Below are 72,089 nucleotides of genomic sequence, written 5' to 3'. Positions count from 1 at the left end.
TTCTTCTTTCTGACCTTAATGCCTCCATCAGCACCTCCTTTAGCCAGTGCCACTATCATTAACCCCTTTGTCCTTTTGTTCCTGACGTCTTTGTCAATCTCTCCTTTGCCTCCACCTATCACTGGCCTTCTATCCAGCTTCACCTGCTCCACCACCCCACCTTAAACAGTATAAATTTCATCACATTTTTACTTCTCTTTAGCTCTGAAGAAGAGTCATACGGTCTTGAAACGTTAACTCTGTCTTTCTCTCCACAGATGCTGTTAGACCTGCTGAGTTTTTCTAGCATTTTCTGTTTTTGTATACTAACTACCCTTCCTGCAGAGCCACATCGATCCAGAGCATTCTCAAGCTCCACCACATGTAGGGCAAAGATGCAGGCCCCGAATCTACCCCAGCCAGAACAGGGATCAAACCCCATGCTGTTGGTGCCAATCTGAACCACACCAGCCATCCAGCCAACTGAGCCAACCTGTCCCCCAAGGGGTTGGAGTTGCTGTGGCAACATACACCTTTACATGCATGGATAGTGACCTATGGATAGTGATGATAGAGGCTCCAATTTCTTTCAATCACATAGCTGAGCAGGAATCTCTTCCATTCTTACTGCCTGCCATTGTGTATGTTGGAAGCATTTACAAGATGATACCTGTTTGGCTGCGTTATGAACACATCTTTCTTGGTTATCAAGTCCTGGATTGGGACATGAACCTGGAGCTTCTGGCATAGAGGCAGGGACACTGCCCACTGTGCCACAAGGCCTCCAATGGCAGTAACTCTCCTGAATAAAATAAAAGCTTAGAACACCTGGAGTTTCAGGAGGATTAGCTTACATGGTTCTCTTCCCATGTAAATTTCTGCTGACATTTTCATTAAAGGTCTCAGAGAAGTATTGATATCCTGGCATTTTCATTGGGAAATCGCCTTTTTATCAACATGCCCTTTTTAAAATTTACATATAGTTTTACAACACAGAAATAGGCCATTTGGCCCAACAGGTCTATTTTGTGCTTATACTCCACACGAGCTTCCTTCCACCTTACTGCACCTTGCCTCACCAACCTATGGGGTATGGGCATTTATTGCAAAGTAGGTCTGGAAAGTGTTTTTTGTCAAGATCCATCCTGAGCAGCTCCATAACACAGGACTCTGTGCTCCAAGGGTTGTTTCCAAGGACGCACACCAAGACAAGCATCAGCTGCTGCTGGAAGACTATCAACTTGGTGCAAGATGCTCTTTGACTGCCCAAAATTTGTTGGTCTTCCAACTGTCCACTACCTAGTATGGAGCTGTCTACAACAAAGTGTGGCAAACTGGCATATTCCAAGATCCCAAGACATGTGCTGAGAGATGTACCAAAGCTTGGAGCAACTGCCACAAAGACTCAGTAGGGAAAGGCTCCAAGGCCTGCCCGCCATATAACATGTAGTACTAGGGTGTTCAGAGTTGAAAGGGTTAATGTGAGGGACTGGAGAAACAGTACAGCCCACATAATGATGTAAGAGACACATGACCAAGAGTCGAGAGGGAGAATGCTCATGACTTAGACTGAGTAATATCTAGGCCAGAATTCTCCAGCCCCTCATGCAGGTGGGATCTTCCAGTCCGGCCAATGTGAATGGAGATTTTAATGGCTTGCCGGCCCCACCGCGGGGGAACCCGCTACAGGGGGGGCTGGAAAATTCCAGCTCTACGCCGGAATTCTCCAGCCCTCACGCCTGCAGGATCTTTCGGCCCTGCTGATACAAATGGAGATTTCAATGGCTCGCTGGCCCCGCTGCGGGGGTGCTGTAAAATTCAAGCCCTAGTTTTGTATATCTGTATATTGCTATGTTTATGCAATAAACCAGTTATAGTTCAGACATACCTTTGTCTCACCAATTATTCTTTAGCCAGCCACAATCAACCTATAACAGTACACCAAAGAGCTGGACCTGTGTAAAACCCCTCGGCCCTGGATGCACCAGAGAATGTTTTACATGAAACGTATATTGTAAATTTAACCTGTAATTCTAAGTGTGGTGAGGCACCTCAGAGTGCCTCACAATGTACTGAAAGAAATTGAACTGCAATGCACTTTATGTAAGGTCAAAATTGTTGTTATCCAAAGTACTTTAAAAATTTTATGAACAAAGTATATCTTTTTGGGAAAAAAATCCTATCCTAGTTGCCATAATGTTTAATTTTACAGTGGAATGATTTTCTAGACTTTTTCAGGAAACTGACGAGTCCCTTGTAGGTTTACATCATTTAGGGCCTTTCCATGAAGGACAGTATTGAACCAGTTGGACTTTTATGCAGTTTATGTAGTCATTTTTCTGGTGACAGTATAAAAACTACCAGATTTATTGAATTCAGGTTCAAAAATTATTGTTTTAGATTGGACTGTTATGTACAGAGAAGTTCTGCAAGAAAATCAAAAGACATCTCTTTTCTCATTACACTGTACCTTTTTAAAAAGATAGAAAAATTAACTCTAAAAGAATAACATTATTATTTATTTAAATGGCAAAATTTTTATAAAAGTAAAATATGGAGGAGATTTGACCCCCTAACATTTGGGTTACAATTGAGTGCCATTACTACTGTACTATCATATCCATAAATATGACCATCCAGAATTGCTACAGTCTCATCCATTAACATATATGTTTATAAAATACTCTGTCTCATGACCTCAAGAACTTGTATCGTTTTAAGTTTTACTTATATCTTGTTTTTTTTTCTTATTATCATGTAGGTATTCAGGCACTCATGGAAAATGGAACAATACCACTGTTGCTAAAGTCATTAACACTAGTAGAATGGTTCTCATCAGGGAAAACTCCCAGCATTTTTTTTTGAAGAAGAGGAAGATCAATGGAGAGATGCAAGGAAGGTCGGGCTGTATCAGGTATACTACCTGACAATGCGCTAGCACCAAAGTGCAATAACCTCCATTTATTAGAGGGGCAAAGCTGGGATGCTACTGAATTCTGCATGTGCTTTTAAGGGATCGTCAGACAAACTCATTGACACCAATTGTCAAAGTTACAACAGCCCTTAACTTTTCTCACAATCATTGCAAGGTGTTACTCGGGATACCTTCAATATGATTAAATCCACAGTCAACTTATTGTGGCACTGTTAACTCTGAGTCAGAAGTTTGTGGGTTCCAAATCCCTGGGGGACGCCACGTGTCACATCTAGCCAATTGGACCCAAATACCCACTATCCGTCGTCTCTATTTCTTACCTCATAACATACACCCTACCCATGTCAATAGGTCGCCTCCAATTTCATGCGCTCATTTTGTTAACAGTCTCTTATTCAGAACCTAACCAGTAACTTCTGGGAGTCCACATAAATAACATCCATAGGCAGTGACTTATCCACATTAATTATTTCTTCAAAAAATTCAATCAAGTTGATTAAACATGACTTAAGTCAATGCTGCTATCTCTGTTCATTTCCAAGTGCTCAGTCATGCTGTCTCCAATAACAAATTCTAGTGGAAAAGTAAAATGCTGCGGATGCTGAAGTTCTGAAATAAAAACAGAAAGTGCTGGAAAAATTCAGCAGGTCTGGCAGCGTCTCTAGAGAGAGAAACAAAATTAAGGTTTCAAGCCCAAAATGACTCTTCTTTAGAACAGATTCAAGTAACTTCCCCATATTGGACTAATAGACCTATCATTTCCTATATAATCTCTCCCTCACTTCTTAAACAATGGTGTAAAGCATCTACAATTTCCTTACCTATGTCTTTTAATTCACTAAGTTTGAAATCATCCAGGTCCAGGAGATTTATCTATCCACAGTTGCATTATTTTCTCCGTTACCAGTGTTTTACGTATATTATGTCTAGTAAGTTTTTTTTATATTCATTCATGGGATGTGGGCTTTGCTGGCTAGGGCAGCATTTATTGCCCATCCTTAATTACCCTTGAGAAGGTGGCGGTGAGCTGCCTTCTTGAACCACTGCAGTCCACGTGGTGTTGGTACCAAACACATCTTCCCTTCACCCCCCCCGGCGGCATTCCACAGGGATCGTTCCCTCCGGGACACCCTGGTCCACTCCTCCATCACCCCCTACACCTCAACCCCCTCCCACGGCACCTTCCCACGTAACCGCAGAAGGTGCAACACCTGCCCCTTTACTTTCCCTCTCCTCACCGTCCAAGGGCCCAAACACTCCTTTCAAGTGAAGCAGCATTTCACTTGCACTTCCCTCAATTTAGTCTACTGCATTCGTTGCTCCCAATGCGGTTTCCTCTACATTGGAGAGACCAAACGCAGACTGGGTGACTGCTTTGCAGAACACCTTCGGTCTGTCCGCAAGCATTACCCAGACCTCCCTGTCGCTTGCCATTTCAACACTCCACCCTGCTCTCATGCCCACATGTCCGTCCTTGGCCTGCTGCATTGTTCCAGTGAAGCTCAACGCAAACTGGAGGAACAGCACCTCATCTTCTGACTAGGCACTTTACAGTCTTCCGGACTGAATATTGAGTTCAACAATTTTAGATCATGAACTCTCTCCTCCATCCCCACCCCCTTTCCGACCCCCCCACTTTTTTTTCCAATAATTTATATAGATTTTTCTTTTCCCACCTATTTCCATTATTTTTAAATGTATTTCCATCCATTGTTTTATCTCTACCTTTTAGCCTTTTTTGATTCCTTCACCCCACCCCACCCCCACTAGGGCTATCTGTACCTTGCTTGTCCTGCTTTCTACCCTTAATTAGCACATTCCTTAGATAATATCACCACCTTCAACACCTCTTTGACCTTTTGTCTGTGACATCTTTTGGTTATCTCCACCTATCACTGGCCCTCTATCCAGCTCTACCTATCCCACCCACCCCTTAAACCAGCTTATATTTCACCTGTCTTCTATTTTTACTTAGTTCTGTTGAAGGGTCATACGGACTCGAAACATTCCTCTCCGCAGATGCTGCCAGACCTGCTGAGTTTTTCCAGGTATTTTTGTTTTTGTTTTGGATTTCCAGCATCCGCAGTTTTTTGCTTTTATCTTAGTTGTTGACTAGGGTTGCTTTTTGCAGATATGTAAATGCCAAAGACTGGGTGTGATTTTTTTCATTGGTTATTTCAATTCTTATTGCTTTGAAAATGGCACCTATGTTTGAATTGTTCTGACTATATTGTTTGAGTTCATTTGAATAGATTATATAATGAGAGGCAATCAATTTGAGAGAGGCCGGTACAGTGAGAAGGCAGCTGAATGAGGGAGGGACTTTGGTCTCAACTAGAATGTGGGTTTGACATTTAGGTGGTTTGAAATTACTTTATTTGAGTTTCTGAGTTCTTTACTTTGATTTATTTGCAGGACAGTGGAAACCAGTGTTGTGCAGAACTTGCATAATGTTTGCATGACAACCATAGGTTTGAGAAGTGCTTCCAAGTGGACTGATTTAGCTTAAGTTACTGAGTTTTAGAAAGAGTTGGATCCACTATAAGAGGCATAAGTATTCCTTTTTTTGTCTGTTCTCAAAATATGGGCAACACTGGCAAAGCTACATTACTGAGATGGTGGTGAGCTTTTGCCTTAAAAAGCTGTTTGCGTTGTGATGCCGGCACTCCCACAATGGTGTTAAGTAGGAAATTCCAGAATGTTGATATAGTGATAATAGAAGAAAGGCAATGTGTATTTAAGTTATGCTGTTGGATGATTTGGAGGAGCAGATGGGGTGGTGATATCCTCATAATATTTCAGCTTTTGTCCTTCTCAGTGGCAAAGGTTGCAATGGAGGGAGCTGCCAGTTGAGTTGGTGCAGTGCATCCGTAGACCATTGGTGACAGTGTGGAGGTAGGTATCAGGTTTTTGGTGTCTCAAGCAATCAAGGGATTTCGGGTGTAGGTGGGAAAATGGAGTTGAAGCTCAAGATAAACAATAATCATGTTGAATGGCAGAGCAGGTATGGTCTTCTCCTGCTTCTTATGTTATTTAAATCTTGTTTAAATAAATAGGAGCAATGATCAAAACTATTCATTTTTAGAAGGTTTTGAGCTCTTTGTGTGTTGCTGCACCCATCCTCACAAATGGAGTTTCTCAATACACTCCTAAATTGAGCCATGGGAATGTTTTGAGAGGTAAGGAGGTGAGCCATTTGTCAGAGAGTAATCAGCCTCTGCTCTGCACTTAGCCACAATATTGGTATGGCTGGTTAAACTTCTAGTTAATTATGGCTCACACCACATTAATGGTGGATAACCCTGCATTTGTGGTGCAGTTGAAAGTCAAGAGAAAATGGCTAAGTTTTTACTTGTTGGAAAAGGTCATTAGGTGACTCTTATGGAGTGCAAATAGTACCTGCCACCTGTCAGCCAACGTTGATTGTGCTCCATTCAGTGAAGTTGTGAATGTCGGATGTCTGGAATCATCAGCAAACAGCCCCACTCTGACCTTATGATTGGAGGAAAGTCATTGATGGAACAGCTGAAAATTGTTAGGTCAAGACACTTCCTTGAGGAACTCCCAGTGATGTATCAGGGCTGTGATAACTGGCCTCTTACAACTACTAACATTGTTCTTTGAGTCAAGTATGACAATCTCTGGAGCGTTTCCCTCTCACTCACATTTTCAGGTTCACTAGGGCTCTTTAATGTCATAGACAGTGGAATAGTGCTTTGGGGAGAGCAGCTTGTTAAGTGTGTGGTTTCTTTGTGGTTATGATACTGGACTAACGGCCCAGAAAGCTTGAATTCACAAGCCACTGTGGCAAATTGTGAACTTGAGTTAAATAAAACTAGTAATTTGCGAGTTACCTTCTGAAAAATAATGATGAAAGCTTTCAGACAGCTGTAAACCAAATGATTCACTGATATCTTTCAGAAAAGGAAGCTTGTCATCCCAGCCAGTCTAGCTTCAATGTGATTCCAGCCCCACTCTCCATCCTGCCAGAGCAATATAGCTAGACAATCACTATGAAGTGATTAGGGAACACACTTCCTCCAGTTCACTGGTTTTTGCGAGGTAGAGAAGGAGGTAATCTTCTATTAGGTGGGAAGGAGATCCCAGGTATAGGCAGTGCAGAAAATGCCTGTGGATCTGAAGACAATACAAGGTTGTAAGAATAAGCAATCTTAAAATGGTATTTTAATAATGGTCTTAAATAAAATTGATTGTAAATGTTAAATTGAGGAAAAGTGGTGCTATGTATTAACTAGTAAATTCCAACAGTGCTCTTGGAACAATAGCCATTGACAAATTAAAAAATAAAAAATACCTGGAAAAACTCAGCAGGTCTGGCAGCATCGGCGGAGAAGAGTACAGTTGACGTTTTGAGTCCTCATGATCCTTCAACAGAACTAAGTAAAAATAGGAGAGGGGTGAAATATAAGCTGGTTTAAGTGGGGGGGGGGGAGAGAGAGAAGGCAGGGGGGGTTGTTGGGACAAGCAAGCAGTGATAGGAGGAGATAACCAAAAGATGTCACAGACAAAAGAACAAAGAGGTGTTGAAGGTGGTGATATTATCTAAAAGAATGTGCTAATTAAGAATGGCTAGCAGGACAAGCAAGGTACAGATAGCTCTAGCGGGGGTGGGGTGAAATAAGACTAAAAGGGCATAAAAGGTATAGATAAATGATCGGTGGAATACATTAAAAATATGGAAATAGGTGGGGAAAAAAATCTATATAAATTATCGGAAAAAACAAAAAGGAGAGGGAAGAAACGGAAAGGGGGTGGGGATGAAGGAGGGAGTTTAAGATCTAAAATTGTTGAACTCAATATTCAATCCAGAAAGCTGTAAAGTGCCTAGTCGGAAGATGAGGTGCTGTTCCTCCAGTTTGCGTTGAGCTTCACTGGAACAATGCAGCAAGCCAAGGACAGACATGTGGGCAAGAGAGCAGGGTGGAATGTTAAAATGGCAAGCGACAGGGAGGTCTGGGTGATGCTTGCAGACAGACCGAAGGTGTTCTGCAAAGCGGTCACCCATTCTGCGTTTGGTCTCTCCAATGTAGAGAAAACCGCATTGGGAGCAACAAATGCAGTAGACTAAGCTGAAGGAAATGCAAGTGATATGCTGCTTCACTTGAAAGGAGTGTTTGGGCCCTTGGACGGTGAGGAGCGAGGAAGTGAAGGGGCAAGTGTTGCATATCTTGCGTTCGTATGAGGAGGTGCCGTAGGAGGGGGTTGAGGAGTGATCAGATAGCCCCAATTACTGACTGTCATGACCAGGAACAAACAGTTCCACTGCCTGGAACAGATCTACAAGATCAGAAAGTACTCAAAGTCTTTTATCTGGAGTGGTCTGGAATTGTTATTTAAAGCCAAGAAAACGAAGGAGTTGTTATGTAATAAGAAGGCCTTCTTCTTATCTTGCAACTAAGATTTGCTTATCACCAAAATCCTAGAACTTCCTATCGAACAGCATTATGTGTGTACCTACATGTTTTTAGAAAGCCCTGGACAACATTCAGGCTTGGGCTGATAAGTGGCAATTAACATTCATGCCACACAAGTGCAAAGAAATGACCATCTTCAATAAGAGAGAATCTAACCATTTACCCTTGACATTCAATGGCATCACCCATTGCTAAATCTCCCCTATCTACCTCCGAGGGGTTACCATTGACTAGAAATTGAACTGGGCCAGCCATATAAATACCGTGACTACAAGAGCAGGTTAGAGGCTGGGAATTCTGCAGACAGTAACTCACTTCCTCACTCCCCAAAGCCTGTCCACCATCTACAAGGCACAAGTCAGAAGTGTGATGGAATATTCTCCACTTGCCTGGATGAGTGCGGCTTCAAAAACACTCAAGAAGCTTGACACCATCAGGACAAAGCAGCCCGCTTGATTGGCACCCCATCCATCACCTTTAACATCTACTACATCCACCACCGATGCACATTGGCAGTGTGTACCATCTATAAGATGCAGCAACTGACCAAGGTTCCTACAACAGCAACTTTCTTTATTAATTCACTCACAGGATGTGGGCTTCACTGGCTGGGCCAGCATTTATTGTCCATCCCTAGTTGCACTTGAGAATGTGGTGGTAAACTGCCTTCTTGAACTGCTGCAGTCCATGTGGCGTAGGTACACCCACAGTACTGTTAGGAAGGGAGTTCCATGATTTTGACCCAGCAACAGTGAAGGAACGGCAATATATTTCCAAGTCAGGATGATGAGTGACTTGGAGGAGAACTTCCAGGTGGTGGTATTCCCATCTATCTGCTGCCCTTGTCTTCTAGATGGTAGTGGTCGTGGGTTTGGAAGGTGCTGTCTAAGGAGCCTTGGTGAATTCCTGCAGTGCATCTTTGTAGATTCTTAACACTGCTGCTACTGTGCGTCGGTGGTGGAGGGAGTGAATGTTCGTGGATGTGGTGCCAATCAAGCAGGCTGTCCTGGATGGTTCAAAACAAAAACAGAATTACCTGGAAAAACTCAGCAGGTCTGGCAGCATCGGTGGAGAAGAAATCAGTTAACGTTTCGAGTCTTCACGACCCTTCGGCAGAACTGAAGCATAGTTAGGAGAAAGGTGAAATATAAGCTGGTTTAAGGTGGGGGGGGCGGGGGGAGAGAGAAGTTGAGGGTGTGGTGATTGTGGAGATAAGCAAGCAGTGATAGGAGCAGATAATCAAAAGATGTCACAGACAAAAGGATCAAAGAGGTGTTGAAGGTGGTGATATTTTTCTAAGAAAAGTGCTAATTAAGAATGGAAGACAGGACACTCAAGGTACAGCTCTAGTGGCGTTGGGGTGGAAAGACTAACAAAGTTTTAGTTTTAGATTTAAAAATAATGGAAAAGAAGAAATGGGAAAAGAAGAATCTATATAAATTATTGAAAAAAAAGGGAGGGGGGAGAAACGGGGTGGGGATGGGGGGAGGGGGAGTTTAAGATCTAAAGTTGTTGAATTCAATATTCAGCCCGGAAGGCTGTAAAATGCCTAGTCGGAAGATGAGGTGCTGTTCCTCCAGTTTGCGTTGGGCTTCACTGGAACAATGCAGCAAGCCAAGGACAGACATGTGGGCAAGAGAACAGGGTGGAGTGTTAAAATGGCAAGCGACAGAGAGGTTTGGGTCTTTCTTGCGGACAGACCGCAGGTGTTCTGCAAAGCGGTCGCCCAGTTTGCGTTTGGTCTCTCCAATGTAGAGGAGACCGCATTGGGAGCAACGAATGCAGTAGACTAAGTTAGGGGAAATGCAAGTGAAATGCTGCTTCACTTGAAAGGAGTGTTTGGGCCCTTGGACGGTGAGGAGAGAGGAAGTGAAGAGGCAGGTGTTGCATCTTCTGTGTGGGCATGGGGAGGTGCCATAGGTGGGGGTTGAGGAGTAGAGGGTGATGGAGGAGTGGACCAGGGTGTCCCGGAGGGAACGATCCCTACGGAATGCCGCCGGGGGGGTGAAGGGAAGATGTGGATCCCTGGCGGCATTCCGTTAACTGATTTCTTCTCCACCGATGCTGCCAGACCTGCTGAGTTTTTCCAGGTAATTCTGTTTTTGTTTTGGATTTCCAGCATCCGCAGTAGCTTTTAGCTTTTTGTTTTTGTCCTGGATGGTTTCAAGTTTCCTGAGTGTTGTGGGAGCTGCACTCTTCCAGGCAAGTGGGGAGTATTCCATCACATTCCTGACTTGTGCCTTGTAGATGATGGACAGGCTTTGGGGAGTCAGGAGGTGAGATACTCATCAAACAATTCCTAGCCTCTGACTTGCTTTTGTAGCCACAGTATTTATATTCAGTTTGCCCTGGGGAATGAACCAGCAAATGGCTGACACTTATTTTGTTTAGCTGAAATGGGCACAATATGTGTAGATGTTCTTTGTGTCTGCAAAGCACAGGGCCCTGTCTATTAATATATGCAGCTTCCAGTACATGCAAATGTGCCACAACATATGCCCAACTGACAATCTTATTTAGGATTATTTAGCAAATGTTGTCCAATCACAGAATCACATCTCATGTTGGGCGCTGTTTTGAGTTTTGCAAGCACAGGCTGGTTGGGTACCAAAATGTCTCTTGTTTTCAGCAACTCTGTACTACTAAAAAAACTCTCAATATTTAGTTTCCCACCATCTAAAATGCTCAATTTTCTATTCTTCCTAGCAAGGTGAATAATCGCATACTTACATTATATTCCATCTGACAATTCATGCCCATTCACTCAATCCCATTTCCCTTTGCAGCCAGGAACTCTCAGCTTACTTTTCCACCTTACATCAGCAAACTAAATACATTACACTCCGTCCCTTCATCTATGCCATTAATATATACATGCTAATTGAAATCGCCCAAGTCTGTATGATTGTAATGCATGAATTTGCAGTGTGGCCTACCCAGCAGCTGAACTACAGTGAATAACCCGTATTTATTAAAAACAAAAAGCTAAAAGCTACTGCGGATGCTGGAAATCCAAAACAAAAACAGAATTACCTGGAAAAACTCAGCAGGTCTGGCAGCATCGGCGGATATAACTGACAAGTCAATAATTAAATGGCTCACTGGAATTTTGCACATTATCTAAACTGTTAGCTGAAAACGTTTTTTACATATTCACACCGATTTTAATGTAGTCACTCAGAAACACCCACGCCATAATCCTGCAAGACTCGCCCATTCAAATCAATGCAGCCCTGGCCCGCCCACGCCACTCCGCCACTCACCAACACCCACGTGGCGCTCTGCTCCGGCAGCACCGCCTCCCTGACGTACTGAGTGGCACCGTCCCATTGGACAGCGCGACTGACCAATAGGAAGCGGGCAACTCAGAGAAGCAGTCCAATGAAAGGGTAGAAACGGGAGAAGTCTATAAAAAGACGCGTGCTTTCCGCGCACGCGTGCCCGTTCATGGATAGACCCGCGAGATAGAGGAGGGGGCGGTTGAATAGAGAGACACAGACAGGGGTAAATAGCTCGAGCTTCTCTGGGCCTGGAACCGCATTAAGCTCGAATGGAGTTGAAGAAACTGTCGTCATCGCTGCTGCTGCTGCTTCTCTTCGCACAGCTCGCCCTGACCGAGCTGGCCCAGGATAAGCCGGGTAAGCACCACACGGCCCCCATCACCTCCCCGGGGAGCTGCTAGCTGCAGGCGCGCAGAACTTGCGGGCGGTTTGAGGTTTAATTTTGGACTCTCTGCCCTGACAGTCGGTCCAGGTATTGAAGCACTGCGGCACCTACAGGTCCCGGGGCTTGACTTTGAAGTTCCTCCGAAACAAGAAATAAATCTGACCCTTTCGGACTAACAACGGAAGAAATCGAGAATTTCTGTGTTGTATGAACAAAACCTCAGCATGTTGTAGGCAGCGTGCAATATAGGAGTGGGCTATTCGGCCCGTCGAGCCTGCTCCACGATTCAATTAGATCATCCACCTCTACAACACTTTTCCTGCACTATCCCTTGATGTCACTTGTCACCAGAAATGTATCAATTTCTGTTTTGAACATGCTCAGTGATTGAGCTTCCACAGCCCTCTAAAGTAGAGAATTCCAAAGATTCAACACCCTCTGAGTGAAGAAATTCCTCCTCATATTAGACTTAAATGGCTGTACCCCTTTTTCTGAGATTATGTCCTCTGGTTTTAAACTCACCAGCCATGGGACGCATCTTATCTACATCCACCCTGTCACACCCTGTAAGAATTTTGTAAATTTCAATGCGGTCACCCCTCATCCTTTGAAATTCTAAGGAGCACAAACCCAGTCTCCCCAATCTCTCCACATATAACAACAATCTTGCCATCCCAGGGATTAATCTGGTGAACCTCTGCTGCACTCCCTTTATGGCAGGTATATCCCTCCTTGGATGAGATCATCAAAACTCTATGGAATTCCAGGTGAGGTCTCACCCAGGCTCCATAACTGCAGCAAGACCTCTTTAGTCCTGTACTCAAATGCCCTTGTGATGAAGACCAACATACCATTTGCCTTCCTAATTGCTTGCTACACCTGTTAATGCATTGGGAAATAATTTGATGTGCAGAAAGAGATTGTTTTTTGTTCAATTTAGTTGCATGTTTACTAACCACCTGAAGTATTAGATAACTTGTTCTAACGATACTACTAAACACAGGCATAGTAATCTGTCCACTCTGACGTGTAATTAGTAGTGAACGTAACAGACATGTGAAACATGGGTAGTACTTTAGCATGCAGGAAGCAAATAAACTTTTTTTATATTAATCTCTGATGCTTTTAATTTTGATTGAGATGCTGTAGAAATAACTCGTAGCTGCAGTGGTTGATGTTTGCTCACATTTGGGATCTGGGTTTGAATTCAGACAAAGTTGATTGGGTGAAATTCATCTATGGCTGTTTTATAAAATTAGCTTTGGGAGCCTTGAAGTGTTCCTAAAGAATAGAAGGGATTTTGTTCTGCATTTGAGTTAATGGCAGTGCTTGTTGCTTAATTACTTTATTCTGGTCTCAAATAGCTTTTGAATACAAATTTTTCTGATGTAAGAAATGGAAACATACCTTTAAAGCAAAATTATAAAATATAATTTTTTGTACTTTAACAAGCTGTGTTCCAAGTTCACCCAAGAGTGCACTGCAAAATTTAGCTGATTATGGTATAAAGAAATTTGTAACCTAAAAGTTGGTTAAACGCCTCGAGTTGATGGATGGTGGGCAGCACGGCTGGTCATGTATTAATGTGACATTAGCATTTGTCTTGTGCTCAGTCTCTGCTTGCAACTGTTCAATTTCTGCATATGTCCCTGTGGTTGTTGCTGATGTTTTTTGTCGTTGTTTGTTTCTATAGTCAAGGCAAAAAGAAGATGGGGGGAGAAAGAATGGATAACCTTGTTTGCTGACTTCCTGGATGTAGTCATTATACTTTGGAATTGGGGTGTGAGTTATAGGTTGTGCTCAAATTCCTGAAGCCTTGCCAAATATTCTGTCAGGCCCCAGTGCTCTAAATCACCCCTTGGCCATCCAACATCCACTCAGCTGTATTCCTTGCTTCACTAGTTAATCTAAATATTTTCTTTGAACTGCCTCCAGTAATTTTAATATTCTTAAATTGGAGAAACCAAATTGTGTGGTATCACTCAAGGCTGGACATAAGTTCAGAATTTTTTCTCAAGTTACGCATCTAGCTGTATATTACAAATCATTTTCTTTCCTCATTGCCTTTGAGCACTGTACAGCTGTATCTAGTGACCAAAACTCTGCCATCTTTTTCCTGTTACAACACCACAAGCACATTCCCCTTGAATATCTAATACATCTTATACCAAATCTCAGCACTAAGTGGCTTCTGCAACCACTTGGCAGTAAATTAAACATCTAGCTTTCCTGGATCCTTTTCCATTGATCATTTCCCAATGCGTCTAATTTGGTGTGCTCTGCCAGTTTATACACCATGGACTCCATTCCATGCTCCATAGTAGGTGCAGCACCAACCTTAAGCACTATGTGGACAAGTGGCTGCTGCTTGGGTACTTCTCCATGCATTACAGCTTACTGTTGATTGAATAGTCTATTTCTAATTCAGTCCATGCTGTGATTTGTGGAATAATATCAAACATGTTTCTGATATCCCGCTATAAAACATCCACTATCTTGCCTGTATCTCCTGGGTCGTAACCACTTCCAAAGAAATCAAATGGGTTGGTTAATCACAGCCTGCTGCTTCTGTACACTGTTGAATACCTCTTAACACATGAGGATATTCTCTTATCCTTCATCAGTTTCAAATAATTTCTCAAATGAGAGGTGGCTCGTAGGTCTAATTTGACAGTTCATGCTCACTTCCTCAAAGGTCATTTGTTACTTTTTGAACCTCCAGATTTTAGCCAAGCCCAGTGATGTCTGGAAAATACTGGTGACTGGACTCTCAATCCTTGCAGAGTTATCATCTTGTAATTTTACAGGCTTCTAGTTGATGTTTACTGTTAACTGTTTCTTCAAGTTTGACTTTCTCTATTTCAAAGTAGTGATTCACTATTTTAGTAACTACACTGTCCTCACTTACACCATGGTTGTTTATTAGTGGTTCAACACATCTGTATGTCTTGTTTGCTTCTAATGTGGCTTTGATCTGTTTTGGGTGTTTTGATCCAATTTGTTCTGTAGCTGCATTTAGCTCATGTTCGCAAAGCATTGCATTTTTCCACTCTTCCTAGCTTGCCTTTACAGACCTCTTTCCTGAACATTATGTACACTTTATTTCCTTCCTAATGCAATCCATTCTGTATTATTCATGCAGCATTTACTTTTGCTTCAACCAGAATGTGCTTCAAAGATAAACTGTGGTCTCATTTTTCTTTTCAAAATACTTTGGATGAAAAGAAATGGGAACATTTTTCCTATTATTTCCTCACATTTTAATGTTTGCATGCATCCAGCTTACCCTTTCACTTTGTCTAAAACTAAGCTTTATAGTGGACTTCCTTCTTTGTTCTGTGATCTCTACCCTGAAAATTACATTATGGTCATTAGACCCCAGGCATTTTATTTCTTAACTGTTAATACCAGGTGCATTACTGCACTCTTCCTTGTATGTAGCCTCATATTCAGTTTTAGAATTGAGTCCTTTATGATTTCAATAGATTTCCTGCTCACATGAAAACTGTCCCCGTTGTACGGCTGATTCAAATTTGAAAAGTATCAAATCTCCTATAATCGTCATTGAGGACCTGCATTCATACATTTAATGGCCTCTTGTGTAAGTATATTTACTTTTTGGATTGTTAGGAAAGCACTGCACACCAAGCAGCAAACTTGCCCTTTTCTATCCTAAATTCACTGTTGCCCAACTACGTTTTGAACAGTTTTTTATTGTCACAAATGAATATTTGATATTCCAGAACAAATTTGAAAAACCAGCATATAAAATTCTGAATTGCAAGAACAGTCTGGTGAGTGCAGTAAGTTGATAACACTGCGCTAACCAGATGAGGTTAATAGCAGCATGTTGTCATACTAATTTTAGTGGATCCTTGTTTAAGGAGAGTATTTGTTCAGCACCCTAACACACAGCCAGGGAACCCCAAAGCATTTGACAACAATGGATCACAAGTACAGCAACCAATTGGCATACAACAAACTCCCACAAACAGAAGATAAAAGCAAAATACTGCGGATGCTGGAAATCTGAAACAAAAACAGAAAATACTGGAAAAACTCAGCAGGCCTAACAGCATCTGTGGAGAGAAAAACAGTTAACATTTCGAGTCCCTATGACTTCTTCAGACCTTTCAGCTCTGAAGAAGAGTGGTTGGGACTCAAAACGTTAACTGTTTTTCTCTCCACAGATGCTGCTAGACCTGAGTTTTTCCAGCATTTTCTGTTTTTGTCCCACAAACAGAAAATGAGCGAATGTTGGCCAAGACACCAGGGGAGCTCCCTGCTTCTCTTTGAAAAATGCCATGAAATCTTAGTCTGCCTGAGCAGGCAGATGAAGCCTTTGTTCATCTCACTTGAGCACCATATAGCATTCTCTCTAGGAGGCCTAGATTATGTGCACAAATATATAGTGCAGTTTAAGCCTATAACATTCAAATGTAGAGTGATGCCAACAGATCATAAAAAGAAGCTTTATTGTAGAAGAACTAAAAGGACAAGTGGAAATGCATGAAAATATTAGAATGGAAAACAAGCTGAATATAAATAGCAAACACAACTTAAAGCATTATATTTTCTGTTAGGTGTTGGAAACCAATTGTGTGAGTGAACTGAATTAACATTGCGAGAACATAAAGGGTGATCCAGCAACACCTATCTCTGTTACATCGACATACACAATTGGGGACTATACCTTAATTACATTTAAAATAGATATTTCAAATTGATTTAATTGATCATTCTAAGCCATTTATTTTTATAAGTATAATTGAACACACTTTCCTTCGCCTGCACCCCCCTACCCCCAAAAAACCCCAGGGATAAGACCAGCATTTTCTCATTGACATTATCCATTACTCATTGAGCATTAACACATTGTTAATGTGACCACGTACAGCAGTCAGCTTGTATTTTAGAAATTGTTTATAGTTTAATATAATAATTAATAAAAATTAACCTTTGTCATTACAATGACACTGTACGTACAATGCCTTGACTCCCACTGAACTGCACATGAGCCAACATTGATTTCTGTGCATTACTGAATATCATTAACAGTGACTACCTGCAAAAAAGAGCTAAAGTGCATGTTAAGGCTGAGGCATGTTGGGGAGGGTACAGGAGATTTATTGCCACATGGCTGTGGTATACCTCCTTGGAATAGTTGCTTTTATTTCCATTTACAAGATGTAAAGATAACATTTATTGTCCATTATCAACATTTACTGACTTGTCTTGTAGATGATGGACAGGCTTTGGGAAGTCAGGAGGTGAGTTACTCACCACAGAATTTCCTGCCTCTGACATGCTCTTGTAGCCATAGTATTTATATGGCTGCTCCAGTTCAGTTTCTGGTCAATGGTAACACCCCCCCAGGATTTTGATAGTGAGGGATTTGGCAAGGGTAATGCCATTGCATGTCAAGGGTAGATGGTTAGATTCTCTCTTGTTGGAGGTGGTCTTTGGCTGGCACTTCTGTGGCGTGAATGTTACTTGCCACATATCAGCCCAAGCCTGAATATTGTCCAGGTCTTGCTGCACATGGGCATGGACTGCTTCAACATATGAGTTGTGAATGGTGCTGAGCGTTGTGCAATCATCAGTGAACATTCCCGCTTCAGAACTTACGAAAGAAGGAAGGTCATTGATGAAGCAGCTGAAGATGGTTGGGCCTAGGACCCTACCCTGAGGAATTCCTGCAGTGATGTCCTGGAGCTGAGATGACTGACCTCCAACAACCACAGACATCTTCCTTTGTGCTAGGTATGACTCCAACCAGGAGTCATACTCAGTTTTGCCCCTGAATTCCCACTGACTTTAGTTTTGCTAGGGCTCCTTGATGCCACATTAGGTCAAATCAGCCTTGATGTCAAGAGCAGTCACACTCACCACACCTCACTGGTAGCTGTGATGCTGGTGACCTCAGGGTGAGGCTGAGATGGATCATCCACTGAACACATCTGGCTGAAGGTGATGGCAAATGCTTCAGCCTTGTCTTTTGCAATGTGCTGAGCTCTGCCATCATCTGGGATGGGAATATTATGGAGCCGCTGCATCTGCTAAGTTTAATTGTCCTCCAGCATTCATGACTGGATTTGGCAGGGATACAGTGCCTTGATCTGACCTGTTGGCTGTAAGATTGCTTAGCTCTGTTTGTGCTTCTGCTGTTCGCCATGCATGCAATCCTGTGTTGTAGCTTTGACACATTTTAAGTATGCCTGATTCTGCTCCTGGCGTGTTCTCTAACGCTCTTCATTGAACTAGCCTCCCCTGGCTTTATTTTAATAGTGGAAAGAGGGAAATGCTCAGCCATGAGATTACAGATTGTGGTTAAGTACAGTTCTGCTACTGCTGGAATCCATGAAGCTCTGTGGGACCAGTTTTGAGCTGCTGGGTCTATTCTGAATCTACCCCATTTAGCACGGTGTTGGTGGCGATGCAACAACATGATGGAAGGTGTCTTCAGTGCAAAGACAGGACTTTGTCTCCACAAGGACTCTGCGGTGATCACACCTATCAGTACTGCCATAGACAGATGCATCTGTGACAGATAAGTTGGTGAGGTAGGGGTCAAGTTGGTTTTAAATCTTGTTGGTTCTTTCAGCACATGCCGCAGGACCACTCTGGTATATATGTAATGGTGCTACCACTTTGAAGTCCCCTGCATGGTACATTCTGTGCTTTTGCTTCTTCCAAGTGATGTTCAACATGGAGGAGTAATGATTCATCAGCTGAGTGAGGCCAGTAAATGATCAATAGGAAGTCTCCTTGCTCTTTTTTGACCTGATGCCATGAGACTTCTGGTCCAGATTCAGTGTTGAGGATTCCTAGGGCCACCCCCTCCTGACTGTATACCAGTGTGCTACCACATCCGGCAGGTCTGTTCTGTGCCATACCCGGGGTTGGTGATTGAGGAACCTGGGACATTGGCTGTAAGGTATGATTCGGTGAGTGTGACTCTCAGACTGTGGATTGACTAATCTGTGGTAAGGCTCTCCCTATTTTTTCACAAGCTCACCAGAAGTTGATGAGGACTTTGCAGGGATGACTGGGCAGGGTGTGCCTTTATCATTTCAGGTGCCTTGGTTGATACTGGGTGGTTCATCTGGTATTACCCTTATTCAACTTTTCTGTAGCAGTTTTGAGTGACTTGTTAGGCCATTTCAGAGAGCAGTTAAAAGCCAACCACATTGCTGGGGGTCTGGAGTCACATATAGGCCATTCCATTAAGAACAGCCTGAAGTGGACCATATAGGCCTTTATGACAATCTCGGAGTTTCATGGTCACCATGACTCAGACTAGCTTTTTACTTCAAATGTGTTAATTAATTACATGCCACAGAATTCTGGACTATTAGTCCAGTGACGTTATCAATTTCTACTATTCATTGCTGCAGACTACCTGGCTGCACACCTGCTCTTGTAACCACAGTACTTATATGGCTGGTTCAGTTAAATTTCTGTTCATGGTGATCTTCACAATGTTAATGGGGGAATTCAACAATGTTAATGTTATGGGGAGGTGTTTAGACTCTTTCTTGTTGGAGATAGTTATTGCCTGGCACCTGTGTCGGGTAAATATTACGTGCCGTTATCATCCCAAGCCTTGAAGTTGTCCAGATCTTGCTGCATGTGGCCATGGATTGCTTCATTATCTGAGAAATTACAAATGGAACTGAACAATCATTAGTGAACATCCCCATTTCTGACCTTTATAAAGGAGAAAAGTTTGTTAATGAAGCAGCTGAAGGTGGTTGGGCCTTGGATCCTGCCTTGAAATACACCTGCAGCAGTGTCCTGGTGTTCAGATGATTGGCCTCCCAACAATGACGACCATCTTTTTTGTACTGGGTGGGACTCCAGCTAGTGACATTTTCTCCCTCAATTTCTATGGACTTCAATTTTACTAGGGCTGGTGCCACACTTAGTCAAGGGCAGTCTCTCCTACCTTGTCCAGAATTGAGCTCTTTTGTCCATGTTTAGACCAAGCCTGTAAGGTCTGAAGCTAAGTGGTTCTGGTGGAACCCAAACTAAGCATTGGAGAGCAGTTTATTGCTGAGTAAGTGCCACATGATAGCACTGTCAGTGACACCTTCTATCAATTTGATTGGGAGTAGGCTGATGAGACGGTAATTGTCCAGTAGGATTTCATATTTTAAAAATTACAGTAAAGAGTACATTCTTGCCTGTGCTGGCTCTTGAAAGAGCATTAATGTTTAGGCCACATCACTTTTTTTGTCCTAGCCTTGTAGGTTCCTCATCCTTAAATACCTGTCCAACTAGCTTTTTTAAATTATTCATGGAATCTACTTCAACCACCTTTTCAAATAGAGTATTCTAGATCCTGGCAACTGAGGTGAATCTCCCCTCTAGATTTTTTGCCGGTTTCTTTTTAATCTTTCACCTCCTGGTTCTTGACTAACTTGTCAGAGGGAATCATTTTTTTCATCTTGAAAACCTCTATTAGGTCACCTCTTAATCTTCCATGTTCCAGGGAGAACAATCCTAACTTTACAAACCACCTAATAACTGAAGTCCCTCATTTATATAGAGTTCCTCATTCTGTACCCTTTCTAAGACCTTTTGCATCTTTCCTGAACTGTGGTGCTCAAAATTGTCCACAGTGTAAGGCGTATCCAATGATCTTATAAAGTTCTGGAATGATCTCTTATGTTTTGTTCCTCTATTTATAAACCAAAGTAACTTGTAGGCTTTTTTAACCACCTTATCAACTTGCCCTGTCATCTTTAAGGATTTGTGTTGTTCCAAACATCTAGTTTGTAATTCATATGTTTTGGAATATAACTTTTAGGAATTAAAATTTCAATTATAGATAAATGAGGTATCTAGTTAAGAAATTAGTAGGCATCTCAAGTGAATGCACCTCAAACAAACTTGGACCTAATTGCAGTTAAAAGCTTAACCTATTTATCTTACAAGGTCAGAGGTAGAAGTGTAAAGCTTAAACAATGAATGGTGTATCCCTGGCCTTGTAATGGAACCAAAAGATCTACCCTTACTTCAATAAAAGATTTAAATTGTTTATGTAGTTCCCAGATGAGGAGAGGAAATTGAAAGCTGGTTGTGAACACGTTCTTTGATGGGGACAGAAATGCTGGAGAAAGTTTCTTAAACTCCATTAGCAATGTGACTTATTCATATGCAGTACAGAATCAAAGAATTGTGTTGAAGGTAAAATATTTTTTGTTTCTGTTTAAATCATTCGAAAACATGCCACATTGCCATAGAGTTAGTGATTCAGGGTGGAGCCTTGGTTAGAAGGTTTTTTTATTTAAGGTATCTGTGTGTTTGCTGACAAAAGCAAGCTGTTCAGTTTGGGAACAGATGGACAGCTGCATGCAGACTGCGTCTCATCAGATTGAGGGAAACAACAAGGGAGTCAGTTAAGCCTACCCTTCAAGCAGAGCAAATACTAACTCCTTCATTCACCAGGTGGGATACAGGTTGAGCTCAATCTCTTTGGAATTCATGAGGGAAAAGCAGCTAGAAGATTTGCTCTAACTGACAGCCAGTGGAAGGAATCTACAGTGCTCCTCAAGAGATTTGTGGCAGAAAGCAGTCAGCAGATATAGCTTGGAAAACTGTGGGAAGGCAGTTCAGTATCTGCTGGCAACACAAACAAGGAACCCAGGCATCCACAGTTGTGAGGTCTGTAAAGAAAAGATGGAGGGTCACGTAGACAAAAAGCTGATGGAAGGATTCCCATTGAATCTTACCTAGAGGAATAGCTGGTATACGGAGGAGAATTAGTGAATTCTGGAGAGCTGTGGCGTAGTTTTGGGTTGTCCCCAAAAGAAGTGAATGAACCTTTAAGATTGTTGTAATGTATAAAGGAATTCTGGGTCTGGGTGAGAGGGTGGGTGGAGTAGTATGTAGAACTGAGTTTATAGCATAGGTCTTTATACGCTACAGTGTTAGTTGTGCTTGTTTGTTTAATTTCTCTACATGCAGTAAAGTTTGCTTTTGTTTTAAAAACATGAAATCTTGTGGTGTAGTCCTGTCGGTTAATTGCGTGTTTGGATTTCTTCTTAAAATGTTAATGTTCCTTGACAGGATTGCAACAATGTGTATGACACCAAAATTGCTCATCTACACTTCTTAAAATTACGTATCTTTCCACACGAGTCCTCCCACTTCACTGCATTGAAGTCTGTATGCCATGTTTCTATCCATTTTGCTGTTTACTATACCATTCTGAAGCCTATAACTATATACTAAGGGAAAATTGAGCAAAATATGCACCTTGGCAGTTTTGACAAGTATACATGGGCAGTTTCTCACATTGTCAGGTAGATGCTAGTGTTGTACTAGCTTGACTAGTACAGTGGCTAAATTCTGGAGCACAAGTCTTACAGCACTACTACCAGGTTGTTGTCAACGTCCAAGTTTTTTTTGTTGTATCCAATCATTTCTTTAACGTGGAGTAAATTGAATAGGCTGAAGACGAGATTGTAATGGAGACCTTAAGAAGTAGTAATGAAGCATCCACTCAGCACTTCTGGCTGAAGATTGCTGCGAACATTTGAACCTTGGGGATGTATATGGATCAGCTACCTCCCACTAGTTGTTTAATTGTCCACCACTATTTATTACTTGTTATATCAGGACTGGAGAGTGATCTGTGAAATTGTGTAGCTCTGACTAGCAGGACTTTCCAAACCGTGGGTTGCGATTTCCAGTTGGGTCGCAAGCTCTGAGGCCGCAATGCCTGCTGTTGTTTTTTTTAAGAAAAAGCCCTGCAGTTTAAACAATTTCCACCATGCTGATTACTGATTGTGGTGGAATAGAACTGCTGCTCCTGGTCACCCACAGTGCCTTCTGAATGCCCAGTTTTGAGATGCTCGATCTATTGAGTCTATTCCATTTAACGTGGTGGTAGTGCCACACACCACAATGAAGGGTGTCCTCGGTGTGAAAAGGGAGTTTCATCTCTACAAGGACTGTTGTGGTAACTTCTATCAATACTGTCATGGAGATATGCATCTAGGACGGGTAAATTTGAGAGAACAAGGCAACTCGTGTTGGTTCTCTCGTCACCTATGTCCTTCAGGTATGACCAGCTCAATCAGTAGTGGTACTACTATGTCACTCTTAATGATGAATGTTGAAGCCTTCCATCCATCCTGCACTCTTGCTACTCTCCATGCTAGTTTTAAGTGGTGGCCAATATAGTGGGTACTGATTTATCAGCTGAGGTAGGCATAATCAACAGTTTCTTTGTCTGTGTTTGACCTGACCCATGACAATTCGAAGTCCAGAGTCATTGTTGTGGATTCCCAGGCTCACTCTGTCCTGACTATATACCACCAGCCTGTCAACTCTGGTTGGTCTGCCCTGCCTGTGGGATGTTTGAGTCTGGGGTGTTGGCTGAAAGATTATGGGCTGAATCTTCCAGTTGGCGTGCAGGGCGGGCCTGACACGCCAACGCATAAACTGACGCGCGATGATGCCAGGCGTGCGTCATCTCGATATTTCGTTCGGCAGGCGCGCACCGGAGGCAGCTGCACGCCTGCCAAAATGTCAGCGACCTATTAAGACCATTAAGAAACTAATTGAACTAGTTAAGAACACTGCCCATCCAACCTTATGGTTGGCTGGCAGGCAGCCTTTGCGTTTTTCAGGAAACCTTATCCACGGGCAGGATGAGGTTTCCTGAAGCTGTTATAAAATAAATAAATAAAATTTTCCAAACTTTGCAAACGTGTCTCAGCTCATGTGACACTGTCACATGAGGGGAAGTGTTTAAATACACTTTTACTTCATTTATTTAAATGTTTTATAACCTATTCAATCTCCCCAAGGCAGCTCCATGCCTCAGGGAGATTGCTGTGCTCTTTCGCACGCATGTGTGAAAGAATGCAGGCTCTGATTCCTCCGCCTGCACAGGTCATGCTGAGCTACCAACCACACGTTATGCTGGGTGGGCCTTCATCGGCCAGCCCGCATAAAATGGTGGCGTGCAGCTGATCGCAGGCGGTGATCTGCTTTGCTCCTGCCCGCCCGCCATAGGAAAAATTCTCCCCCATGATACTGAGATTGCCTGTCAGAATGTTAACTAGTCTGTAGAGAAGCTCTCCCAATTTTGGCACAAGTCCTCCGATGTTATTGAGCAGGATTTGTAAAATTGACTGGGCTAGGTGCAGCTTTTGTCATGTTTGAATCTGCCTTGTAGTCTTTCTGGCTTTATTTTTATACCCATATGCTTGTAGTCATTTGATACTACTGAGTGACTTGCGATGACATTCGAAGGGCAGTTGAGAGCCTGCTATACTGCTGTCTGTCCAAAGTCTCATGTAGGCCATCTCCCTTGCAACAAAGGCCATAGGAACATAGGAGCAGGAGTAGGCCATTCAGCTCATTGAGCCTACTCTGCCATTCAATAAAATCATGACTGATCATCCAGTTCCATGCCTTTTTCCTACACTATCCCCATATCCCTTCATGTCATTGGTATTTAGAAATCTGTCAACCTCCTCTGCTTTAAACATACTCAATGACTGAGCTTCCACAGCCCTGTGGGGTAGAGAATTCCAAAGATTCAAAACCCTCTGAGCTTAAAAAAAATTCTCCTCATCTCGGTCCTAAGTGGCTTTCCCCTTATTATGAAATTGTGTCCCCTGGTTCTAGACTCCCCAACCAGGGGAAACATCTTACCTGCATCTACCCTGTCTATCCCTTTAACTGTTTTGTAGATTTCAATGAGATCACCTCTCATTTCTTCGGAACCTAAACGAATACAGGCCCAATTTCCCAATCTCTCTTCATAGAACAGTCCTGCCATCCTGGGACATTCCATTTGCCTTTCTAATTACTTGCTGTACATGCAAGCTAACTTTTTGTGATTTATGTACAGGGACAACCAAATCACTCTGTATTGCAGCATTTTGCCATCTCTCCATTTAAATAATATTCTGCTTTTCTGTTCTTTGCACCAAAGTCGGTAACCTCATACTTTCCCACATTCTATTCCATCTGCCAAACATTTTCCCACAGAATTAACCTATTCTTCCCTTTGCAGACTCTTTGTATCCGCCTCACAACTTGCTTTCCTGCCTATCTTTATAACGTCAGCAGATTTGGCTACAATACAGTCAACCTTTCATCCAAGTCATTAATACAAGATCATAAATAGTTGCGGTCCCAGCACTGTTCCCTTTGGCACTCTATTTGTAGTTTATCAACGTGAAAATAATCTATTTATCCTGGCTGTTTCCTATTAGTTAGCCAATCCGCTATCCATTCTAATATATCGCACTAACGCCATGAGCTCTTGTGCAGTAAATGGCACCCTATTGAATGTCTTTTGGAAATTTGGTAGCCCTTTATCCACCCTGCTGGTTATATGAATTTGTCAAAAATTATTTTCCTTTCACAAAACCATGTTGACTCTCTGATTTTCTAGATATCCTTCAACTACCTCCTTAATAATGAATTCTAGTATTTTCCCAAGGACAGATGTTAGGCTAACTGGCCTATTGTTTCCTTATCTCTGTCTCACTCCTTTCTTGAACAGATGGTTTACGGTTTTCCAATCTGCTGAAACCTTTCCAGAATCTAGGGAACTTTTGGAAGATTGCATCCACTATCTCTGCAGCCACTTTAAGACCTGAGGATTCAGGCTATCAGGTTCTGGAGACTTGTCAGCCTTTATTTCTGATTGTTTTCCCACTACCTTTTCCCTAGTGATTGTTTTAACTTCCTCCTTCCCTTTTGCTGCTTGATTTTCTCCTATTGTTAGGATGCTTTTTCTATCTTCTGTGAAAACAGATACAAAATATTTGTTCAAAGTCTCTGCCATTTCCTTGTTACCCACTATTAGTACCCCAGGCTCACCCTCGAAGGGACCAAAGCTTGCTTTGGCTACTCTCCTTACTCTACATACTTGTGGAAGCTTTTCTTTATTTCTTGTTAATTTTCTCCAATAGTCCAATGTCTCCTTTTTATTAATTATAGTCATCCTTTTGCTGCTTTGTAAAATTTTCTTAATCTTCTGGGCTATCACTAATCTTGAAGCCTTGTATGTCTTTTTCTTTCATTTAATACCATCTTTAACTTCCTTTGTTAACCACTAATGATGCATTGTTCACACACCCTATTTACTTCTCAATGGAATAGATCTTTGAGAATTATGAAATATCTCCTTAAATGTCTGCCACTCCTTTACTGTCTTAACATTCCACTCTAGCCAAGTCTGTCTTCACACCTTTGTAATAAGTTTAAGACTCTTGTAATGAACCCATGTTTCTTACTTAATTATAAATTCACTCATGTTAGAATTCTTATCTAGAGGATCCTTTACTAATAAGTCATTCAATAATCTTTTCATTACACATTATCAGGTCTAAAATAGCCTGTTCCCAGGTTGGTTCCAGAACATATCGTTCTAAGAAACTCTGCCACATACACTCTATGAACTCCTCCTTCAAGTTATTTTTGCCAATTTGATTCATCCAATCTATGAATATTAAAATCACCCACATTTATTGTAGTACCTTGCTTACAAGCCCCCATTATTTTGTGATTTATACTCTACAATGTAGCTACTGTGGTTGGTGGGAGAGCAGGGGGTGCTATAAACTACACCTGCCAGTGATTTCCCTTTATTTTTAATCTCCACCCAAATTGATTCTACATCTTGATCCTACGAACCAAGATCATTTCTCATTACTGCACTGACTCATACTTTCATAACAGAGCCACCCCACCAACCTTTTCTTTTCCTCCTTGTTCTTCTGAAAAGTCAAATAACCTTGAATATTCAGGTCCTAGCCCTGGTCACTTTGCAATCATATCTCTGTAATAGCTATCATATGCTCATATTTATTTCTATTTTTGCTATAAATTCATCCATCTTGTTACAAATGCTGCACGCATTCAAATAAGAGCTTTTAATTCTGCCTTTTTACCATTTCCCCCACTCTGACCTTATGCACTGTCTTCCTGTCACATTCTGGTTATCATTATCTGTGTCACTACCCTCTACTATTGCCTTGTCCTTTCTCTTCAACTTTCCAAATCTCCCCTCACATGAAACCCCACCCCAACTCTATGACCCTAGTTATGCAATTTGTCAGGACACCAGTCCCAGGGTGGTTCAGGTGAAGGCCATTCCACAGGTACAGCATTCTCTTTCCCTAATACTGGTGACAGTGCTCCATGAGTTGAAACCCATTTATCCAGGTATAATCCAGAGATTATGACCTTTTTTACTCCTTCAGCAGAATCTCTCTTAGTCCTACCTACCTAAGATACTTACATGGTGTCACCACTGGATCCTTTCCCTCCCAGCGCTGAGGAAATTTCCTTGCCCTTGGCACTGGACAGGCAACACAGCCTTTGGGACTTGGTCTTGGCTGCAGAGAACGGTACCTATCCCCCTAACTATACTGTCCCCTACTACAAATACATTCCTTTTCCCAACCCTCCCTCCCCATCCTCCTTGCTGTTCCTGCTCTCGTCCGCACAAGTTGCAAGAACCTCAACCCTGTTGGACAATTGCAGGGACTGAGGTGCCTCCATTGCTACCTTCCAGATCCCCATACATGCCTCTCTTAGTCATACCCATTGTCCCTGACCATGGAGCAAATCTGAAGTACCTAACCTAAGGAGTGTGGCTGTCTCCACTGCAGAAGTCTAAAGCTTGGTCTCCAGCCCATCAACTGAGCTGAAGTTCCTTGAGCTGCAGAACTTAACTGCAGATGTGGTTGCTATAGATCGCACAGGTGCGTGCTGCAGCTGAAATTCATCAAGTGCTCTGCAATTTTTATTTGGTTTTTATTTAACTAATGAGGTTTCAAGTTTAGAAATATCACTCAACAATTATCCATGGTTATGTTTTGGAGTTTAATTAAACTTTAAATTTAGTACAATACTTGTATCTCCCCAATACCAGTTTAAACTACTACCCCAGTTTAGAAAGAAGGAAAAAGCTTAAACCTCACCAATCACCTAGCTACTTAAAACCATAAGATATAGGAGCAGAAATTAGGCCATTCGGCCTATCGAGTCTGCTCTGCCATTCAAATCATGGCTGATAAGTTTCTCAACCCCATTCTCCCGCCTTCTCCCCGTAACTTTGATCCCCTTACCAATCAAGAACCTATCTATCTCGGTCTTAAATACACTCAGTGATCTGGCCCCCACAGCCTTCTGTGGCAATGAATTCCATAGATTCACCACTCTCTGGTTAAAGAAGTTTCTCCTCATCTCTGTTCTAAAAGGTCTTCCCTTTACTCTGAGGCTGTGCCCTCGGGTCCTAGTCTCTCCTAATGGAAACATCTTCCCCACATCCACTCTATCCAGGCCTTTCAGTATTCTGTAAGTTTCAATTAGATCCCCCCTCATCCTTCTAAACTCCATCAAATATAGACCCAGAGTCCTCAAATGTTCCTCATATGTTAAGCCTTTCATTCCTGGGATCATTCTCATGAACCTCCTCTGGACCCTCTCTAGGCCCAGCACATCCTTCCTGAGATATGGGGCCCAAAATTGCTCACAATATTCTAAATGTGGTCTGACCAGAGCCTTATAAAGCCTCAGCAGCACATCCCTGCTTTTATATTCTAGTCCCCTCAAAATAAATGCCAACGTTGCATTTGCCTTCCTAACTACCGACTCAACCTGCAAGTTAACCTTAAGAGAATCCTGGACTAGTACTCTCAAGTCCCTTTGCACTCCAGATTTCTGAATTCTCTCCCCATTTAGAAAATAGTCTATGCCTCTATTCTTCCTACCAGAGTGCTAGATCTCACACTTCCCCACGTTATATTCCATCTGCCACTTCTTTGCCCATTCTCCTAACCTGTCTAAATCCTTCTGCAGCCTCCCGCCTCCTCAATACTACCTGTCCCTCCACCTATCTTTGTATCATCTGCAAACTTAGCCAGAATGCCCTCAGTTCCTTCATCTAGATCATTAATGTATAAAGTGAAAAGTTGTGCTCCCAACACTGACCCTTGTGGAACTCCAGTTGTCACCGGCTGCCATCCTGAGAAGGACCCCCTTATCACCACTCTCTGCCTCCTACCAGACAGCCAATCTTCTATCCATGCTAGTACCTTACCTCTAACATCATGGGCTCTTATCTTACTGAGCAGCTTCCTGTGCGGCACCTTGACAAAGGCCTTCTGGAAGTCCAAGTAGATAACATCCATTGGCTCTCCTTTGTCTAACCTATTCATTACCTCCTCAAATAATTCTAACAGATTTGTCAGGCATGACCTCCCCTTGATGAAACCATGCTGACTTTGCCCTATTTTACCATGCACTTCCAAGTATTCTGAAATCTCATCCTTAATAATGGACTCTAAAATCTTACCAAAGACCGAGGTCAGGCCTGTAATTTCCCGTCTTTTGCCTCACTCCTTTCTTAAACGGGGGTTACGTTAGCGATTTTCCAGTCCTCTGGGACCCTCCCTGACTCCAGCGATTCCTGAAAGATCATCACTAATGCCTCCACTACCTCTTCAGCTATCTCCTTAAGAACTCTGGGGTGTAATCCATCTGGTCCAGGTGATTTATCTGCCTTCAGACCTTTCAGTTTTCCTAGCACTTTCTCCTTGGTAATGGCCACCATACTCACCTCTGCCCCCCGACTCCCTTGAACTTTGGGGATGTTACTCGTGTCTTCCACCCTGAAGACTGACGCAAAGTACCTATTCAGTTCCTCCGCCATTTCTTTGTTCCCCACTACTACTTCTCCAGTGTCATTTTCCAGTGGCCCAATGTCCACATTTGCCTCTCTCTTACCCTTTGTATATCTAAAAAAACTCTTGCAATCTTCTTTTATATTACTGGCCAGTTTACCCTCATATTTAATCTTCTCCCTACTTATTTCTTTTTTAGTTGTCCTCTGTTGGTCTTTGTAGACTTCCCAATCCCCTGGCTTCCCACTGCTCTTCGCCGCATTGTATGCTTTCTCATTAGCTTTTATGCTGTCCCTGACTTCACTTGTCAGCCATGGTTGCCTTGTCCACCCTTTAGTATGCTTCTTATTCCTAGGGATGAATTTTTGCTGTGTCTCCCAAATTATTCCCAGAAACTCCTGCTATTGCTGTTCCACTGTAATTCCTGCTAGGCTCATCTCCCATTCAATTCTGGCCAGCTCCTTCCTTATGCCTCTGTAGTTGCCTTTATTCAACTGTAATACCATTACATCTGATTCCAGAATTTACCCCTCAAATTGCAGGGTAAATTCTATCATATTGTATCATTGACACAGAAGGCTGTGGAGGCCAGGTCATTGAGTGTATTTAAGACCGAGATAGATAGGTTCTTGAGATCAAAGGTTATGGGGAGAAGGCGGGAGAATGGGGTTGAGAAACATATCAGCCATGATTGAATGGTGGAGCAGACTCGATGGGCCGAATGGCCTAATTTCTGCTCCTATGTCTTATGGTCATATATTATGGTCACTTCATCCTAAGGGTTCCTTCACCTTAAGCTCCCTTATCAAACCTGTCTCATTACACATCACTAAATCTAGAATTGCCTGTTCCCTAGTGTGCTCCACCACAAGCTGCTCCAAAAAGCCATCTCGTAGACATTCCACAAATTCCTTTTCGTGGGATCCACTACCAACCTGATTTTCCCAGTCTACCTGCATATTGAAATTCCCAATGATCACTGTAACCTTGTCTAATTACTGCCTCTGGGCCTTGGCTCTTGGCCTCCTGCTCGCTCCAGCTTTCTTTCTTAGACCACTCCTTTGTTTGCAAAAGAGCAGAATAGTAGTTTGTCCCTCAGTGCACCAAACTCAAGAGTTAAGCACTTGCTTTGTGCATCTGCTAAACCACCTGTATTTATACTAGCTGAAATTCCAGTGACCTGAGCCAGCCACTGCTTGAAAGCTATTATTGAACCTGCTCAAGTTTAGGATCTTGTTTATTTTAACAGCTTACTGACTTGTTTTGCGTTATAGATTATGAAATCTCTGTCTCAAACTTGTAGATCACTCTGTAAAGTGGTTGTGGGAGCAACTGTAGTGTAGGAAGTTACCAGCCAATCCTTGCATTCTTCAGAGCTAAAAGCAGTGAATATTAAAGCAATATTTACAGTGATCACTGGATTGTGGATATTAAGTAGTTTGCCATGTTCTAATTTTGTTATGGTGGGTCCATGGCTTTATTTTCAAAACTTGATTTTTACTGTATAGTGACAACCCCACTTCCCCAGTTGTTCAACATATTTGTAGTCACAATTATTAAGCATTGTAACATGTATTGTGTGCCCATTTCAATACAAAAATGTAGTTAATAACTGGCAACTAATTTTTATATAAATGTTGGAATTGAAAATTAGCTTTTAAGCTAAAGTAGAGCAAATAACATTTAAAATGCATATTTAGTATCCTTACACGGTGATAAAAGCTGTTTACTATTTCTAGAATCTGATGGAGAAGAGGAAGAAGGGGCTGATGAAGACGATGAGGAGGAAGAGGACGATGCTGAATCTGTCAAGGAAGAAAATGGGGTTTGGATTTTGACGGATGCAAACTATGATTCTTTCATTGCAGACAAAGAAATTGTGCTAATTGAATTTTATGCCCCTTGGTGGGTATATACTTTAATGAAACCTTGTGTTTATTAATGAAATCAGATATGAGTATGATTTTTCTTCATGTAATAAAAATGTTGCAAATAATTTGACCATAAAGCTACTTCGTAGAATTATATAACACAGGATGTTATTCGGCCCTTTGTGTCTGGGGCATAGAGTACAAGAGAATGAAGGTTATGCTGAATTTATATAAGACAATCGTTAAACCCCAGCTGGAGTATTGTGTACAGTTCTGGCTGCCACATTATAGGAAGGATGTGAACACATTGGAGAGAGTGCAGAAGAGGTTTACAAGAATGGTTCCAGGGAAACTTCAGTTACGAAGTTGGATTGGGGAGGTTGGCGCTCTTCCCCTTGGAGAGAAGGCGGCTAAGAGGAGATTTGATAGAGATGTTCAAAATCATGAGGGGACTGGACAGAGTAGATAGGGAGAAGCTGTTCCTGGTCACAGAAGGATCAAGTACGAGCGGGCACAGATTGTGATTTGCAAAAGAAACAAACGTGACATGAGAGAGAACCTTTTCACACAACGAGTCGTTCATGTCTGAAATGCACTGCCTGAAAGTGTAGTGGAGGCATTCAAGAGGACATTAGATGATTATTTGAATAGAAAGAATGTGCAGAGGTATGGGAAAAAGGCAGGGCAATGGCACTAGGTCATGTTGCTTATTTGGAGAGCTGGTGCAGACACGATGGGCCAAATGGCCTCCTTTGCTGTTAAAATTCTGTGTCTGTGCCTTCTCTCTGATACAACTATTCCATTAGTTCCACTCCCCCTTATTCTTTCATCATAGCACTGCAAATGGTTTCTTTTGATAGTTACTGTTGAATCTGTTTTTCAGGCAATGCATTCCAAACCTTCACACTTTTTAAAAAAACTCATGTTCCCCTTGGCTTTTTTGCCAATTATCTTAAATCTGTATCCTCTGATTACTGACCATTCTGCTGGTGGAAACTGTTTCTTCGTATGTGCTGTCTATTCTACCAGCACCCCTCATAATTTTGAACACCTTTATTAAATCTCCCATAACAACACTGTTAGCTCTCAGCAGACCAATCCAAGCTCTCTGGCCTCTCCAAATAACTAAATTCCCTCAACCCCTGGTTCCATTGTAGTAAATCTCCTCCACACTTCAAGGTTTTGTCATCCTTTCTGAAGTGTGATATCTAGAATGGCTCGTAATAATCTATCTAAGGTCTAATCAATAATTTATAAGGTTTACCATAAATTCATTTTGTACTCTGCTTCTATCTACAAAACCTAGGATCCCATACAGACTTTTAACAGATGTATCAACTTGAACCTACAACCTTCATGTAAGATTTGTGTTTTTGAGCCACCTCAAAATATATTTTAAATGGGGTATAGGAACCACTGTTCCTATAACCCATTTAAAATTTAACAGCCTAATTTATACTACCTGTCTTCATTTTCCTTTCTAAAATGCACCACATCACACTTCTCTACATTAAATTTCATCTGCAATCCACTTGATGGGTTTTTTTAAAAAATTAGCTGTTTTGTGTGGAACATGAAATGGACATAGAAAATGAATCTGGCTAGGATAGACTATATTCTTGAACTATATTTTGAGGCTCCAAATGTTAGCCGTAGCTGAGTGGGTAGCACTCTTGACTCTGTCAAAACATTATGGATTCGAGTTTCATTCGACACTCCTAGTGCGGTACTGAGGGAGTGCTGCACTGAGATACCATGTTTCAGATCTTGGCCCCCATTTATTCTCAGATGTACATGAGAAATCCCAGAGTACTATTTGAAGGTGAGGGAAGTTATCCTTGGTTTCTTGGCCGATATGTACCCCTCAATCAATATAATTAAAAACAAATTATCTGGTCATTATCAAATTTTTGTTTTGGGGAGCTTGCTGTGCGCAAGTTGCATTTTCTACATTCTAACAGAGACTGTTCTTAGGGCTTTGGGACACCCTGAGGTTCTGAAAGATGCTATGCAAGTCTTTTTCATATAATTTTTGGTGTTTTAAAATATTGCCAATACTTTGGAATGTTAATGCCACGTGTACATTAAATTTTGCAATTCTGCCAGATATTTAGCATGAGATTAATCTATGGATTCATCGATTCTTTTTTTTTCTTCTGTAGGTGTGAACAGTGTAAGCAGTTTGCACCAGCATATGAAAAGATTGCCAGTGAGCTGAAAGAATATGATCCTCCTATTCCTGTTGCCAAAGTTGATGGCCCATCACAATCTGACTTGGGCCTTCGCTTTGACATTGCTACGTACCCCACATTCAAAATTGTGAAAAATGGGCAGCCAATTAACTACAAAGGAGCATTGGTGAAGGATGGTAAGACAATTTTCTGGTTACTTGTTAAATAAAAGCTTCAAATAATAACCTGCAGAGTAGAATTTTGCTGCAACAAACTGAAGCTTATATATGTTGGTTAACCATCTTACCAATCCTAGAATTTAATTGAGCCATTGCCTGTAGTTCTAATTAGAGGCAAGCCTTTGTTACCTCATGCACCATGACAAAACGGTGGTTATTTTATACAGTACATTTTAGAAGGATACTTAAGGTCTTAAAGTAGCACGCTTCCATAATAAACCACTGCCATTTTCCAAACAGAGGCATTCAATTTTATTGAATTTTCTGAAAAGCCTCAGCACATTGGATTAGGGCTGTCAACTCTGGTTGAGGCAGTCCTGCAGGCTTTATCACATAACATTCTGGGCATATGCCCAATCTGCCAAATGTTATTGTATTTATCTTTACGAATATCGACTCTCCAATATTTGGATATTTTTGATTGTGGTTTCATGCCAACAGTTATTGTATATCCAAGTTTCAAGAACCAGGAGACCATCCAGGAGCAGGGAAGAAGGGAGCATAGGAGCAGGAGTAGGCCATTCGCCCCATCGAGCCTGTTCCATCATTCAAGTTAGATCATGGTTGATCATCTACCTCAATGCCACTTTCCTGCACTATCCCCATATCCCTTGATGCCATTAGTCTCCATAAATATATCAATTTCTGTCTTGAACATGCTCAATGATTGTTTTCACAGCCCTTTGGGGTAGAGAATTCCAAAGATTCACCACCCTCTGAGTGAAGCCATTCCTCCTCATCTCCAGACCTAAATGGCCTACTCTTTATTCTGATACTGTATCCTCTGGCCCTAGACCCACCAGCCAGGGGAAACATCTGATCTGCACCTATCCTGTCACACCCTGTAAGAATTTTGCAAATTACGATGAGATCACCTTTCATTCTTCAACTCTAGAGAATATAGGTCCAGTTTCCTCAATCTCTCCTCATAAAACAATGCTGCCATCCCAAGGATTAGTCTGGTGAACCTCTGTTGCACTCCCTCCATGGTGAATGTATCCTTCCTTGGATAAGGAGACCAAAACTGTGCACTGTACCAGGTGTAGTCTCAACAAAGCTTTATACAATTGCAGCAAGACATCTTTACTCTTATACTCAAATCCCCTTGCGATAAAGGCCAACATACCATTTGTCTTCACAATTATTCATGTTATATTCCATCTGCCATGTTCTTGTCCATTCATTTAGCCTGTTCAAGACCCATTGAAGCCTCCTTGATTCTTCCTCGCAACTTGCATTCCTGCGTGGTTTTGTGACATCAGTAAATTTGGAAATATTACATTTGGTCCCCATATCCAAATTATTTTTTTATTCATTCATGGAATGTGGGCAGAGCTGGCTAGGCCAGCATTTATTGTCCATCCCTAATTGCCCTTGAGAAGCTGGTGGTGAGCTGCCTTCTTGAACCGCTGCAGTCCATGTGGTGTAGGTACACCCACAGTGCTGTTAGGAAGGGAGTTCCAGGATTTTGATCCAGCAACAGTGAAGGAGTGGCCCTATATTTCTAAGCCAGGATGGTGAGTGACTTAGAGGGGAACTTCCAGATGGTGGTGTTCCCATATATCTGCAACCCTTGTCCTTCTGGATGGTAGCGGTCGTGGATTTGGAAGGTGATGTCTAAGGAGCCTTGGTGAGTTCCAATAAAGATTATGAAGAGCTGTGGCCCCAGCACTGATTCTCATGGTACCCACCTAGTAACAGGCTGACATCCTAGTAACATCCTGAGAATGACTCATTTATTTCTGTCTGTTAACAATTCTCAATCCATGACATTATATTACCCCCAATCCCATGTGCTCTCATGCTGCTTACTAATCTGTGTGCAACCTTACCAAAAGCCTTCTGAAAATCCAAATACGCCACATCTACTGGTGGTTCTTTATCTATGCTATAGGTAACATGCTCAAAAATCTCCCAAGTTTGTTAAATCTAATTTCCATTTCATAAATCCATGTTGACTCTGCCCAATCATATTATTTTCAAGTGTCTAGTTATCGCATCCTTTATACTGTAATAAATTCGTTAACATTTTTCCTACTATTGACGTCAAACTAACAGGCCTGTAGTTCTGGTTTCTCTTTCCCTCCCTTCTTAAATAGAGGGGTTACATTCGCTACTTTCCAGTCTGCAGGAGCCTTTTCAGAATCTATAGAATTTTGTAAGATAACCACCAATGCATCCACAACTCTATAGGTACTTCCTTCAACACTCTAGAATGAAGCTCATCAGGCCCAGGGGGTTTATCAACCTTCAGTCCAATTAATTTGAGTACTACTGTTTATTAATGCTAATTTCTTTCAGTTCCTTATTTTCACAAGCCTCTTGGTTCCCTAGTATTTTTTGACATTTTCTGTATCTTTCTCAACAGAGAAAGGCAAAGTAATTGTTTAGTTTCTCCACCATCACCCTATTCTCCATTATAAATTCTCCTGTCTCCACCTACGATGGGCCCCACATTTTTCCTTGCTAATCTTTTTCTTTTCACATATCTAAAAGACGATTGCAGTCTGCTTGTTCCTCACTAGTTTGCATTCATATTCTCTTTTCCCTTTTGTTTTAGTTTCTTTTGCTGGATTTGAAATTGCTCCCAATCCTCGGCCTTACTACTTTTCAGGCATCCTTATAAGCCACTTCTTTTGATCTAATGCAGTCTTTAACTTCTTTTGTTAGCCATAGTTGATTCACTTTTCCTGTTGGATTTTTGTGTCTTAGAGGAATGTATGTTTGTTGTAGAACATGTAATACTTCTCTAATACTGCCTGACTACCATCAAATGTTTGTGTATTTTCCAAATCCACCATAGCCAACTTGCCCTTCATACGTTTATAGTTTCTTTTGTTCAGGTTTAAGATCCTAGTTTCAGTATGAACTAAATAACTTTCAAACTTAATGTAAAATTCTATTATATTATGGTCACTCTTTCCTAAAGACTTCTTTACAGCAAAGTTAGCCCTTATTCAATACATAATGCTAGATCTGAATAGTCCAGTCTCTAGTTCGTTCATCAACGTACTGCTCCAGAAATCCATCTCGTACACACTCCGGAAATTCACCCCTCACAGCATTAGTGGTGATTTAGGTTTATTGAGTCTATATGTAAATTGAAGCCTCCCGTTATTACTGTATTTTCTTTGTTACATGCGGCTCTAAATTCCTGATTTATACTCTACCCAATATTACCACTGCAGTTCGGTGGCCTATAAAAACTCCCATCAATGTTTACTACCCTTGCTGTTGCTTAGCTTCACCCAAACTGATTCTACATCTTGATCCTTCGTTCTAAGAACCTCTCTTTCAAATGTACTGTTCTTGTCCCTTATTAACAGTGCTACCCCACCTCTTTTTGCCTATCCTTCCTAAATCCTGAATATCCACTTCCTGGTTTGGTCACCCTGTAGCCAGGTGTATCTAATGACAATTAAATCGTACTCCTTACCTCCTGAGCCTTCAAATCATCTACCTTATTGTAAATGCTGTGTGCATTGAGTGCCCTTAACCTAGTCTTTATATCATTATTCCACATTCTGATCCTGTTTGATGCTTGCCTTTGCTTCACCTGCTTTCTAATTTCATTATTACCTTCCTACTTCCCGTTACCAGATTTGCTTCCCTCCAATCTGAGTTCCCTCTCAGGTTCCCATCCTCCTGCCAATCTAGTTTAAACCTTCCCCAACAGCACTAGCAAACCTTATTTACTCATCAAAGCACTTAATGATTTTGAATACCTCATCAAATCTCCCCTTAACCTTCTCTGCTTTAAGCAGAATAACAACAGCTTCTCCAGTCTCTTCACATAGCTCATATCCTTCATTCCTGTTACCATTCAAGTAAAATCTCTTCTGCACCCTCTTCATGGCCTTGACATCCATCCTAAAGTGTAATGCCCAGAATTGACTGTGCCACTCCAGCTGAAGCCTAACCAGCTAAACCTGTCAACTCAACACTGGTTCAGGTTCCAACTCTGAATTGCAGAACTCAATTAGTTCTGCAAGTCCTGTACTTGGACTTCACTGATCAAAACCAGGTGACATGGGACTGACCTAAATCAAACCAAAAAATTGCACATAGGGCAGCAGGGTCAGTGTGGCAGCTTTCGGAGCACATTGTTCAAAATTTAGCTCAGCACCAACATTCCTAAACCACTTGAAAGAATTTTTTTTCATACAATTCAGCTTGGGGAGGCCATTCTGCCAAGATGCTGATGTGATGTGCTGTGCTGTCCTGTAACCCCATGCCATCGCACGTCTTCCCCCCACTCAAAGGTATCACTAGGGAAGTTTAAATAGCTCACCTTCCGGGTTACTGGAAGCGCAACTTGAGTTATGCCCCATTGCAGGAAATTCCCGGTTACTCCAGAAGAGTTGGGCACTGTACATTGGATTCATGGTGCTGCAATTGATTTACACTTTTGTCAATCTATTAACCATCTGTACAAGACAGTATTGTCCAGTTCTTCTGTTGCCTTTGTGATGGGCAAAGGAAAGTGAAGGTTCAGAAAAGACTGCAGTCTATTTCACTAGTCCCAAAAATTTCCTTAACAAACACCTGATCACATGGCCAAATCTCTGTTACTGATCTGTAATGATTCAGTGTAGAATCATTTAACTAATTAATTCCATGATATGAGACATTTGTAGATGAAAACAAAGAAATTGTAGCAGATAAATAAGGATGAGAGCAAATGGACTGAGTGATGCACTTGTTCATCACTTAGTTCCACCTCCATAATATTGCCTGGCTCCATTGCTACCTCAGCACATCTGCTGAAACATTTCAACATTGGCTTTCAACACAGGGGAATGGCACTGGGTGAATTGCTCTTACAGAGAGCCAGCACAGATACAATGTGCTGAATGGCCTCCTATGTCTGTGACTATTTGTGTTCTTTCATTTTAGGTCTTGGGTTTGGCTTTTGGCATCATAATTGTTTCTCTCTTATGAATGTGGGATCTTATGTAAAATTAATTTACAATTGCAACTTGATGGATGTAAAACACAAGCTGATCCACAATTTGCCATTAAAATGGAAGAAACTGTCGAAGGGAAGCTGAAATATTACTATTTGTAATAGTGGGTATTTGTCATGAAGGCACATTGGAGCAAAATTTGCCCAGCATCTAAAATGTGGCACACATGACCTGAAAGAACTTGTTGCTCTCTGCAGAAGCTTGTTTGGTCCATCTTTTTTTTTTACACTTAATGTTCAATGCTTAGCTTCAATGCAGAATCTGAAATGTATATTGATTTATATTTTGTGAAAATTTCGAGAAGCAATTGGAAAACCTCATTTATGAAGCACAACAGCCTAGCACAGTCTGCACCTTTTTGAAATTCATTTTTGTGATGAGCATTGTACATTTGTCCACTTAAACATATCCTGTAAATTTTTAACAGCTGTAGATTAGGCACAGAAACAGTTTACATGATGTATTTAACTACATGAACAACTTAGCCTAGCTAGCCCCACCCCTGCTTGCTCCCCATATCCTTAAATATTTGTCGTCTTCAAACAACTGTCTAATTCAGTTTTAAAAGAATCATCCTTAGTTTTAATATTTTAAACCTTTCAACAGAACTTTTATCTAAAGTGAAAGAAGTAGCTTCCCCTGACTGGATTCCGCCACCTGAAGCAACCATCGTTTTGACAGAAGATACCTTTGATGACGTGGTGAATGATGCTGATATCATCCTAGTGGAGTTCTACGCTCCTTGGTCAGTACACAAACTTTTTTTTAAAAAATTCATCACATGTCTGAAAACTGAGTGCCACCATTGGTGGAAATTGGTGTGTGACACAAAGCAGTTAGAAGATTAGATAATAAAGCATTATTTTATGATATGAAGTAATTGATATGCATAGTTGAAGGAAGCTCTACCTTATTGGCTTATAAACACTACCAAAAACAAATGTAAAAAGTATGTACATTTCAGTGTAATTCTGGTATGATTTTATTATATCAAATGCCAGTTGTATTGACTCCATTTTGTTACAGGTGTGGGCACTGTAAAAAGCTTGCTCCACAATACGAGGAAGCTGCCCAGGAGCTTGGCAAGCGTTCTGTGCCAATTTTACTCGCTAAAGTAGATGCCACTACTGAATCAAAGCTTGCTAACAAGTACCAGGTCACTGGCTATCCTACCCTGAAAATTTTCCGCAAGGGTAAACCTTTTGAATATAATGGACCAAGGGATACAGAAGGTAATATGCTATTTGATTGTCCATTCATACCTATTATTTAATAGTGATACTCTATAAAGTATGTTTTCTGCAACTGTATAAAAAGAAAACCACGCTGGAATGGAGCAGTGACTATACTGCTCACTGTGGAGTGAGTGGCTCTATGACTGGCCCTAATTCAATATTCACACCAGCTTCTACTTTATACTGAGCCCACTACAGGGGGATTAGGAAATGATGAGAGTCAGCCTTAAGAGAAAAGTTGAAGGGAAAGTACCCATTTACAATGTCAAAAAATATTTCCGCCTTTCTTTTGTATTTTTCTTACTTAAATATGGCCAGAAAAAGCCTAAAAGTGAAATAAGTGGAAAGGCAGGGAACAGTCTATCAGCAAATAATGTGGTGCAATATCTGATCACTAATGTAGGACTCATGGGATTGGGGTATTATATTAAAATGGATTCAGGATTGTTAATGAACAGAAAACAGCAGGTATAAATGGGACTTCTCAGGTTGGCAGGCTGTTAACAAGCGGGATACTGCAAGGATCTGTACTTGCTATAGCTATTTGCAAACTGTGTTCATGACTTCCATGGGGGGGCTGCATTTAATGTAACCAAGTTTGCTGATGATGCAAAGTGGGAAAGTAAGCAATGAACAGGATGCAAAGGGGCTACAGAGGAATATAGGCAGGGTGGGTTGGCAAGAAAATGGCAGGTGAAAAACAGTGTAGCAAAATGTGAAGTTATCCAGCTTGCTAATAAAAAGTGGAATCAATATTTTTTGAATGGTGAGACAAGGCAGTGTTTGCATTCAGAGAGTCTTGGGTGTCCTTCGTGAATCGGAGTTAACATGGTACAGTAAACAATTAAGGAAAATGATATACTTTAATCCCATTATAAATAAAGGTACTAAGAATAAAGAAATTTTGCTACAACTATCAAGGGCATTGAGGCCACGTTTAAAGAGTGCTGTGTGCAGTTTTGGCCTCCTTACCTGAAGGGCACATTTGCCCTTGAGCGAATGCAGCAACAGTTCACCAGACTGGTTCTTGGAATAAGGGGATTGTCCCGTGAGGAGAGAGTGAGTAGATTAGGCCTATATTTCCTGGATTTTAAAATAAAAGGTGATCTACTTGAAATGTTTAAAATTGTTAAGTGGCTTGACAGCAGATGCTAACAAAATTTAGCCCTGGCTGGGGAATCTCAAATAGGTTGTCGCAATCACCAAACAAGGAGTCAGCTATTTAGAATTGAGCTGAGGAGAAATTTCTTCACTCAGCATTGTGAATCTTTGGAGCACTCTCACTCAGTGCTGTGGATGCTTGGCTATTGAATATATTCAGTGCAGAGGTCAATTAATTTTTGGGTACTAAGGAAATTGAGGAGTATGGGGGTTGTGCAGGAGGATGAAGTTGAAGATCATGGCTGACCTTGTTGAATGGTGGGACAGGCTTGAAGCACCAAAATGGCCTGCTTCAGCTCCTATTTATCTTCTGAAGTAAGAGGTCATGAATCAGCTATATGAGATGGGTGTTTGGTTTCCTGGAAGTAAAAAGAGGATGACTTTGATGGGAGATGCCGTTCCTTTTATACAAGTCAGCTGCAGTTTTCCTTGCAACCAGTGGCACAGATTGGCAAGTGGCTTAGTGTTGACTAAGAGCTAGAGCAGTTCCCCATGATTGTTGCCAAATATAAATCAAATAAGATATGATGCTTTAAAACTAACCTCCATCATTAACTTTAACTAACTGGATTTGCTGACTGCTGCTGGGTTTTCACTTGGATATCTTGAGAGGCCTGAGAAGTTGATACCATAAGAGCCTTTTGCACATTGCATCCTGTAATGCTGCACAGTGCGCTTACACTGGAGCTCCACTAGTGGGTTAATAAGTTACTGTATTTTATGGAACAGCACTGAATGTAGACCAGAGATGTCTTCTGTTTGCTATCCAGCCTGTGATGTGTTAACTAATCGCACTATGGGCAGCACTAAAATTTGCCTTCAATCACCCAGGAGTGGGAGGTGAAAATCAACTAAGTTTACACCATGATTACTATCCAGTGACCACTGGATGGAAACACAGTAAATTTACAGTACAAACGGGGCCATTCAGCCCATGTCTGTGCCACCCAAAAAAGAACAATCCAGACCAATCCAACTTTGCAGCCTTTGGTCTGTAGCCCTCTAGGTTATGACACTTCCAAGTGCATCTGCAAGGTTTTTTTTTAAATGTAGCAAGGGTTTCTACCTCCATCACCCTTTCAGGCAGTGAGTTCCAATTCCCTTGCCCTCTGAGTGAAAAGAACTCTCCTCAACTTCCCTCTAATATTTCTACCAATTACTTAAAATCTATGCCCCCTAGTTATTGACTCCTCTGCCAAAGGAAATGGGTCCTTACTCTATAGGCCCTTCATTTTATTTTTTGAATAAAATTTTATACAACTTAATTAAATTTCCTTTCAACCTCCTGTGTTCCAAAGAAAATAACCCCAACCTATCCAATATTTCCTCATAGCTAGAATTCTCCATTCTCAAATCTTTACTGTTCGCTCTCTAATGTGATTACATCCTTCTTGTAACGCAGTAACCAGAACGGTACACAATACTGTGGTCTAACTAGTGTTTTCTATGGTTCTAACATAATCTCCCTGCTCTTATACTTCAGGCCTTGGTCAATAAAGGAATGTATCCCATCTGTCGCCTTAACCACTTTACCCCCTTGCCCTGCTACCTTCAGGATCTGTGAACATGCACTCCAAGGTCGGACTTCCTTCACACTTTGGAATTCCACCATTTAGAGTGTGTTTCCTTTCCTTGTTTGCTATCCCAAAATGCATTACCTCACACTTCTCCAGACTGAATTCCATTTGCCACTTTTCTGCCCACCTGACTAGATTATTGGCTCCTTTCTCATTGACAATCAGAGTCTTTAATTTTCTGATCAGTCTGCCACATGGGACCTTGTCAAAAGCCCTGCTAAAATAGACTATCTTGTGCACTACTCTCATCCACCCTCATTGTTGTCTCCTCAAAACATTCAATCAAGTTTGACACAAACTTCCCTTAACAGATTCATGCCAACTGCCCTTGATTAATCCATGGTCCTCTCAAACCCAGTTTATACCATCTCTCTGAATTTTTTCCAATAACTGACCCACCACTAAGTTTAGGCCTAACTGACCTGTAATTACTGTAAGGGCTAACTCTTCCTCTTTTTGAAAAACAATACAACATTAGCAGTCCTCCAGCACCTTGCCAGTAGCCAGAGAGGATTGAGCAATGACAGTCAGAGCCTCTGATAAAGCAGCCTGGGATACATTTTCAAGTGGGTGTAGTGGTTTTCCCATTTTCAAAGATGCTAAACACCTCAATATTTCCTCCCCCTCTGTCTATTCTACCTAATATCTTCACACTATTCCATTACAGCATTTGCTTCATCCTCTTGTGAAAAAGGATGCAAAGTATTCATTAAGAACCATGCCTGTTAATTGTAATTAATTGTATGCAGTTGGTGGACATTAACAGAGGATTCATGTGTGCCCCCATATATTGGGAACACAAACTCTGGGTTAGGAGGTGCATGTTTTATGATTTCTCCATATAAATAAATGCTTACATAAGTGCGTAAAAATGACTCCACTTCTATCCTTCAACACCCGGCATTCTAGAATATAACGATGTCCACGTCTTCGACCACCATATACGTTACCTTTTTGGTCTCTAAGCCCTTCTCTTTCCTCGGTTATCTTTTGCTCTTTTTGTATTTGTAACACATCTTTGAGTTTTCCTTGATTTTGCTCCTAAATATTTTGCCATGCCTTCTCTTTACTTTGCTAATTTCCTTTTTAATTACATCCCTGCACTGTCTTATACTTCCCTAGGCTTTCTGCAGTGTTGAGCTGTTGACATCTGACACATGCTTCTCTCCAATTTCAAATTTCTACTCTTGGCCTTTTTTTATATTTCCCTGAATTATGATCAATAACATTGAAATGCTGTCCCACTGATGTTCTTTCCACCTTCCCAAATTAATTCCCTAAAACTAAGCCCAGAACTGTCTCTTCTCTTGCATGTACTGGCTAAAAGAAAAAGTTTGCACATCCAAAGAACTTGGGCTTGGGTTCGACTGTCTCTTAATTTAAAATGCTCATTTTTGTGTTTTTTGGCAAGGCACATGATTGTTATTGTACAACAAAAGTCAGTATCTCCACAAGGGGGGGTTATTCTAGCAAGAGGTAGAAAGAGTACTGTATAACACTTGAGCACTCTACATTACCATAATGTTTTGTAATACTAAAACTCATGTTTACCTTTTCTTTTAAACTTAGGTATTATTGAACATATGATTGAACAGGCTGGTCCACCTTCCAAACAAATTCAAGCTCTTAAGCAAGTTCAAGAATTCCTTAAGGATGGTGATGATGTCATAATTATGGGAATTTTTAATGGCGAGCAAGACCTAGCTTATCGCACCTATCAAGATGCCTGTGAGTAGTTTGCAATGCTATAGAACTAGGTAATTGTACGTGCTGTGGGTTATTGCCTCTGGCTTAGCTAAGTGTGTATCTACAAACATACAAACAAACGAATTAGGAGCAAGCATAGGCCATTTGGTCTCTGCTATATCATTTGATAAAATTATGGCTGATTTGATTGTGGCCTGAACTCTACATTCCTATCTACCCCTGTATCCTTTGACTTCCTTGTTAATCAAGAATCTATCTAACTCAGCCTTTAAAATATTCAGTGATCCTGTGTCCGTTGCTCTCGAGGGAAGGGAATTCCAAGATTATTGACCTTTTTTGGGGCGGGGGGGTCTCTCATCTCTGCCTTAAATGGGGGACCCCTTATTTTTTAGCTGTCCCATAGTTTGAGCCTCTCCCACAAAGAAACATTCTCTCAACATCTTCTGTGTCAATACCCCTCAGGATCTTGTATGTTTCAATAAGATCACCTCCCGTTCTTCTAAACCCTAATGGATACAGACCCAACCTTTCAACGTTTCCTCATAAGATAACCTTCCTCATGTACTCTGGGTAGGGGACTTCAATGTCCATCACCAAGAGTGGCTCAGTAGCACCATTGTTGACTGAGCTAGCCGAGTCCAAAAGGACATAGCTGCTAGACTGGGTCTGCGGCAGGTGGTGAGGGAACCAACAAGAGGGAAAAGCAAAAAACTGATGATGCTGGAAATCCAGAACAAAAACAAAAATACCTGGAAAAACTCAGCAGGTCTGACAGCATCTGCGGAGAGGAATACAGTTAACATTTCAAGTCCAAATGACTCTTCATCAGAACTAAGGAAAAAAAGAAAAGAGGTAAAATATAAGCTGGTTTAAGGCGGGGGGGTAGGACAGGTAGAGCTGGATAGAGGGCCAGTGATAGGTGGAGATTGCCAAAAGATGTCATCCAACATGATGCCACCACCAAACACATCTTCCCTTCACCCCCCCGGCGGCATTCCGCAGGGATTGTTCCCTCCGGGATACCCTGGTCCACTCCTCCATCACCCCCTACATGTCAACCCCCTCCCACTGCACCTTCCCATGCAACTGCAGAAGGTGCAACACTTGCCCCTTTACTTCCTCCCTTCTCACCATCCAAGGGCCTAAACATTCCTTTCAAGTGAAACAGCATTTCACTCACACTTCCCTCAATTTAGTCTACTGCATTCGCTGCTCCCAATGCAGTTTCCTCTACATTGGAGAGACCAAACACAGACTGGGTGACCGCTTTGCGGAACACCTTCGGTCTGTCCGCAAGCATGACTCAGACCTCCCTGTCACTTGCCATTTCAACACACCACCCTGCTCTCATGCCCACATGTCCGTCCTTGGCCTGCTGCAATGTTCCAGTGAAGCTCAACGCAAACTGGAGGACAGAACCTCATCTTCCGACTAGGCACTTTACAGCCTTCCGGACTGAATATTGAGTTCAACAACTTTAGATCATGAACTCTCTCCTCCATCCCCACCCACTTTCCGACCCCCTTTTTCCAATAATTTATATATATTTTTCTTTTCACACCTATTTCCATTATTTTTAAATGTGTTTCCATCCATTGTTTTATCTCTACCTTTTAGCCTATTTCGATCCCTTCCCCCCACCCCCACTAGGGCTATCTGTACCTTGCTCGTCCTGCTTTCTACCCTTAATGTCACCATTAGCACATATCTTAGCTAATATTACCACCGTCAACACCTCTTTGTCCTTTTGTCTATGACATCTTTTGGCAATCTCCACCTATCACTGGCCCTCTATCCAGCTCTACCAGTCTCACCACCCCTTAAACTAGCTTATATTTTACCTCTTCTATTTTTCCTTAGTTCTGATGAAGAGTCATTCGGACTCGAAACGTTAACTGTATTCCTCTCCGCAGATGCTGTCAGACCTGCTGAGTTTTTCCAGGTATTTTTGTTTTTGTTGAAGAGGGAAAAGCATACTTGACTTCATCCTCACCAACCTGCCTGCTACAGCATCTGTCCGTGACAGTCTCGGTAGGAGTGACCACTGCACGGTCATCATGGAGACGAAGCCCCGCCTTCACAGTAGGGATACCCTCCATCGTGTTGTGTGGCACTACCACTATGAAATGGGATAGGTTTCAAACAGATCTAGCAACTCAAGACTAGACATCCATGAGGTGCTGTGGGCCATCAGCAGCAGCAGAATTGTACTCAAACACAATCTGTAACCTCATGGCCCAGCATATCTCCTACTCTAACATTACCATCAAGCCAGGGGATCAACCCTGGTTCAATGAAGAGTGCGGGAGGGCATGCCAGGAGCAACACCAGGCATACCTAAAAATTAGTTGTCAACCTGGTGAAGTATAACACAGGATTACTTGGATGCCAAACAGCTTAAGCAGCAAGTGATACAGATCTAAGCGATCTCATAACCAACGGATCAGATCTAAGCTCTGCAGTCCTGCCACATCCAGTCGTGAATGGTGGTGGACAATTAAACAAGTCACTGGAGGAGGAGGCTCCACAAATATCGGCACCCTCAATGATGCGGGAGCCCAGCAGATCAGTGCAAAAGATACAGCTAAAGCATTTGCTACAATCTTCAGCCAGAAGTGCCAAGTGGATGATCCATCTCGGCCTTCTCCAGAGGTCCCCAGCATCAAAGATGCTAGTCTTCAGTCAATTCGATTCACTCCATGTGATATCAAGAAACAGCTGAAGGCCTTGGATACTGCAAAGGCTATGGGCCGTAACTACATTCTGGCAGTGGCACTGAAGACTTGTGCTCCAGAACTTGCTGCACCCCTAGCCTAGCTGTTCCAGTACAGCTACAACAATGACATCTACTTGGCTTTGTGGAAAATTGCCCAGGTATGACCTGCACACAAAAAAAGGACAAATCCAACCCAGCCAATTACTGCCCCATCAGTCTACGCTCTACCATCAGTAAAGTGATGGAAGGGTCATCAACATTGCTGTCAAGTGGCATTTGCTTAGCAATAACCTGCTCACTGATGCCCAGTTTGGGTTCCACCTGGGCCACTCAGCTCCTGACCTCCTTACGGCGTTAGTTCAAACATGGACAAAAGAGCTGAACTCCTGAGGTGAGAGTGACTGCCCTTGACATCAAGGCTGCATTTGAACGATTGTGGCATCAGGGAGCCCTAGCAAAACTGGAGTCTATAGGAATCGGGGAAAACTCTCCTCTGGTTGGAGTCATAACTAGCACAAAGGAGGATGGTTGTGGTTGTTGGAGGTCAGTCATCTCTGCTGCAGGACATTATTGTGGGAGTTCCTCAGGGTAGTGTCCTGGGCGCAACCACCTTCAGCTGCCTCATCAATGACCTTCCTTCCATCATAAGGTTAGAAGTGGGGATGTTCGCTGATGATGGCACAATGTTCAGCACCATTCGTGACTCCTCAGATACTGAAGAAGTTCATGTCTAAATGCAGCGAGACCTGGACAATATCCAAGTTTGGGCTGACAAGTGGCAAGTAACATTTGCACTGCACAAGTGCCAGGCAATGACCATGCAGTTCCAACAACACTCAAGAAGCTTGACACCATCCAGGACAAAGCAGCCCATTTGATTGGCCCCCCTTCTACAAACATTCACTCCCTCCACCACTGAAACGCAGCAGCGGTGTGTACCATCCACAAGATGCACTGCAGGAATACACCAAGGCTCCTTCAACAGCGCCTTCCAAACCCATAACCACTACTGTCTAGAAGAACAAGGGCAGCAGATAGATGGGAACACCACCACCTGGAAGTTTTCCTCCAAGGCACTCACCATCCTGACTTGGAAATGTATCGCTGCTCTTTCACTGTTGCTAGGTCAAAATCCTTTAACTCCCACCCTAACAGCACAGTGGATGTACCTACACCACATGGACTGCAGCGGTTCAAGAAGGCAGCTCACCACCACCTTCTCAAGGGCAACTAGGAATGGGCAAAAAATGCTGGCCCAGCCAGCGAAGCCCTCATCCTGTGAGTTTTTTTTTAAATCCTAGGAATCAATCAAGCAAACCTCTGAACTGCTTCGAATGCTATTATATCCTTTCTCAAGAAAGACCAAAATTGTACACAGTCGTCCAGGTGTAATCACCAACGTCCTATACAAATATAGCAAAACTTCCCTATCTTCTATATTTGATTCCCTTGCAATAAGTGACGACATTCAATTTGCCTTCCAAATCACTAGTTGTACCTGCATACTAATTGTTTATGATTAATGTACCAGGACACACGCATCCCTCTACTGCCAAGTTTGGAAGTTTTATTTTGGTGCTTCATGACATTTATGCTGTGCTAACATTATGATGTTGTTTTTGCTCAAGATCATTGGCCCCAAGCCAATGATCACATTGAAAATCCCAAATGTGTATCTTGTACAAGTATCCAGAAACAACAGAAGTGTAGTTCTGGATTCTGCAACGAGTCTTGTCTTCAGTGCTTAACTGAGATCCACCTAAAATAGCAGTGCTTTGAAAGTATTGGCATGATGTAGTACTATCTCTGAACTCAAATGGCAAGATAATGTAAAGTCCCAACTGTCCAATTTCTTTAGAAAAATGTGAAATGCTGTATGGTCTTTTTTTTTTTAAAAGTGCCCTGTTGTCGAATGTATTTTGGACACAAAATATTTCATTCATTCTTCTATAATTTGTAAACTGCAAGTTCTATTTTAGTTTGCCTCACCAAAATAAATGTGGTTATAAAAATGGGAGGCGATGTTTGCTTTACTTTAAAAATCATAGGGCAGAATTTTGCCCTTGGTGGAGGCAAGCAGGAGCAGTCTGGAAGCCGACCCCCGCCCACAAGTAGCACAGCACTGCAATTTTACACAGGCAAGCCAATTAAGGCCTGCCCAGCGTGGAACACGAGCGGCAGCATTCAGCACTGCCTGTGCGGGTTGGGGGGGGGTGGGGGAGGAGGGCGAGCGGGCCTAGCGTGAACTTCACACGTGCGTGCAATGAGGTTTCCTAAAAAGTGCAAAGGCCTGCCCGCCAACTATAAGGGCAGCCTAAATTTGAAATTAATTACCTTGTTAATAGCCTTAATAGGCCTTTTAATTGTCGGTGGGCACGCTGCTGACTCTGGTGCACGCCCGCTGAACGAAATATCACGGGACTGCGCAATGACATCGGGGCACTCGCCTGATGTCATCACGCGTCATTTTACACTTGGCTGAGTCAGTTGCGCGCCTGCCTGCCAAGTTCAATATTCTGTCATAGCTTTATTTATCCCAGAGATGGAGAGGGAATATTTCCATGTAACAATCCCAGTTGTGCTGTAATGCAGTATGGCTGAAATAATTGAAATTTTATTTTATTGGTGAAGCACTTCTGTGTAACAATGGATGAAGAAATGGAGGAAAACGGTCATGAAATGACTGTTAGGACAGATGTAACTCTTGGAAAAATGCCTTCCTTTCAAATTAAATTTTAGATTTTTAGGGAATTGCAACTTCAGTCAGTTCATCCTAATGCTAAAAACAATTTGCAGTGCCGTAAATACTAAATTTAAACATGCATATATGTTATAACAAACGGATCATTCAACCCATCTGTTTACCTTCGAGGAGCAGCTCGCTCTAATTACATGGGCCACCCTGTACCCATATCCCTTCAACCCCTTTTTCTTTATCCATCTCTGCAGTTTCTGCCACAATCACTAACTTGGTGAATTTCACATTCTCGCAACTCTTTGACATTAAAGTTTTATTGCTCTTTTTTTTCTGAATCCCCTGCATTTGACCTTATACCTATGGTCCCTTCTTGACCCTCCAGCCACTGGCACAGGCAGATAAAAGCAATTTTTTTCCATTCTCTGATTTTTAAGCAGTCCTAGTGAATCTGTGTTATATCCTTTCTAAAGCTTCAATATCCTCCTATTTAAACGGGACCCCAGAATGCATACAGCACTCTAACATGTCGTTAAAGTCTTATATAGACTCATCATTGTCATTTGACTCTTGTATTCTATTCTTCGATATTAAAATCTTGAATTCCATTGCTTTTTTAACCACCCTATCAACTTGAAGGTCTGCCATTAATATCCTGTGAACATTTACCCCCAAAACCATGTACTGTTCACAGCTCTTGCCCTAGTCGGAGCTTGGATACTATTTTTTTTAACCAAAATGCATCACAATCTTCCTGTTGAGCCAGAAATGTGACTTTTCTATAATATCTTCCAGCCTCTGACCTAGTATTTTGTCAGCTGAATGATCTAGTAATTTGGATAACATGGGATTGCAAAAGAGACAGAGCACAGAAACAGGTCATTCAGTCTAACCAGCCCAAACTCCAATCAAACCTTTTCCCCTTCTGTGAAATCTACCATTACTGTCTATTCCCTTCTCCCTCATGCTTGTGTAGTCTCTTAAATGCATCTACACTATTTGCTTCAACCATTACCTATGGTAATGAGTTCAATACTCTCGCCATTCTTTGGATAAAAAAGTTTCTTCTGAATTTCCTATTGGATTTCTTGGTGACCATCTTTATATCAAGTATCGACTGATTTTTTTTTTTCTGTAGTTTATGTGACAAATCTTTGTCACTAATGCCTATTCTGCCCTGAATTTCCTATTCTACTTGAGCCTACTAAACACTAGCTCATATGTTTTGACTCAAAAATGAGGTTTATAAATGTGCTGATTCTTCCTTCCACACCTTTAAAAATAGGTACAAATATACTTTCTGGTGGTGGAATTTAGATATACTGAGTAAACTCTATTCTCCATGAATAACTATATAATTTACTTAACTTCTAACACCATTTTGTATGACTAGACCAAGGCAATTCTTATATATTTACAAGAAACTAAACCATTTTGTTTTCACAACAGATGGCCTCAGAGCATCTAGCTAAGCAGTCCAATGATCTGTCACCTGATTTTCTTGGAAGAAGTGCATTTATGGAAGCAAATGTACCTGATCTGTATATGCTTCAGTAGCTCTTTATTGATGCCAAAATAAATCTTGACCAACAAATTAGCATTGATCCAAAGTACTCCACTTTTGCTTTATTAAAAAGATGGAACTAAATCATGCACTTTACTGATTTGTTTTTAATAAAACATAAGTTTTCTTGCTACTATGAAGACTTCCAGTGCCATCAGTTCTGAGGGTAAATAGCAGAGGGTTGCAATTTCAAAGTGGCTTCTGAGCTGCCCAACTCCAAAGAATCCCATTGCAGGCTGGTAGATTTAAAACTGATGCTTTGGCCCTCCACTGGCAATTTGTAATAGGTCATACAGGGCATGTTTGTGTAACTTACTTGGAGCCACCTAGTGTACTACTTTTAAACCAAATTTGCGATGTTTATTTCCTTCTATAAAAAGGAGTCGATTGAACAAGATGACTTCCCTTCTTCTGTAATGATGGCGATCGATAACTAACTGGTCTGACAAGTGGCTGATTACATATTTTACAATAATCTCTTAGGATATCTGTGATGATAACTGTTTTTCCTTTTAGGTAACACTATCCGAGAAGACTACAGGTTTCATCACACTTTCAGCAGTGAAATACAAAACTTCTTAAAAGCATCACCAGGACAGCTAGTTATGTTGCAACCTGAGAAATTTAATTCTCCATATGAGCCCAAAATGCAAATTTTGACTATCAAGGTATGTGTTTCTCTTTGATTCTCTGCTCCTCAAAAAGCTGCTGGCTTTGTCCCATCCACACTTGCTTCTAATTCTAGATATTAGTTTCATAATGCTCCAAGCTAGCTCCATCCTCCCCATGCATGTCAACTTCATCGTTCTACAGGACTTTTGACTTTGAGCTCCTATTGCCGCCTCTGACGAGAAAAAATGTGATTTTCTGTTGTCTTTAAATCAGGTTCTCAAGACTAAATACTGCCTTCACGCTTTCACATTTATTGTGAAACCCAAAACTGTATTCCATTTTCCAAGAATTTTAGTTGAAATATTAATCTTGTATTGTTGCCTTATGGATTGACTTGCATTTATGGAACTTGATCCTCAGTTTATTGTTGCAGGACACATTATCTCATTCTGATGTGGCAGATTTCATTACAAATAATGCTGTGCCTTTGGTTGGGCATCGTAAGCAAAGCAATGATGCAAAACGATACAGCAAGCGTCCATTGGTGGTGGTATACTATGGTGTAGACTTCAGTTTTGATTATCGTGTGGGTGAGTATAGTGCACAGCATTTTGAAACAAATCTGAGTAAGTTTTTGGCTCTTTTCAATATTGGGCATTGTTTCAAATAGTATCAAAATGCTTACAATGGCAATCATATGACCTGGGTTCATACCACAGTTTGTCTTTGGCTCTCCTGGATAAAGAAGAGAACTGACTGGTGCTGCTCCCAGTCACCTCTAGTGAAAATGCATACTTCAATGTTGGATGAAAACTTTATTGAGCTCTCCTTTGACCCATAAAGCCAGATAGTCCACCATGTCTAGATGGTTGTATGAAGAATAGCTGCTGGAGCTGTGGCACACCATGGTATAGAATCGTTACAGCATAGAAGGCAGCCATTGGACTCATGGTGTTGGTGCTGGCTTTCCTAAGGAGCAATTTGTGTATTGTGGCACCCCCGCCCCCCAACCTCCCTTCACATTCCTCCCTTTCAGATAGTTTAAAAATTCAGAAAATGTAGAAACATTTACAGTGCATAAGGCAGCTAACATAAAGGGGAATATATAAGGTGGAGTCAGGCCGATTAGGGATGTGAAAAGGAATTTACACGTGGACGAAGGGGCCATGACTGAGGTGTTAAATGAATACTTTGCATCCGTCTTTACCAAGGAGGTAGATGCTACCCAGGCCATGGTGACAGGCGAGGAAACTCTGTCACTAGAAGGATTCAAACTTGATAAGGAGGAAGTGTTGGGTAGACTGATGGTACTTAAAGTTGACAAGGCACCGGGACTGGACGAGATGCATCCAAGGATATTGAAGGAAGTAAGAGTAGAAATTGCAGCGCGCTCAATGCTCATTTGGAGAGGCGGTGCAGACATGATGGGCTGAATGGCTATAATTTTTCAGTCTTCCTAGACTCGGGGGAGGTGCCAGAGGACTGGAGAATTGGAAACATTACTCCCTTGTTAGCAGAAATTACAGACCAGTCAGTTTAGCTTCAGTGGTGGGCAAGATCCTAGAAACGATTATTCGGGATAGAATTAGTAGTCACATGGGGAAATGAGTTGATAAGGAAGAGCCAGCATGGATTTCTAAAGGGGAAATCGGGTTTAACCAACTTGCTGGAGTTTTTTTGAACAGGTAACAAGGTCAATGAGGGTAATGCTGTTGATGTGGTGTACATGGACTTTCAAAAGGCATTTGATACAGTGTTGTACAACAGACTTCAGAAAAGTTATTGCTCATGGAATAGGAGGGACAGTACCAATGTAGAAACAAAATTGGCTGAAAAACAGGAAGTGGAGAGTAATGATCAAGGATATTTTTCGGCTGGAGGAAGGTTTGTAGTGGAGTTCCCCAGGGGTCAGTATTGGGAACGTTGCTTTTCCTGATATATATTAATGTTCTAGATCTAGGTGTGCAAGGGGCAATTTCAAAGTTTGTGGATGATACAAAACTTGTGTTGTAAACTGAGAGGAAGACCGTGTAGAACTTCAAAAAGACATAGATAAGTTGGTGGAGTGGGCAGATAGATGGCAGATGAAGTTCAATGCGGGGAAGTGTGAGGTGATGCATTTTGGTAGGAAGAACATTGGCAGACAATGTAAAATAAGGGGTGAAATTTTGAAGAGGGTACAGGAGCAGAAAGACCTGGGTGTATATGTGCATAGCTCATTGAAGGTGGCAGGATAGGTGGAGAGAGCAGTTAATAAAGCATATAGTATCCTGGATTTTATTAATAGGGGCATAGACTGCAACAGCAAGGAGGTTATGCTGAATTTATATAAGACACCCGTTAGACCTCAACAGGAGTATTGTATACAGTTCTGGACGTCACATTAGGAAGGATGTGAGCAGATTGGAGAGAGTGCAGAAGAGGTTTATGAGAATGGTTCCAGGGATAAGAAGCTTCAGTTACGAAGATAGATTGGAGAGATTGGGACTGTTATCCTTAGAGAGAAGACAGCTAAGAGGAGATTTGTTAGAGATTCTCAAAATCACAAGGGGGCTAGACAGATTAGATGGGGAGAAGCTGTTCCCAGTGGGGAAAGAAAAGAATCAAGAATGAGAGCACAGATTTAAAGTGATTTGCAAAAGAATCGAATGTGACGTGAGAAAAAAACTTCTTCACATGAGTGGTTCGGGTCTGGAATGCACTGCTTGGAAGTGTGGTGGAGGCAGGCTCACTCAAGGCATTCAAGGAGGCATTAGATGATTATTTGAATAGAAAGAGTGTGCAGGGATATGGAGGAAAGGCAGGGCAATGGCAGTAGATCATAATGCTCTTTTGGAGACCCAGTGCAGACACAATGGGCCGAATGGCCTCCTGTACTGTTAAAATTCTGTGATTCTCAACCTATCTGCTGCCTTTGTCTATTAGTTTATTCTTCTCCACTGTTCTTAGCATAAAGCTACATTCTTGTGATTCTATTACTGTCTCACTTAAAGTTTTAAATGGTGAGCCAGTTACTAAAAGAAAATGCTGTAAAGATAGTTGTCATAGGCTGAGTAAGATGGTGCAGAACTTTGATTTTCTTAACACAGACTGGCAGCATGGAATGAAATTCAGTCTATCAACACTGCTTTTTATTCCATCTGTGATATTGACTGTTTCCTTCTATTTTGTTCCTTCCAGCACCTCTGATAGATATGTAAAGGTCTTCCTTAATTCCAGTGCTTCATGTAGATGCACTCCCTACCCAAGTCCTCGCATTCCACCTGTTCTTGTCCTATGCAACTCCTTCTCCTGCTCCCTCTTTCTCCAGGCTTTATTTCCTCAAGTGCATTCATGTGAAAAACACTCCTCGATTGTTTTCATCAAAAAAAAGTGGTTGCTGCAATTGTTTTTTGGGAGTGTCACACATGACAACTTTTCCACATTAAATGGAATTTACTCAACATTAAACATTTTGTACTTAAGTTAATTCTTGAATGTTGCTTGTACTTTCAGCTACACAGTATTGGCGGAAGAAAGTATTGGAGGTAGCGAAGGATTTCCCTGAATATACTTTTGCAATTGCTGATGAAGAGGATTATTCGTCAGAACTAAATAGCCTGGGTCTGGCAGACAGTGGTGAAGAAGTGAATGTGGCAATTCTGGATGTAGCTGGCAAGAAATATGCAATGGAACCAGAAGAATTTGATTCTGATACGCTGAGAGAATTTGTAATGGCATTTAAGAAAGGTACAATATCTTAAATCATATCCAGAGTATGGAGTGTAATGCGATAAGAGTGCTAACTTGGGAATTTGACACAGCTTGGAATTCCTCTAAGTTTTTCTTGAGCTATAATTTAGATATTAGCAGTCAGATTCTGACTTAGAATTTTAAAACTACAAGCTGGTTAAAAAGCCTAGTTAACCGAAGTTGCCTGGCAATAATAGTTATCTATCAACTAAGTGTTTAGCTGTTAATGACTGCAGCAGAAAGCTGATTTAGCAGTTGCAGTGAGCCATCAGCTCTCTAAAAGTAGGCAGGTTTTGCTATCACAATGTAGGAGCAGTGTGACGAGACCAGAGTGCGGCAAGGTCCGAGTGTTAACATGGGAAGGTGGTAATCCTTCTGGTAAATTTTCTCAAGCTATAATTCAGATTAGCAGAAAGAGGTTCTCCTTGAGCAACCAAGAACTAAATTTAAAAAGCAGAACCACAAAGATGGTAATCTCTGCATTACTACCTGAGGATCTTTCAGGAATCACTGGAGTCAAGGAGGGTCCCAGAGGACTGGAAAATCGCTAATGTAACCCCCCTGTTTAAGAAAGGAGTGAGGCAAAAAACGGGAAATTACAGGCCGATTAGCCTGACCTTGGTCGTTGGTAAGATTTTAGAGTCCATTATTAAGGATGAGATTTCAGAATACTTGCAAGTGCATGGTAAAATCGGGCAAAGTCAGCATGGTTTCATCAAGGGGAGGTCATGCCTGACAAATCTGTTAGAATTCTTTGAGGAGGTAACAAGTAGGTTAGACAAAGGAGAGCCAATGGATGTTATCTACTTGGACTTCCAGAAGGCCTTTGACAAGGTGCCGCACAGGAGGCTGCTCAGTAAGATAAGAGCCCTTGGTGTTAGAGGCAAGGTACTAACATGGATAGAAGATTGGCTGTCTGGCAGGAGGCAGAGTGTGGGGATAAGGGGGTCCTTCTCAGGATGGCGGCCGATGACTAGTGGAGTTCCGCAGGGGTCAGTGTTGGGACCACAACTTTTCACTTTATACATTAATGATCTAGATGAAGGAACTGAGGGCATCCTGGCTAAGTTTGCAGATGATACAAAGATAGGTGGAGGGACAGGTAGTATTGAGGAGGCGGGGAGGCTGCAGAAGGATTTGGACAGGTTAGGAGAATGGGGAAAGAAGGAATGCAACGTGGGGAAGTGTGAGGTCATGCACTTTGTTAGGAAGAAGAGAGGCATAGACTATTTTCTAAATGGGGAGAGAATCTGGAGTGCAAAGGGACTTGGGAGTACTAGTCCAGGATTCTCTTAAGGTTAACTTGCAGGTTGACACGGTAGTTAGGAAGGCAAATTCAATGTTGGCATTTATTTCGAGAGGACTAGAATATAAAAGCAGGGATGTGCTGCTGAGGCTTTATAAGGCTCTGGTCAGACCACATTTAGAATATTGTGAGCAATTTTGGGCCCCGTATCTCAGGAAGGATGTTCTGGCCCTGGAGAGGGTCCAGAGGAGGTTCACGAGAATGATCCCAGGAATGAAAGGCTTAACATATGAGGAACGTTTGAGGACTCTGGGTCTATACTTGATGGAGTTTAGAAGGATGAGGGGGGATCTGATTGAAACTTACAGAATACTGAAAGGCCTGGATAGAGTGGACGTGGGGAAGATGTTTCCATTAGTAGGAGAGACTAGGACCCGAGGGCACAGCCTCAGAGTAAAGGGAAGACCTTTTAGAACAGAGATGAGGAGAAACTTCTTTAGCCAGAGAGTGGTGAATCTATGGAATTCATTGCCACAGAAGGCTGTGGAGGCCAGGTCATTGAGTGTATTTAAGACCAGGATAGATAGGTTCTTGATTGGTAAGGGGATCAAAGGTTACGGGGAGAAGGTGGGAGAATGGGGTTGAGAAACTTATCAGCCATGATTGAATGGCAGAGCAGACTCGATGGGCCGAATGGCCTAATTTCTGCTCCTATATCTTATGGTCTTATGGCCGCATACAAATTGACACGGTAAACAAGACCAGAGAGTTGAATGCGTGGCTCAAAGATTGCTGTGGGAGAAATAGATTGATTCATGCGGCAGTGACACCGGTACTGGAGAAAGAGGGAGCTGTACCATTGGGACGGCCTTCACCTGAACTGTGCTGGGACCAGTGTACTAGCAAACCGAATAACTAGGGCTGTAGAGAGGACATTAAATTAAATGGGTGGGATGTGGTGTTTACATGAAGGGAAAGTTGAAGAGAAGGGAAAGGACCAAAGGAAAAGTGCAGGGTCACGATACTGATAATGATAACCAGTGTGACAAGAAGGGACATAAACCAACAAATAAAGTTAGTGTAGGGAAAAATGGTAAAAAGATAGTCTTAATTCCATCTGAATGCACACAGCGGTCGAAACAAGATTGGTGAATTGATAGTACAAATAGAAATAAATGAGTATGATATGATAGACATTACAGAGACATGGTTGCAAAGTGACCATGGCTGAGACCTGAATATTCAAGTATATTCGGTATTTTGGAATGACAGGTTGAAAGGAAAAGGAGGTGGAGGTGGCTCTGTATAAATCAAGAAATCATACGAGACTTGAGAAAGATGCTGCAATAATCATGGGTAATTTTCATCTTTTTGGACAAATTGGCAAAGGTAGCATGGAGGATGAGTTCATAGATTGTATTTGGGACTGTGGGACAGTTTCTTAGAAATATAAGTTCTGAAACTAGCCAGGGAACAGGCCAGTTTAGACCTGGTTATGTGTAATGAATCAGGATGAATTAATGACCTCAAAGGATCCTCCAGGTAGAATTTCACATTTAATTTGAGGGTGAGAAATGTGCGTCTGTATTGCCTTAACCCTCGTGGTTGCCTTTATTGAGGACAGAGTTGGCTAAATTGGAATGGGATAATGCCTTAAAAGGCAAAACTGTAGAGAAACAAGTGACAGACATTTAAGGAGGCATTTCATAATTCCCAATAAATTAAATTCCTTTGAGGGGACAAAAAGACACTCCAAGAGCAATGCAACATCCGTGACTAACTAAGGATGGTATCAAATTGAATGATATCAAATTGAAAGAAAAGACTTGGAACACTGAAGATTAGTGGTAGCCCCAGAAGAGTGAGAATTTTAGAAACTTGCAAAGGATAACTAAAAAAATTAATGGGAGACATTGGCATATGAGAGAAAACTAGGAAGAAATATAAAAACAGACAGTAAAAGCTTCAAGTATATAAACAAAGTGAGTAGCTAAAGTTAAGTGTTCCTCCCTAAGAGGCTGAGGCTGGGATATTAATGGGAAACCAGGGAATGGCAGAGGCTTTGAACAAGTATTTTGTATCTGTCTTCACGACAGAAGGCAAAGAAAACATTGCAAGAATAGTAGAAAAACAAGATACAGAAGGGAGGGAGGAACTTAAAGCAATCACAATCACTAGAGGAAAATGTACTAGGAAAACTAATGGCACTGAAAGTTGGCAAGTCCTCCTGGACCTGATAGCCTGCATCCAAGGTTCTTAAAGCAAGTGCTGCAGTTAGTGGATGTATTGATGCTCCAAAATCCCCTAGTTCTAAGAAGGTCCCAGCAGACTGGAAAACTGCAAACGTAACATCTTTGTTCAAGAAAGGAGATAGACAGAAATAAGAAAATGATAGGTCTGTTAGCCCAACATCTGTCATCTGGAAAATGCTAGAATCTATTTTTAAGGAGCTACTAGGACATTTAAAAAATCATCATACAATCAGACCGTCAACATGGTTTTGTGAAAGGGAAATCATGTTTGTCAAATGAATTGACATTCTGAGGGTGTAACAAGCAGGGTGGGTGAAGGGGAACCAATAGATGCTGCACATTTCGATTTCCAAATGGCATTCAATAAGGTGCTGCATAAACAGTCACTGCACAAGATAAGAGCTCATGGTATTGAGGGTAATATATTAGCATGGATAGAGGATTGTCTTAACAGAAAACAGAGATAAATGGGTCATTTTCAGATTGGCAAACTGTAACAAGTGGAGTGCCACAGGGATCAGTGCTGGACCTCAAGTATTTACAATCAATATTAATTACTTGAATGAAGGGACAGACTGTATTGTAGCTAAACTTGCTGATAAAGATAAATGGAAAGTTGTGAAGAGGTTACAAAGAATTCGCAAAGGGATATAAATCAGTTGAGTGGGCAAAAAATTGGCAGATTGTAAGATCATAAGAAATAGGAACAGGAATAGCCCATTCAATCCCTAAAGCCTGCTCTACTATTCAATAAGATCACGGCTGATCTGATTGTAGCCTCAACTTCACTTTCCTGCCTGTTTCCCCCAAACCATCAACTCCCTTGTCGATCAAAAATCTGTCTAACTCAGCCTTGAATATATTCAATAACCCGGCCTGCACTGTTCTCTCTGGAAGAAATCCCCAAATAATAACATCCCTCAGAAGAAATTCCTCCTCATCTTAGTCTTAAGTCGGAGATCCCTTATTTTCAAACTGTGCCCCCAAGTTATCTATTTCCCCACAAGAGGAAACATCATCTCAGCATCAACCCTGTCAAGTCATTTCAAAATCTTATGTTTCAATAAGATCACCTCTCATTCTTCTAATGAGTTTAGGCCCAACTTATGCTTTCCCCATAAGACAACCATTTTATTCCTGGAATCAGACTAGTGAACCTTCTCTGAACTGCTTCCAATACAAATATGTCCTTCCTAAAATGAGAGCAAAACTGTGCAAAACGCCCTAGGTCCAAAGTACTCTAGGTCACCAATGTCCTGTACAGTTACAGCAAGACTTCCCTACTTTTATACTCCATTCCCCCTTGCAATAAAGGCCACCATTCCATTTGCCTTCCTGATTACTTGCTGTACTACATGATCACTTTGTAATTCATGTACAAGACACCCAGATCCCTCTATTTCAGAATTCTGCAGTCTGTCCATTTAAATAATATTCTGTTTATAACTGTTAGGCGTCCATCCTTGCTGACCGTTGTGGGCTCTGATTTTCCCCCACTCCATATGCCTCAAGTGTAAAATTCATAACTTTTTAATTCCCCTCCGACAATCTTTTCCAATGCTCATCCCTTAACTCTCCATATAAGAACATAAACAGTAGCAGAAGTAGACTGTATGACCCTTCAAGCCTGTTCCAGCATTCAATAGGATCATGGCTGATCTTTGGCTTCAACTCCACTTTTCCTGACCCTTTCCTTTAACCCTTGATTCCCTGAGACGAAAAATTTGTCTATCTCCACCTTGAACATACTCAATGATGGAACATCAATTCTGTGGGGCAGACAATTCCAAAAATTTCCAACCCTTTGAGTAAAGAAATTTACCCTCATTACAGTCCTAAATGATTGACCCTTTTATCCTGAGACTGTACTCCTGTTCTAGATTCCCCAGCCTGTTGAAACAACCTCTGTAACCTGTCAAACCATTTCAGAATCTTGTATGTTTCAATGAGATCACCTCTTGTTCTTCTAACTGGATAATATAGACCCAATTTACTCACCCTTTCATCATAGGACAACCTTCTTTTCCCAGGGACCAATCCAGTAAACATTCAGTTTACTGCCTTATGTGCGAGTATTTCCTTCCTTAAATATGGAGACCAAAACTGCATACAGTATTCCAGATGTGATCTCTCTCGAGCTTTGTGCAATTGTAGTGAGACTACTTTATTCTTGTACTCAATCCCCTTGCAATAAATACCTACATGCCATTATCTTCCTAATTGCTTGCTGTACCTGCATGCTGTGTTCCTTGTACGACTACTCAAGTCTTTCTGGAGATTAACGTTTACAAGGGTTGCACATTTTTTTTAAAAATCTGCTTTTCTGTTCTTGCTACTAAAGTTACCTTACACTTGCCCGCATTATACTCCATCTGCCTTGTTGCCCATTCACGTAACTTGTCTATATCTCTTTGTGTCCTCCTCGCAGCTAGCTTTATATTGTCAGCAAACCAATATGTTATACTCTGTCTCTGCGTCTAAGTCATTAATATATATTGTAAACAGCTGAGGCTCCAGCACTGATCCTTGTGGCACTTCTAGTTATAGCCTGCCAGCTAACTTGAAAATGCACCTTTTATCCCTACTCTGCTTGCTGTCTATTAATCAATCCTCTCTCCAAGCTAATATATTATCCCCAACTCCATGAGCCCCTTAGCTTACATGTAAGCTTTTGTGTAGCATCTTATCAAATGCCTTTTGAAAATCCAAGTGTCCTACATCTGCTGGTTCCCCTTATCTACCCTATTGGTTGCATCCTCAAAAAAACTAATCCGTCAAACATAATTTCTCTTTTGTAAAACCATGTTGACTTCGTCTGATCGTGTTATAATTTTCAAAGTGCTTTAAGACTTCCTTTAATAGTAGATTCCAGCTTTTTCCCTGCAGTTGATGTCAGGCTAACTGGCCTGTAATCCCTGTTTTCTTTCACCCTCATTTCTTGACTAGTGGTATTACATTGCTAACTTCTAATCTTGGACAGTTCTAAAATCTGGGAAAATTTGGAAAATCATAACCAATACATTACTATATTTCCAACCATTTCTTTTAGAACCCTAGGATGTAGGCCATCACATCTTGGAATTTGTTGGCTTTTAGTTCCTAAAGTTTCTCCAGTGCTTTTTTTCTGCTGATATTAATTATCTTAATTTCCTCACTTCTGTTGTCTCTGACTTTTGTGCATCTTTATTTCCCTTCACAGCTAGTATGGGTTATCATGCACTCTAGAATTCCTCCCTAAGCTTCTGTCTTTCATCTTCCTTTTAAGCAGGGTTTTAACCTCGTTCAAGCTTTTTGTCACTCCCGAATATCACCTGTCTTTACTTGCCCCTTTGAAGCACCTTAGATTTTTTTTGTTTAAGGTGCCATATAAATGCTTAATAGCTAGTGTTCTGAATTGATTTATTTTCTTCATAAATGTTATGTATTCACAAATACCTTTTTTCAACAGGTAAATTGAAGCCTATTGTCAAGTCACAACCAGTCCCGAAGAGTAACAAAGGACCAGTAAAAGTGGTGGTGGGCAAGACCTTTGCTGAAATAGTTATGGACAAAAAGAAAGATGTCTTAATAGAATTTTATGCACCTTGGTGTGGCCATTGCAAAAAACTGGAGCCTGTATATTTGGAACTCGGTAAAAAGTACAAAAATGAAGAGAATCTAATCATTGCAAAGATGGATGCAACAGCAAATGATGTACCAAATGAGAAATACAAAACTGAAGGATTCCCTACCATTTACTTTGCTCCAAGTAATAATAAAGACAATCCTATTCAATATGACAAGAGTGAGCGAGACCTTGACTCTTTGAGCAAATTTGTGGAAGAACATGCAACCAAGCTATCAAGAAGCAAAGATGAACTATAAAGATTCTTTACTTTATTCAGTTATAGGGGACCTTCGAAACTTCCAGCCATGCAGTTTGGATTTAAGGTGAAATGACCAGTTTCAAAACCTTAATTCCTAAAAAAATCACTGGAAATAAGAGATTAGACTTCTGCCAGAGAAGTTTTGTATCTACCTGTGTAATCGAGGTATTTACCTAGAATGTGTGAAATCACTATTTTGTGAAGTTTGTATGGTTTGTCATTCAATTTATATTTTGGTTAAAAAAAAACCTTCAAATAAAGACAACCTAAGGAATTAATTGGTGCAGATTTATTTCTCAACTATTTTCTTTCCCCTCTCCATTCTATTAGCTGGATCAGTGGATTGTTATCCTCGGCAACTACTGTCTGTTTCAAGTATAACCTCAGATGAACGGGTTTTGTCCCCCGAACAAAATGACTTAACACTCCTTCCAGAATTGAGTTTCCTATTTCATGTGGTCATTTCATGTTCTAATTATGATTGATGTAATGCTGAAGGGTAGTTACAGGCTGTGTACTTGCACCCATTGGAAGCTGTAGAGATACTTTAAAAGTCTTCAATTCAAACTATTGACAGCAGGTTTGACTTTAAAACCAGATTCCAGAAGCAAAAGCATAGACTATTGTAGACCATTGCGCTGCCACGTTGTGAACAATTTTCCTCGCTACCTTCAGCATGTTTCCAGGCTCGATCTTATGGTCTGACGTTCTCATCATAAGCCTACACCATCTTCATGGGTTGCCACTTTACGTGCATCAAAGCTGTAGCTCCTTGTTTTATATTTGAAATGCTGCAATTGTGCTTATTGCAGGTTCAGGCCTTGCTGTGTCCTGGGTAGTTACAACACGATGAGGCTAAGGTCAGGGCAACTTGGCCCCAATAATTTTTCATTTATAGTGGAATGACTAACAATATAACTGAAACCTATCTTAGTTTTTCAGCAAATTTGACAGGTATTTGGCATCTTGTTTTTTCAAAACAAAGTGCATAAGAAAAAAAGTGCATAAAGTATATTAGCTCCTGCATGTTTTCTAAATCTTTTTCCATTGTGCCATTTCTGTCCCATTGAAAAAATTATCTGTTGCAGTGACTCCACCCCAATTACCTGAGGGTAGGTGCTGCTGTTCTACACTGTGCCACCTGCTTCTGCTCCCAACTTTGGACCATAAGACATAGGAGCAGAAATTAGGCCATTCAGCCCATCGAGTCTGCTCCGCCATTCAATCATGGCTGATAAGTGTCTCAACCCCATTCTCCCCGTAACCTTTGATCCCCTCACCAATCAAGAACCTATCTATCTCGATTTTAAATACACTCAATGACCTGGCCTCCACAGTCTTCTACGGCAATGAATTCCATAGATTCACAGCTCTCTGGCTAAAGAAGTTTCTCCTCATCTCTGTTCCAAAAGGTCTTCCCTTTACTCTGAGGCTGTGCCCTAGGGACCTAGTCTCTCCTACTAATGGAAACATCTTCCCCACGTCCACTCTACCCAGGCCTTTCAGTATTCTGTAAGTTTCAATCATCCCCCCTCTTCCTTCTTAGCTCCATCGAGTATAGACCCAGAGTCCTCAAAAGCCTTTCATTCCTGGGATCATTCTCGTGAACCTCCTCTGGACCCTCTCCAGGGCCAGAACATCCTTCCTGAGATACGGGGCCCAAAATTGCTCACGATATTCTAAATGTGGTCTGACCAGAGCTTTATAAAGCCTCAGCAGCACATCCCTGCTTTTATATTCTAGTCCTCTCAAAATAAATGCCAACATTGCATTTGCCTTCCTAACTACCGACTCAACCTGCAAGTTAACCTTAAGAGAATCCTGGACTAGGACTCCCAAGTCCCTTTGCACTCCAGATTTTTGAATTCTCTCCCCATTTAGAAAATAGTCTATGCCTCTATTCTTCCTACCAAAGTGCATGACCTCACACTTCCCCACGTTGTATTCCATCTGCCACTTCTTTGCCCATTCTCCTAGCCTGTCTAAATCCTTCTGCAGCCTCCCCGCCTCCTCAATACTACCTGTCCCTCCACCTATCTTTGTATCATCTGCAAACTTAGCCAGGATGCCCTCAGTTGCGTCATCTAGATCATTAATGTATAAAATGAAAAGTTGTGGTCCCAACACTGACCCCTGCGGAACTCCACTAGTCACCGGCCGCCATCCTGAGAAGGACCCCCTTATCCCCACTCTCTGCCTCCTGCCAGACAGACAATCTTCTATCCATGCTAGTACTTTGCCTCTAACACCATGGGCTCTTACTGAGCAGCCTCCTGTGCAGCACCTCGTCAAAGGCCTTCTGGAAGTCCAAGTAGATAACATCCATTGGCTCTCCTTTGTCTAACCTATTCGTTACCACCTCAAATAATTCTAACAGATTTGTCAGGCGTGACCTCCCCTTGATGAAACCATGCTGACTTTGCCCTATTTTACCATGCACTTCCAAGTATTCTGAAATCTCATCCTTAACAATGGACTTGAGCCTGTGAGATGGAAAGAAAATAGCTTGAATTTGTATGGCATCTTTCACATCCTCAGGACATCAACACTTTACAGCCAATGAAGCACTTTAAGTGTAGTCACATTACAATGTAGGAATTGTGGTAGTCAATTTGTGCACAGCAAATTCCCTTAAACAGCAATGATCTATTTTGTGGTGTCACTTCAAGGATAAATATTGTCCAGGACACTGCTGATTACTGTGGCTTTTATTCCACCACGATACCATTATCTCTGGCATTGCCAATTGACCTGACCTTGACCCACTTGTCCTCTATCTGCTGCTTTTAGGAACATGAGGTGCAGAAATTGTTTCAGCTTCCAAATGTTATATTGATACTTCATCTCTTTTGACTCCCCCACTTGTCCATCTAAATATCCAATTGTGGATGAGGCTCTCAATCTTCACAAACCAGCTTATCCAAAACTCTGCTTCCCATATCCTATTCTGTACCAGACCCTGCTCTGCAATCACCACTGCCTTTACTGACCTGTATTGACATAGGTATTTAAATTGAATCTTGACCTCACCCCATCTTGTCCCTCTAAACTGCTTCAGCCCTATGGCCACAACCATCTGCTGTATTCCCAAGAGCACTCCATTCTCCTGACCAGCTTTTTATACATCCTCTCTCCCTTTGCTTCCCCATTGGCAGCTGTGGACAGTGCCTTCAGCCATCTATATCCCTTGATCTAGAATTTGCTCCCTAAACTCCCCCTCCCCCACCACTGCTTAAAACCCACCTCTTCTTGGCTTTCCTTTGGTTTGTCTATTCCTTTTTCCATTCCCATACTCTGCTCACTCCTTTTGTTTGCTCTCACCTTGAGTCTCTGTTTGATATTTGTACCTGAAATGGCTGTACTTTCATCTGCCTGTCTCAACCCTCCCTTGAGTGCCTTGAGATTTTCTGTGTTCTCACTCCTGACAAAAATAAACAATTTCTGCATTCCTGGCCTTGACCACCTGAGGTAGCTTTGTTCTCAAGTTTACAGCACATCCTAGAACATGTATCCAATTCCTCAGTCACATGTTGCTTATGTTGGGCCTCTATGCAATTTATTTTCTGGTATTCCCACATACATCCTACCACCCAGGGGTACCAACATTTCATCTGACTTGATATTTAAGACCCTTGCCTCAATACAATCAGTACTCCTGACATTAATCATTGCTATATTATCTAAGGATCCAACCCAGCACAATCCTCCCAACATCAATAACTTTTCTCTTGGTCCTATAAGGTAATTTACAATTTCCACAAATGTAGTCACAAATAATAATTTAAAGCTGAAATTACCGCTAACATTCCCATATCACTGAATAATGTTTTTTATTACAATGGTTAAATCTGCCCTAAAGTATACTGTACACTAAGCATAAAACTATGTCCTGATTTCATGAGTAATGGTGTGGGAAATCCACTCGTAAAAATGCTGGAAGTTAGCCTATTTACTTGTGTCCATAATTTACATTGCCAATAGACCAATCTAATTAAAATTTTTGACCTTTAAGTTGGTTGATCTTAAAAAAAAATTGTTCATTAATGCTAAATAACAACAGAAGCTAAATGTACAGAGTACTAGTATTACAAACCCACAATCAATGTATGAATGAAAAGCCTTTCGGAAATTTATTTAATTATAATTGTCTTTAACTTCACATTCTAGCAGTCAGTAAATTTATAACTGCATTTTTTCATTTTAAATCGATACAGTTTTGGTGAAGGTTTGGCTATCATCACTGACAGGCTTTGATTCATCTCCAAATAACATTAGCCATGATTTACCGTATTGTTGTAAAGTCTGATATTCATGAGAAATGTCTTTCCACACACATGATGGGTGGATTTTAGATTGACCTAAAGGCTGATCTTTTGGACTCTTGTCATGCCACCATGAATCATCTTTTGCTACTTTTTCTGTTAACAAGCTTCATACTTGTTTCAAACATTTAGATTGGTCTTCAGGAAACGCATATCTTTTGAACTGACCACCATGAGGATGTTTAGGAAGTTTCAGGTCACTGTAGGATACCTTCTAGGGTCATGAAGGAATGAGTGACATTTGGAATAAGTGACCAGCCTAGTTTTGCTGCATTTTTATTGTCCCTTTGCCTGGTATATTTGCTCTTATGATGACATCAATGGTCACCCTCAAATGTTAATGATCTTTCTGAAGTAGCCTAGTTGAAGTGATTCAAGTTCCTGATGCGTCATCTATGAGTAATTCTGCTACATATTGTAAAGATTGCCTAGTAGACCTTAAACTTTTCCAGTTTAATGCTGCTTTTAGTCCATAATCTCATTTAGACCACTTATTTTAAGCTCACCAGTTTGTTGATAAGTAGAATTTTTTTAACAGGATTGACTGTGACCAATATGGGTGGGCATGTTGAGTTTAATCTGAGTTTAAGATAGTTGCAACACACTAGTTATACAACAAAATCTTATGACTGTGACAAGTAGTGAGTACCAGTCCAGATTGGAGAGGACAGTTGACATGCACACAATGCTCTTCTCTCTCTTTTTCTTCTTAGCACCTTCATTCTTCTCCTCGTCTCTATGACAACCCAAGTGTGTTAGACTGAAGTCAGCATAGATTCACCTTTGGAAGTTTCTCTCCACTGCCTATTGCAATGGCTTCCTTCAAACACTTACCCTTTATACCTTTTTCAGGGGTGGCCCGGGTGTTATATTGACAGGACTTGATTGTCCTCAAATTTTTTAATGTATAGTGTCCAATAGTGCACCAAGTTCTTTGTTTAAACTATGGAGTAACCAACTGTCCCATCTTTCATGGATCTCTATAGCCCTTGCCCTTGCATCGTCTTCGGACTGTGTTCCTTATGACTTTCAGTACTGTTTCCCACAATCAATTTCATAACCACCTTGAATACCATCTTCAGCACTCAGGCCTATTTTCAGAGTCCTCATTGTTTTTATTGGCCTGTTAGCTCTGAGCTTAGATAACTGCTGTCTGTAAAGCCAGCCATTTGGGTTAATTGTTCCAACTCCTTACCAAACTATTGAACTATAGGTCGATTCACTAAGGTAACTTCTATTTTCATACGCTAATTAACTTCCACATTTCAGCAAGCACCTTAATTTTCACTTAACCTTGCCTAGTTAAGTGAAATTTGTCATATGGTTGTGTTTTTAAATAGCTATGTCAAAGGGACCATGGCCCTTTTCCTGGCCCAACAATAGCTATCATTATCTGATCTCACTTGTTTCTAGTGAAACAAAACTTGAGCAATTCCAGTAAAACCAAACTTACAGCACTAATCTAATACAAAAACAAAAATTGCTGGAAAAACTCAGCAGGTCTGACAGCATCTGTGGAGAGGAAGACAAAGTTAACATTTTGAGTCTGTATGACTCTTCATCAGAACTAAAGCGAAATAGAAATGTGAAATATAAGCTGTTTAAGGGATGGGGGTGGCGGGGATAGATGGAGCTGGATAGAGGGCCAGTGGTAGGCGGAGGCAAAGGAAGGTACTAATCTAATCCTTTTCCTGTCAAACAGGTGAATTACATATATATTCTAAGCAAATTGCTAATTTCTAACAGACTCCCCATCTTGAGAAGGACAAGTTTATTTGACCTTTCAATCTCAACTATCTATTTTCCAGTTCCAAGTTATTGGATCAGCAGTTGAATCATCACCTCGAGCACCTTGTAATATGGCATTGCAATAAGCACTATTAAGACCAAGCACTGAGCAATTACTAGTAACACTGAGGCCATTCTTGCCCAGGGTTGTTGATAAGCATTGTACAATTAATTCTTACTATTGGTCTCCTAATTTACTTATTGCTTTTTCATTTTGATCATTATCTTGTTGCATCTTAACTAGGTGTTTCTGGGAAGTGCTTCTTTCAATGATATTAAACTAAGAGAGGGGTGGAACTGAGTGTTCAAATTCACTACTGCTTCTAGTGCCCCCTGCTGCAGCACAATATTCATTTGTACTTGGGCTACATTATGGGTTCTCAGAAAGATTATTAAGTGACCATTTCCTACTTGCATCATTTCATATGACATAAAACAAGGTGTTTAGATTCTTTAATTATTTCAAATATTTTACCTTGGAAACTCTACTATATCTAGTGTTAATTTTAGAGCCTCCAGCAATTATTTAATTTGATGGAACCTCTCATTCATTTTAGTCAAAATTCTTTTCTACTGCTCTCTTAAGCATAATCATGTTCTCGCATTAATTCTATATCAATCCTATTCCAAACTGCACCACCTGATGTAGCTCCTATCCATTCTCCCAATTCTCATTTTCTTCTCATATGCTCTGTTGTCATTTCTATCATTTATTTTAACCTTATAAAGGTGGGTGTGTGGCAAAGGTCATCTATTTTTTTCCAGCTTCCATTCTACAAATCTGTTAACTATTTGTTACACCATTTTGCTGTAGAATATCTCATAGGTGTTTAGTTATCTGCAGTTCTGGGATTATAGTGTTGGAGTATTCTAACAGTTTATAAACAAGTGCAATTTCAATTACTTGACGAGAACTTAATTAAAATGAAGTTGTATGCAAACAACTGAAAAGTGTGCATTACTGATGAGATTGTTAATTTTGACGTTTAGAATGTCCATTAAAAATAAAGCTGCATTAATGCCTGGTTTCACAATGGATATTGATTTGTATTATGTGAGGGAAATCCACATTTGTTGCACCAACAAACCACTTAGTTTAATTTGATGAAATTTAATGTAGAAGGCAATTTATATTAAAAGTTTCACAAATGGCTTTTACCCAGTAACGTGGCTAATATTTTAATTATGGCCTTATGTATCTTCAGTGGGGCCAACACTTGAGGGAGCAAAATTAGGGAATTTTTAAAATTAGTTCTGAAGAGTTAGCAAGGAGCAGGATTAACCTAGGTAAACCTCTAAAGGCAAAACATGTTTTTTTTTAATTAAAAAGCATGGATTGTGTTGTTGTTGAATTTCTTTTTCACAACAGTTTCTGGTGCAAATTGTTTGATGCAGTTTTGCTATGTGGACCCATATGAAACCTGTGTCCTTCATTATGCTTGTCCAGGGCTACTAATTACCCATTTAGCAGTGATGCTACTTACTGGAACCCATGTAGGACACACTTCAAATCAAAAGCTGAAAAAAGTTCAGCACTAAACCTGTGTAAGTAAAAACTATTTGCAGTAAACTAATTACAAAAGCAAAACTATGAGGTAAAATGCAGCACAATAGTTGTACAGCAGGTGGTAAAATAGTTTTTTTTTAAAGCTTCATGTTTATTTTTTCTGAAATAGTACAATAAGATCAGCTTCAAGAATGTTTTCCTTTATATACCATGTAAGTTTCATTATAAAGTGTTGGGGCACAGCAGAACAGTTTGCCTATTTAATGATGGGAATCATCCATCAAGCTTGCAGACTCTCATTAACATTTTAAGCAGAAAACACCATCAAGGAAAACATGCTGTACCTGTGAAAAATAAATATTTAAATGTAAATGCAAAATGTGGTAGCAATGAATGTTAACTGAACTAAAAATAAAATATTGCAGATGCTAGAAATCTAAAATAAAGTTCTGAAGAGTCATGTTTGACTTGAAACATTAACTCTTTCTCTCTTTCCACGGATGCTGTCAGACCTGCTGAGTATTTCTAGCACTTTGTTTTCTGAAGGTTTGATCAATAATACTTGATTTTTTTTCAAAGAAACACTTAAAAGATGCAAGAATAGGTTTGGGATGAATTAGAGTTTGTGTAAGTGCAGGAGGCCAAAGAGTAAAGCATTGGCGAAATGGAGAATCATTGTTTAAGAATATCTGACCTTTTGTCCCGATAAGTACCTTGGCACATGGGCTTTTGAGATCAGAATTTCCAAGTCTGGTTGAAGACATTTGGGAAGGTTTGATCATGTAAAGTTCAGACCACATGGTGTTTGATCACATCAGATTTACCTTTATAGAAGTTGTGTTCCATGTAGTCGTGTATCTTTGCTCATGGTTCCCACCAGCAGCTGTTATGTAAGAAGTTCCAAAAATTAGGAGACCATCTGTGAGCATGTGAAGAAAGGAAATGTAGGGTGAATGAGTGATTCCCAGAGGGGAAACAAAGGTGAGAGGAACTTTGATTCAGCCAATAACACTGAAATTCCAATGAAAGCAATTAATAATACTGGTGACACTCATATCTCTGAACCCACAGTGATAAGATAATTCACTGTCTATATTCAAGAATGAGAGCAATTGATTTTGGACACAATGGGAATAAAGCAACACAGGAATAGGCCATTTAGTCCCTCAAACATATTCCA

General features: G+C 41.2%; 1 protein-coding gene across 1 annotated transcript; it reads left to right on the top strand.

The window, feature by feature from the left end:
- The first annotated feature begins 11,772 nt into the window (after positions 1 to 11,772).
- Positions 11,773 to 63,570, top strand: pdia4 (protein disulfide isomerase family A, member 4). The gene is made up of 10 exons (XM_078538606.1): positions 11,773 to 11,987; positions 31,421 to 31,586; positions 33,715 to 33,920; positions 39,536 to 39,674; positions 39,956 to 40,161; positions 44,472 to 44,630; positions 52,101 to 52,252; positions 52,630 to 52,786; positions 55,692 to 55,925; positions 62,875 to 63,570. The coding sequence occupies exons 1-10, from the start codon at positions 11,900 to 11,902 to the stop codon at positions 63,288 to 63,290; spliced, it is 1,923 nt and encodes a 640-aa protein (XP_078394732.1). The 5' UTR covers positions 11,773 to 11,899; the 3' UTR covers positions 63,291 to 63,570.
- Positions 63,571 to 72,089: the final 8,519 nt, after the last annotated feature.

This window comes from Cetorhinus maximus, chromosome 3 (assembly GCF_964194155.1).
Source record: "Cetorhinus maximus chromosome 3, sCetMax3.hap1.1, whole genome shotgun sequence".
Lineage (NCBI taxonomy): Eukaryota > Metazoa > Chordata > Chondrichthyes > Lamniformes > Cetorhinidae > Cetorhinus > Cetorhinus maximus.
This window is presented reverse-complemented; position numbering and strand designations above follow the sequence as displayed.

What these genes read in the sequence shown, in the direction of transcription:
- pdia4 (XM_078538606.1), top strand. Translation starts at nt 11,900, where the DNA reads ATGGAGTTGAAGAAACTGTCGTCATCGCTGCTGCTGCTGCTTCTCTTC. An exon ending in GCTGGCCCAGGATAAGCCGG is followed by an intron (nt 11,988 to 31,420) that starts GTAAGCACCACA and finishes TACTATTTCTAG; the next exon opens with AATCTGATGGAGAAGAGGAA. An exon ending in CAGTTTTGATTATCGTGTGG is followed by an intron (nt 52,787 to 55,691) that starts GTGAGTATAGTG and finishes TTGTACTTTCAG; the next exon opens with CTACACAGTATTGGCGGAAG.